Below are 72089 nucleotides of genomic sequence, written 5' to 3'. Positions count from 1 at the left end.
AACCAATACAACCTCATGATAAGGTAACACTAATATTCTCACCCTTTTCAATATAGCAATTGAACCACTTTTGCTAGGGTTTGTTGAGTTGTGCCATGACTATATTACATTTGTCGCTTCTACTCATTTCATCCCGGGGGACATGAAGAGTGGGTATATTGCCACAATCTTTAAATTCATTGGAGATGTGCTCTCTTTGAAGGCTCTTTTATCAAAATCTTTATATTGTTGTTATGTGTACTTACTTATCATTTCTTTTGGCACCAAGTGCTTTGTTATTGCATGACAAATTTCTTAAGGGACATTTGAACACTTAGAAATATCTTGGTATTCACAAATACAATTTGCGTAAGGTGTGTGACTCTTGTGGCACTCGGTTATATCACAATGTAAACATCACTAATGAAATCAGTTGATGTGTATATCTTCAAGCTAGATCATAAGGTTGTTGTTTTGGTACTATTTATATACCTATGTATCGATAAAAATTTAGGGTATTAATTAAAATAAAATCATCAACAACAAATAAATACATTGATATAACTTAGTTGATATATAAGCATAGTTTGAAAACTCGTACCATACTGGGTGAAATATCATTCCAAACTCGATACCACTCAGTACTGACAATGTCTCCTTCCTTTGCTTCATCTCCTTCATCCTTCAATATCCAATCCATCACTAGCACCATGCATCGGAATATTAGCACGATACCGATACAATATCATTCAAGTCAAAGATCGAAACTTTGGTACAGTTTGAGGATTTGAACCTAATATATAACAATTACATGTGATTGATACATAAATATATTTCTCATATAACCCATAACTATCCTTTATATAATATAATTGATATATCTATTATATATAATTAACATAATATAACTATAAGATAAAATATTTAATTGTCATAAAGGTGTTATAAACTGACAAACATTCCTAAATTGCAAGAAATCACGAGTTCTTGACTTTGAGACTTTGTGACAACGCGAATGTTAGCAAAGGTAGAATTTACCATTTTACCACCAATATCAGGATTGTGACCTCACAGCGGCCTCACGAGGTCATGGTAGTTGCCTCGACCTAGCAATTTATATATATATATATATAATTTTTAGATGAAAATTTTATTTTTTAAAATAGGTAATTCCTTTCTAATGTTTTTTTCTTTAACATATCCATTAATTTTTTTCCTCGTTAATTTTTTCCCTTTCATATGTCCATGAAGGTAAACAGAGAAAAAAAATACCTCTTTAAGTATGACTAATTTTTTTTTTCTCTCCTTCATCTCTTCACATTACAAGTCAAGTAGTGAAAAAAACCCTCATGATTATCTTTTTCCCTTCTTCATACATCCACAAGGTAAATATAGAGAAAAAAACCCTTCAAAGATATAGAAGACAGATTATTAAGATAAAAAAAATTAATTATAATATAATTTTTTACTTTTTGAAATATATTACTACTAATGAATAAACTATTCTATATATAAATTTAGTTTAATTTTAAACTTGATTGTGCCATGTCTATTTGGTGGACTTTAGTTATGCTTAAATCGACATGTACTCGATAAGTATCAAATATTTTATGAGATAATATCAAAATATAAACTCAATAATAAATATCTATACTAATCAAATATTAATAAAAATATTTTTTAATTAATATATTTTATATTTAAAAAAGTACTAAAACTGTATTAACATGGCACAATACAATATCCAAATCATATCGTTTCGGTCATAAATTAAAATTCCAGCATGACTCAAAATTTTGAACCATATTTTCTGCTGCAACACCAATGACCATTGTTCCCCACCGCAGCCGTGACAGCTGCTGAAGAGGTCTTCTCTATTCGTTCTTATTTGATAGTGTTTCCTTTCAATTGTTGTTGTCTCTGATGCCTTCCTGCATTGATCATTGTTGTTGGCTGTTTAGTACTATCCTTTAATCCCTCAAGGCTTGATTTACATCTCGACTCCTATTTTCGTGAGCTCCTCTCGTGATCGACAAAAGGAAATGAATTTGATTTCTTTTGTTGATGCCAACTGGGAACATGCATATCGATTGAAACCATGTGTGACCAATCAAGGGAATGATCGTGCGGTGTGGGAGAAATAGGGTAATTTAAATGATGCTATTAAATTTCATGTACCATTGTGAGATCAGAACAAGATTTTGCAGCCGTGCTGGGCAGCATGGTTTAGTTTGATACCTTGTCTATGACTACTTTTCACAAGAACATTGGTGTTTTTGTCTAAGCTCACACAATTAGCCATGTTTTAAACATTATTGCTACATTAACCAATGTTGATCTTTTCTTAATATTTTCTGACTCCTACTGTTCACCTTTGTGTATTTCAGTATCTGTTTGTTGAAGGCAGTATGTCAACATCTCTTATCTATTATGATATTGTTAATTTGGTCATACTAAAGTAATTATAATACAAGAGCTGACAAAATAGTTTATTCCCAGATGTAATTATATTAACAAGGATAATTTTTGTTAGATTTCCTGCACCTGTCGTTCAAGTCTGATATTAGTTTAAATTTTACTGCAACAAGCAGAAATGATGGTTATGGTGCAATTTCTATATTGTACAATTTTCTTGGTTGTTTGAAATGGTTATTTGATGTGCAAAAAATTTGCTTAAAAGACTTTTATCATATTCCTTTTATACACAAAGTCACAACTATACTTCCCATTGCAAAATTATATTTAGACCTGAAAATAAATGCTTCTTTTGTGCTTTATTCAGCCAAAGCTTCATCCATCAAAATCGTGCATTCTCAGAAGTATAAGTCAAATTGCATATGTACACACTCCTACTTGGGCAAAGTATCAAGATTATAATTTTTTATACATTATCATAGAGCAAACTTACCAATGAACCCAATGCATCCACCATTTATTCACCTTGATTCATGTGGGATCTAGATGCCAACTAGAGGGGAGGGGTAAATGACCTTTCATTTGCTTCCGTTTGGTTCTACAAAAGACACATAAATGTAGCTGGAATATAATACAAAGTCACAAAAGCACACCAAAAGTTAGTGATTTAACATGGTTCCGAACTAGGTCAATTCGGCTGGGTTGGGTGAGTTCGGGTCGGGTTGAAGATCGGTTACAAAAAAAAATCCCAACTTGAACTTAACCCAAAAACCCTAAACCTGAACCCGGACCTGAAATCAGATAATCTGAATAACCCGCCTAACCTGAAAACAATTTTTTTTTATTATTTCCCTATAATTTCACTTTTATCTCAATATTTTATTATTGTTATACTGCATGTTGTTATTGATGTATATACAACATCTTAATTTTTAAAATAAAATTTGCTTTAACTAAAAAAAAAATCCCTAAATTGTAAATTTAGGTCAATCCGGGTCAACCTGAACCCGACTCAAAACTAAATCAACCTTAAAACCCCCACCCGAACCCGACCCAAACCTGAAACCCCCAACCTGAACTCGATTTGTTTTGGGTTGGCGAGTCGGGTTCATTTTTGACACCCCTATTCGGAACTCCAATTCTTACTTCACAACCTTGATCCATCAGGTGGATCATCCCTCATAAATCCTAGTAATTTTCTCCTTCTTAGTAGTCAATTGGAGCGTAGAAACCTCTTACCGGAACACTTCTTACAATGAATGAGAGTTAAGTACACAAGAATATAAGAGCACAAAATAAAGCACTCAAGTTTAGCTTTAACACAAGTATGTGAATAGCTAGGGTCTTTTTATGACTTTAGCTCCTAACTTCAATCCAACCTTAGGGAAACAACTTCTCTGTCGATTGCTTAGTGTCATCAATTGACTAATGGCTAAGCCAGAGTCAACTCTAACAGTCACTTGCACATTAGTAGATTGCTTACATTGAGTTTGACAGTTGTTGTCAAATCTTATTTAGTTAATGACACTTTGTGGCTTTAGCATTGTCTAGTTTTCGGATCATGGTTTACATTAGCAGGACACTAGTCAACTGTATGGTCAATTGGACATAAGAGATGTTCTTCTTTGAAAGCCCCTTAGTTAACTCATTAGCAAATTGATAGTGACAATGTACCAGTCTACTAGCACTTTGACTACGATCATTTCTAAAGTCCAGTCCATTCTATTTAAGTGGTCTACCCTCGCCTATGCGTACAAGTTTCACATTCTCAACTCCCTTGGAATCTTACCAAACCTTCTCAACTTATCATTTCTCTGATGCTTCTCGTCCTTTGGTCACTCAGATTTTTACGCCATCCTTCTCTGAACTCTATGGGCCTTTGAGCCATCAAACCATCAACGCATTGGTTGTGTCAAGTGACCATGTATCTGCATCAAGTTTGTATGACTTCATACACATTAGATCCACAATGATCTTTAACTTATAATCTTTGCCTAAACCATCAAAACCATGATCAATCCCGATCAAAAGAGCATGATTGCCCCGATAAGTCCCAATATAGATAGCTGCTTGGCTCATTGTTTCTTGTGTGTCTATTTCTTGGAAGCTATTAGTGGGACATGAATCATAAATCAATTTTTGGATCTGTGCTTGTTTGTTATGTATTTAATATTTATACAATAGAAACAAAAATGATTCTTGTATATCTTTTGATCAACATGACTGTATGCAGTATCTGTCTTTGTAAAGCTGTGTAGTATGGCTAATTTGTTCAGTTGACAGCGTGTACTTTATGTGGACATTGATATCCATCATGGAGATGGTGTTGAAGAGGCTTTTTTCACAACTGACAGAGTCATGACTGTGTCATTCCACAAATATGGGGATTTCTTTCCTGGAACTGGCCATATAAAGGATGTTGGGTTTGGGCAAGGAAAGTACTATGCTCTAAATGTTCCTCTAAATGATGGGATGGATGATGATAGCTTCCGGGCACTTTTTAGACCTGTCATCCAAAAGGTTATGGAGGTTTATCAACCTGACGCGGTGGTTCTTCAATGTGGTGCTGATTCATTGGCAGGGGACAGACTAGGTTGTTTCAACTTGTCTGTGAAAGGCCATGCAGATTGCCTACGATATCTAAGATCCTTCAATGTGCCTATGATGGTTTTAGGTGGTGGTGGGTATACCATGCGCAATGTTGCTCGCTGTTGGTGCTATGAGGTTGTGTTTTGTATATGTTTTGATTCACTAGAATCTACTGGCAACAAGCTATTTATTGATGCACAATGTAACTTGTTGCAGACAGCAGTTGCAATTGGAGTGGAACCAGACAATAAATTGCCTTATAATGAATATTACGAGTATTTTGGTCCTGACTATAATCTTCATATTCAACCAAAAAGCATGGAGAACAAAAACTCTTCAAAAGAACTGGAAAATATTAGGTAAGTGTCTGCTATTACTGCATCTGAAACTTCAACTTGCAGAAGTAATATACCAATCAAATCAAGTCGTTGTTTGCTATTCTCTATATACCTATTTGAATTTTAGTTACATACAAAAAATGTTTGTGTAGAATGTGTAGAAGGCTATACTCTTTTAGGAATGCTGAAATTTAAAAATGAAATCATTTTTGCAATCTAGTAAGTGTAGTGTCACTAGGGATAACAATGGATCAGGTTTGAGTGGGATTTCATATGCTCCGTCTCCATCCCCATTTATTATATCCATCTCCATCCCTATCCTCATCCCCACCCCCATTGGGTTTTCAACTTTCATCTCCATACCCATCGGAGGATCGGATATCCATACACATACTTATCAAAGGATAAGATATTCTTTATACTAATAATTTTTTTCATTCCATCCACTTACCATTATTTAACAAAAGCATATTAGAATTAACATCATATTCAAAAAAATATAATTCAATAAAAACAGATTAAATATCTATAGTATACTCCTAATTTAATTATATTCAATAAAACATATTAAACACCAACAAATATAATTAGTGGATTTCAGAAAAAAAAATCTTTAATATAATCGGTATTGTCGGGTATGAGTATGATTCTACTAGACCGGCCTTCATATCTGATTATCTGATTATCTGATTATTTAATCGGATCCAAAAATATCCCTCTATACCCTCTTCCATTCTGGTTTGATATCGGATTCTCTATTGGGTTCGGAGAAAATTGTCATTCCTAAGTGTCACTAGTTGATAAATGAGGAAAATAGGTAAGATGGTACAAAAATATTGAAAGATGACTTGTAGAATTCATAGTTAACAAATTGAATCCATCATTGTAGGTGTGATGGATAAGGAGACAGATCCCTCATATCTTCAAAATAGTCTTTCTTTTTAATTGGTGTAGAAACAGTTGTATGTATTATATCTGTGTGCTTGATTAATAATGCACACAAAATATCTTGCTTATATCAGATGATCATAGGGCATAGTATGGTCTTAAAGTCAACATCAACAATCACCAGGTTTCACTCAACAATAATGTCACTCAACATGAACTGCTCAGGCTGATTGGAGACATGAGGAGTTTAGGCACATAACTGATTGAGAATAATAGTATAAGCTGGAGGATGAGGTTGGCATGTGTCTCTGATAATTAACATCACTCGACTAATTTAAGTAATTATAAATTTTATGAATACTTACGCCATTAGAGAGGAAAGATTATTCGTCAAGCAATGATCCAATGACATTTCTTTTTTTATTTTACTTAGCTTCTGGAGGATATTATGATTTATGACAGTTCAGCAAGGCAAGTGTCACTTCTGTGAATAATCTTTTGGAGACTTCTGGGTTTTCCCCCACTTGATACTCAGCTTGATCTTAACTTCCTTTGTCTTATATTCTGTTGTAAACCCATCCTAAGCTTATTTGAGCAGATCCATGTAACTGTGGTTGTATTTTGACCATAAAAGTTTAGTGTTATCTGTGGGATTGAAGCTGAGCATGGAGATTCACAAGTTAGATTAATGAGGAAGTTCCCAGTATAAATACGTAAGAATTTGTTCCCATATGGGATGTATTACTGGACGGAGCTAGGTTTGCATGTTACCTTTGATGATAAGACAATTATTTACCTCAGGATTAGCATTAATGCTAACCGATCTGAGTGAGTTACTATATCTAAACTGGTGTGGGATTCCATAATGCTGCAACAGTAGATCATCTAGGAGAGACAACAATGATAAACTACTTCAAGGATGCTTTGGTGATAGCAAGGGACTAAAAGGAGAAGAAGAAAGGAGCTAAGGAAGTAAGAGGCACAGATTCTGAAGCAGAGTTAATGAAAAAGTATAATGAGAGAGAAAATTGTCTTTAACTAGGGAGATGTTGACGGAGAAGGTCTGAGTTGGTGTAGGTGGAGAAGAAACCTAAGTTACAAAATCCTTTCTAGAGATTCAACAAGATGCCATTTTTTGCAAATTCCAAAATGTTGGATAGGGACTTGTAATGATGGCAACTCAAATTGATCATAGCACATGACTACTTGATGATCCTATATTGTTCATTTTGTTCATCTAAAACTTGATTTATGCTTCTGGTAGTGGGGAGACCTATTGCTTGTGTTTTCGAACAATGTGGTTTTGTGCCTAAATGAAGTCATGGTCCTATCTTTCCTATATAGCCAAACCAAAACCTGATGTATTACTAGGATTATGGAGAGTTCTAATGTACTTTGTTAAGGTCGTTAAATAATTTTAAACCAAAACTATTGGTGACCGTATTACCTGTCAAAGGCCATATATGCTCTTAGGAGTGGATGGAGTTCAACTATGGTCTTAGTTTGTCTTTTTGAATAGTGTTGGTTATCAAGTTCTTTTCCTGATATTATAAAAAGAACAATTGTTTTAGTTTGGAAGTCTACTTTGTTAGGAGAATAGGGTGAAAGGACGTTGGCAACTTGATGACCTTTAGGTAGGAAACAAGCGAGCCCTTGTTAAATTTTAACAAAAGATTTGTTACTGCAGGCTGCCAAGTGTAAGATTCCCATCCTACCATACCGATGACAACATTAAGTCAATTCGGAAGCCATTTTTTGCATTCTTTATATAAGAATCCATTGAAGACCTTCAGGTATTCAGGAAGATGTTACAATGAGTTCACTAGCATGCAACAATGGATGGTGTGCTTCTTATAAAACTGTCTAGCATGAACCATCAGAAAATAGCTGAGGGGAGAACTACCTAGAAATTATCCAGTATCGATGATGTATGATTCCACAAGACTAGTTGATCACTGGAAGGTCTCTGATGATGGAGGGGATGGGAGACTTCCTCAAACCACCTCTTTTTTTATGAACTGGACATTTTGCCTAAACTTCCTGTTCTTAGGAGGTAAAGGTGGTTAGTGTTGTGCTAAACCATGAGGATGCTTTGATAATCAAAGCTCGGATGGCGAATTATTAGTTTGAAGGATGCTAGTTTGACCAGACCCTTGTCATGTTATGTCACAGCACATTCCACAAGATGTGCTACACTAGAGTCAACTTGAATATAATCAGTTTAATATTAGTTGGGTTTCAAGGAGTGGAGTTTGAACCTTTAGAACCATTATGTTAGATACGGACTGTAGGGGAGGAGACACATTTTCAAACTCTAAGGAAGTTCGTGGTAGTAAACTTGCCCTCAGGCTATAATGTGATTCTTGATAATCCTGTAGGGGAGGAGACTGTAAGGGAGTTTGTAATCTTCTTACTATCAGATGATGATTTCCATGGCTCTACTTGTGGTGGGAGTGGCATGAGCTGATCTGGAAGTGTTTTGAGTATTCTACCACAATTCATTGAGGATATATTAGTCTACCCCATTCTTAGAGATCAGGGAAGTTCTAAATATCCTAGCTGTGGAAGTAGAAGACAAAGACAGTGAATGCAAACTTAAGTTCAAGGTTGAAGAGAGGTTCATCAAGAGGTTAGAATTGGTCTAACAACAATATAATGAGTTCAACAACAATATTTCAATAGCTGTTTTACTCATTGGATGTTAAGAATGATTTCCTTTATGGTGATCTTGCAGAAGTGGCACATGGAGTAACCTCCAAGCAATCTTTTGATGTGGTTTGGTAAATTTGGCTCTTCTCATTTACTATGAGTGTGATAAATGCTCTAGGAAAATGCCTTCTATCGTGACCATGACCATCTCTAAGTTTTAGGGTATACAAGTTCAATTAGGCAAGTTTTGCCATGGATACACAATTTGCATCAAATTATTCTTTTCCCTTGGCAAGAAATATGATACCGTTGAAAGAAAAAAAGTAAACTATGTCGGTCATGCAAATGTAGAGGTGGAATATAATGCAACAGCTCCTGCCACGCGTGAGCTTTTCTAGCTCAAATAATTGATGACTGAGTTGCATTATCTTCAATTAAGCTGATGAAGTTGTCCATTGACAATCAAGGTGTCGTGCACATTGCTTCAAATCTAATATTTTACAAAAGAACTAAAATAATAAAGGAAAATGTGTAATCGAAAGAGGTCATTGCTTTATTTGTGAGCTTCAGTGGTTGATTGCAAATCTATAAACTATCTATAGAAGGTTGTAAGAATTGAGTACAATTGTAACGAGCTGAGTCTTTTTTATATCTTTGAACTAACTTAGAGTGTTAGAGACTGATTCCAGAATATGTGATATCTTTGAACTAGCTTAAAAGGAGAGAGTTAGGCACTTGGTTGTAGAATGTGATAACATCGGTTTTATAAATATACAATGTAGATGGATGTAAAAAAGGCTCAGCCCTGTCATCTTAACTAGGAGCATTTAACTGACAATCTACTAGGATTGAATATAGTTGATGAATTTCTAGTGGAAGTCTCAGGAACTCTACCCTAGACACAAGGGTTACGGTCGGAGCTGGGTATCAACTAGGTGACCATGGGGACTAAAGTGAAGAAACAAGACATACAAAAAGGATGCAAGTTAAAGATCAAAAACCAAGAGAAATTGGTGCTAATCTCTGGGAAAAAAAAGGAAGTATTGAGTTAAATTCTAAAAAATCAAATTTATGCAGAGAATGTGGAGATAAGGCCGTGACAGTAGCAAGGTAAAACATTTTTTTGTCAAAAAGTAATTGGTTAGTTGGAAATACTTGATCAAAGAGAGAATCATTCAATTGTATGGATTTTTTAAGTCTTCTAAAAACACAATGAAGAGGACAATTGATACAGGCATAAGAATGTCTTGCTTTTATGTGGGCCTAGGGTCAGTATCACAAGTGTCAGGTTTGGTTCAACAGTTCTCAGGCAATCTGGGAATCTACACATGGATTTAAGGTGTCTAATATAATAACAATGCTACCAGCCTAGCATAAGCAAGAGGACAAGGGGTTGAAGCGTCCTTGACAATTGACAGCAGGCGGCCAATTTATGCTACTATGAAGCCTATAAATACCTATTCATACTGATTTGGAATGTATTAAATTCTTTCAACTAATGATTCAGTACTTTTAGTAGTACATTTTAGCAATTTGGTCAGGCATGGAACACTTTGGCAAATGGTCTGAAGAGCTTCCCCATTTGATCTTAGCTTCCTTTGACCCCATTGTAAGTTAATTTGAAGCTCTAGTGAGCAGACTCGTTTAATTGTTTTTATATTTTTATTACAACAATCAAGTTCTCCTTATATGGAACACAACATGTGTGATTTGCCTTGCAATAAGGAGAATCTCCAAAACTGAATCATCATCAAGAACACTCCGAAACAGCTGCTAGAGTCAACTTATTTTTGTTTCCTTATCTATGCCTTAACTTTTTTACTGACAATTACATTTCCATTTGCAGAATTATGTTGATGGATTATCTTTCAAAAATTGAACATGCTCCAAGTGTACAGTTCCAGTCAAGGGTGCCTGATACGGGAGTGCCTGAAGAGGTGAATCCTTTCTGTAAACAAATTTACTGGGATGCGGAGTTTCCTATCATTTTCATTTAAAAGAAATGTTTATTACCTTCAAACTATCATAATATAGGCTGAAGGAGACATGGACCATCGTAGGCAAGCCAAACTATGGAGTGGTGAGCATTATGATTCTGAGTTCGAGGAAGGCCAACAACCTGAACCTGAAAACATATCTTGATTATTGTCTGTCAGTAGAAATCTACTATAGAGGTACTCACTTGTTTACGTATCTAACTTTATAATTGCATGTAAATCACGGTTTTTGTTTTTTATGTTAAACTTTTTATGATTACAAAAGTTCTTTGTTGAACTTATAGTTTATTAGGATCTCCAAGGATTAGTCCCACGTGATAATTACTAGGGATCTTCAAGAGAAGATTCAAACACATCTGAAAAGGGGATGAAGGAGAAGACGTGATAGAGAGAACTATTTGGGACTGACTTGATTTCCTCTTTATTGTAAGTTATTACATTTATTGCAACTCCTATGAACTTGATTTAACCTAATCAGCTCAAATAAAATCGAAGCTACCTTGGAGCAAGCTATTTCACCTTTATTTTTTTTAAAAAAATATTTTATAATATTTAATTGTGGTGGAGAAATTTACTCCCTCTTTTAAAGTAAGAAAAAAAATGATAAATCAGATAGCATTAAATTTGAAATCTGGGACGTCCGGTTTAGTTTTTTTTTTTTTTTAAATTGACCAACAGGATAAATATGAAAGTATTATGATAGGCGGTATGAAAGTTCAGTATTATGTGAGAGAAAAAATTTTTATAAATATGTTGTAGTATAGGATCAAATTGTAAATATCATTGTAAATATCTGGATGATAATTTAATGTTCTACTATTGCTCAGTTTCACTCTTTAAAGTAAAAAAAAAAAATTAATCAAGTTGGGTAACGTTAAGTTTGGGGGTCATTGGTCCGGTTTTACGTAAAGTTTTTCATCAGTCATCAGGTAATTCAGGAAGTGTTCGTAGGGGGTAGTTCAGGAGTCTTACATTTTTTAGTTGCGTGTCTTATTTGGAAGAAATTTTTTTACGAATTCATTATAGTTAGAGCTCGAACTGTGAATATTTAGATGATAATTAAAATATTTTATAGTTGCACCATAATCTCGGGGTCTCACTCTTTAAAGAAAGAAATTCAGGGTAGTGGAGCAATTTTAATTTCATTCTAATCATGCAGACCAAGTTCGCCCTTAATATTGTGGTAATTCGACAGTGTCATATTCACCGTTTCATAAATATGCCTTCGGATCTATAAAAAATTATTAGATGATACGAAAATGATTAGATATTTTAGAAAAATAATTTTATAAATTGTATGATTAACTAAACTTTTATTTAAATTACACGACACGGGAGTTATTGATACTTTTAGAAAATAAATTATCTTCATAAGTAATTAGTGTTGATCCATTTTCATACTAAAGTTGTTTTGCATTAATTTTAGAATTTATCAGGGTTAATTTGTATTTTAAATTAGATCAGTCTTGAGTATTATAAATTCTACTTTTTTATAATGCCAAAGGTGGTTAAACCAAGATGATTAAGAGCGAAAGGTTTGTATTTTATTTTAAAAGAAAATAAAATCCATTTTATTTTCTCCTCTTTTTTTTTTACTAAAATAATCGAACTGAGTAGTCCAGTGGAAATTGGTATCCAGACCTATTCAACAGAATGAGGTAGGGATAATGTCCAAATTTTTTTTAAAAAAAATTATGGTTAAAATATTTTTTTTTATTTTGGCAATTGATTATCCTTTTTTATTAATTATTTTTATGGTCCAAAATTTTAAAAAAACAAACAAATTGTGATTTTTTTTAAATATCCCCAAGTTCCAACAAATTAAAAAAAAAAAAAAACTTTTCATATTTTGACTTCTCGAGCATGTCAGTTCAGATAGTACGTATTCTCAAGATATTGACAAACTAGATAATTAAATATGTAATTTGAATTAAATATTTTATCTCTAATTTTACACTTGTACCGTTCCAACACTATTTACATCTTTTCTTTCTGATTGTTCCTGGTAGAACCTGTATAAGCAATTTTCGTGTAATCTGGGTCCCCAAAAACTGTGTTCTATGGATTGGATGAGTCCATAGTTCTAGCAATCAATGTCGAATGAATGCAACACATCTTTTATATGCCTTGCCTTTGGTGTAATTCTTCAGTTCTCTTACTTTTTGTTTTTTTAATTGAATTCTCTTGTTGCTTGGCCCATGTTCAAACAATCCAAGGCATTGCTATTGATGCCATAAATGAAAATGCATATTATGTCTAATTGAGAGTTGATTTGGAAACTTGCAATGCTGGTCTCCCTAGCTATTGTTATGAACTTATGGGGGTGGTGGTAGTAGTAGTGGTGGTAGTAATAAGGCATAATGTTATGTCATATGTTAATCTCTTTAGTAGAAATTTAAGGTCGTAATAAATTTATTATTACTTTAGGAATGGATTTATTAGTTTTAAAAACTCATAATAAATTTATTAAAATATTTAACATCTTTAGTAATTACCACTAACTGTAGTTTCTGTATGCTTTAATTTATTGTCTCGGGGTCATGACTCATGATGTCACGATAGAACATCTAAATTATCATCCAAATATTCGCGGTTTGAATCTCAGCTATGACATATTTGTAGAAATTTTTTCTCCAAATGGGGGGCGTAACCAAAGGATATTAGGCTTTTAGACTGGTCATCGCGTGCACTTTCTGATTTATTCTGATGATTAATGGAAAACTTTCGTACGATCAGACTAGTTACCTAAGAATAATTAATGGGGTTAGTGTTTCTCGAATTTATTCCGATATTCAGTAACAAATTTTTTAGGATAAATTGATCACATTTAAAATTAATTAATTTGAAGAGATGATTACTTAATTGTGAAAAAAAATCACAGCTTTGGCATAAAACTCCATTGATGATGGAAAAAAATTTCTCATAGACGTACTTTTTTTATATAAAAAAAATCATCAAATGAGCTGTCACTGTAAAACATTTTATTCCAAAATACTCATACTTTCGGTTATGTAACAATTATAATTAAGTATTACGATGAGATAAAATATAATATTTTATTCTAATCAAAATTAATATACATAAAATATTATTATATCATAATATTATATTTATTGATCAAAATTACTTAAAATCCATTTAATTATTTAAATTTGATAAAATCATTTTAATTTTTTATAATAGCTATAATTGCTTAGTACGTAATAATCTTAAAATGATTTTCATCAAGTTAAAATAATTTTTAGAAAATTAAATAATTTTAATTAAGTTGATAAATAATATTTTAATTTAATAGTGTTATATATGATAATTTAAATTAGAATAAAATATTATATTTTATCAGGTCATAGTAGCTGCGTACGATTTTCTATTAGTCATAGTTATTATAACAATGAAAGTAAAGATATATAAAGCATATGATGAGGCATTTTTTTGATGTTTTTTTTTCAAAAAACGTCATATTATATAAAAAACATGATGAGTATATCCATTTATAATGTGCATTCGTTATTAGAATGATGGAGTGTGTTGATAGCCAACTCTTGATAATATTTTTGTCCTTGAACATTTATAATTCGTCATAATTTTTTTTTTTTTTTTACAATCCATCCGATTAATTCTAATATTTTACCTATAAAATAAATTTAAGAAGTACGGTGGCTTTTAACTAACGTGACAATCTTTATAAATACGTACTACGTGAAAATTAAATCTTGATTATTTAAAAATATATTATGTTTCTTATCACCCAACAAATTTTGGGAGGTTGTAATTTGTCATAAATTTTTAAATTGATATCAAATATTCAACTTACGTCGATTAATTTTAGAAATGATCGATTCGGCCCTAATAAAATTTTCTATCGATTATTAGAATAAATAAAACATTCACAATAAGCGATTCATCAACTCAATATTTCTAGATTAATTATCCAATAAAAAAAATTTATCTGTTAATTTATCGAATTTGAGATTTGATCTTTATATATCTAGACAACTAAAAAAAATACTTTGTTATACCTTACTCCATGGGCTTGTAATTTTTCATAAATGATTAGAGTTGTGGAATGAACAGTTTATTATAACAAAAGATGATTTATATTAATCTTTACTATTTATCCTCATATTATTTAAAGGAAAATAAATTATAGAAATCCGACCGTCAAATAATCAAAGGTAGGAGAATTTTTTTTTATATAAAAGTACATACCTATTAGACATTAGTCCTTTATAAATTTGTCCATTAGACACCCGGTGGACTGGAATGAGCCGTTCATGACCCTGCGTCAGACTGATATGTCTTTTAATAGGTAATTTTATGCTAAACATATATAACCTAGTCCACAAAATTGAGTAGGGCGAGAGGTGAGTGCCAAGATTGGCATACCATTCCCAAGCCACGTCAGGGAGGGATGACATTTGCACCCACTAGGCACCCTCCAAAAATCAAAATTAAATTATATATATATATAGAACATATAATATTATTTAGTAGTTAATTTTATGTTCATTATAAAATTGTATACTAAGACCGTATTTTAAAAAAGGTTTTCTTTACTAATTAATCTCTATCTAATTCTTTTTTATTAAAAAAATATTTTTTTCTATTTTTCTATGATTTGTTTTCTTCTTTTTCCTTTCTGAATTTTAATGAATTTTTAATTTTGTAAATGTCACACAAAAAAAAACTATTAATAACGATTGAATATTCCATTGGTATTTCGTGATATTTGAGATTTTCGACGGAATATCGACGGGATTTATGGCATCGGCAGTCATTTGGTCGGCAATGTAATTTACCGACGGAAATACAATTTCATCGGTAATTACCGACAGAATTACATTTTCCGTCGGTAAATTTAACGACTGAAAACATATCCCGTCGATAAAAAAGCAAACGGCAGGTCACGGAAATTTCCGACTGAAATTTATTTAGTCGGAATATTCCCAACGGAATCCCAGATTCCGTCGAGAATTTTCGACGGAAAACACAATTCCGTCGGGAATTATCGACGGAATTACAAATTTCATCGATAATATATCGCAAAATTTATTGTGCTACCGATACTTTACCGATGGAAACCATAATTCCGTCGGTAAAATTTGAAAAAAATTAAAAAATAAAAACCTGCTCTAATTTTACTCATTTCCCATATACAATTTTAATATAAACACAAGTCATCACAAGCGATGACATCACAAACACAATTCATACATATATCACAATCCACACAATATACTCACAACATACAACAAGATCACAATATAAAACAATCCAAAATCTCCAAAATACAATATACAATACAATACATAAACATAAGTGAATGGCAAATACAAAATCTCCAAAATACAATACAATCCAAGTGTCAAGTGCTCACAGTCATAAGTATCTAAAAGTAAATAAGTGAACAACAAATACAAAATATCCAAAATACTTACCATGATACATCACCTATACATATATTCAAATATAATCTTGTAAAAGTCAAAAACAAGAGATTATGATTAGAATGAATCGATGCAAATGTAATATAACTCAAACATTGTAATATATAACTAATTTTACATGTAAAAAAATACCTGGATTATATTTTGGATATCCAATAATAGTGGTGAAGGTGAATGTATCAATATGAACTATTGAAAAATGTAAAACACTTTAAGATAAATATCTAATAATATCCTAATAGAATAAATATATTTGACTTAATTAATTTCTAATAAACTCTAAAAAAAATCAAGTTATAGTTGAACATACCTAAAAAAATCTAATCATCAATAGGGTTTGATGGGTCTCGGGTCCCCTCTGACTAAGGCTGCTGTGATGGGTCCTATCTAGCAATAATTGCTTGCATCTAGGCCAATGCCTTCTCCTGAGTAGCCCACCTCTCCTCCCACCTCTGATCCATCATAGTCATTTGAGTCTTCAATTCTTGGTTTTCTTTTCTTAATGACTCCACCTCAGAAGAAGAAGAAGAGGAACTCGCACGACCCCTAGGAGTCCTCAAGCAATCAAATACCACCTTGGCTTGGGAGCCAAGGCCGTAGAGGGAGGAGTTCTTTATCCTTCCACCCACAACATCATAGTAAATTTCAATTATTTGCTGGGTGGATAGATCCTGTGACTCCCCTCCCTCTACCAGTGGCTGAGATGCCTAAGCAACCCTACTTGTCATTTCCTCCTGTGTAGAAAAAATATACAATTTATATCTTATACACAATTATTAAAGCTAATTAATCATTATTAAAGATTAAATATAAATTGCAAGTTAATAATTTAAACCCCAATGTTCTTGATCGAAGATCAACATATGTGTCATCCTTTCTCTGGTGAGTCTTGAGAAAGATCTCCAGGCAATAGAGTTGTCAATTTGGGTTAGGCCAGTCGGGTTGGCCCGCCCCGCCAAACAATTTAAGCGGGTTGGGTTGGAACTTTATCAACCCAAGCCCGTCGTGGGCCGACCCGCCTAGGCCCGCGACCCGTGCGGGTCGGCCCGCGACGGGCTTGGGTTGGCCCGTGGGTTGAAAAATACATGTAAACTAAGTTTTATGTCATTTTATTATCTTTTTTTATTATAATTTTGAAATAAAAATAATATTTTTCATCCAACATAAGTATTTGTTTGTGTCCATTTATATTTAAAATATATATTTGTGGATACATTTAATTGATTAAATCTTTCCAAACTAAAACGTTGAAGATATGAAATATTTTTTATTTTTTTTAAAAAAAATTGATGGGCCCGCGGGTTGGCCCGCCAAACCCGCAACCCGCCTTAGATTGGGTTGGGTTGGAAATTTCCCAACCCGCCATGTTAACGGGTCGGCCCGCACCGCCCCGCCAAATGGTTGGCCCGCCACGGGCCGACCCGCCCGCCACGGGTTGACCCGTCTGACAACTCTACCAGGCAAGTGAGTTGTCTTTCTAAATAACGCTCCTGCATGCACAAATAAGTTTGACTAAAATTATACAAGTTTATTAATAAATAAAAATTAGTTTGGCTGGAAAATCACTGATCGTTCATAATAAGACAACATACAATGTAAAATTAGTTTTACTTGAACATCATAAGTCACCGACCCTACATTCCATAATTCATTCAGCTCGGCAATTAGAGAATGCAAAAATTCATCTTTGGAATGTAGGAGCGTAAATTCTAAGTCACCGACCCTACATTGATCTTATCTTTGGGATTGGTTGGACCAGGAATAAGCACCGTAAGGAACATAAATTCATCTTTCATATACATCCATGGCGGTAAGTTGTACGATGTTAATATAACTGACTAAGATGAATATTGTTGTCCCGACTGACCAAATGGTTGAAATCCATCTGTAGAAAGTCTCAATCTCACATTATGTGGTTCCATTGCAAAGGAGGGAAACACAGTAGTAAGATGTTTCCATGCAGGAGAATCACAAGGATGACACATTATACCTCCTTCGTGCTCATGCTCATGCTCATGATGTCATATCATGTGGCCAGTTGTAGCTGCAGATGCATACAAGCGTTGAAGTCTAGCAGTTAACGGAAAATAATACATCACTTTCCAAGCAATATTTTTTCTCTTCTTCCCTGGTATGCGAGTACGATGCTTAAAGCGAGGGTGAGTACATATTTTACATTCATTAAGATCACTGTCTTCATTCTAAAATATCATGCAGTTGTTTATACAACGATCAATCTTTTCTACAGGCAAATCTAAACCTCTGATTAATTTCTTTGTTTCATAGAAGCTATCAGTCATTATGTTATCAGCAGGGAGCAACTCTAACATCAATTGACAAATGTCATCGTAACATCTTTCAGAAAAATGATGTTCTGCTTTCATATTCAATAACCGTGTAGTAGCTGATAGTTGAGAATGACCAGAAGGAATGCATTCCCACACTTCTTTTTCACTAGCCTTTAACATTTCATATAGTTGTTGATATTCAGGGGTCGGTATTTCATCTATATTCAAATAATCAACTAGATTCATCGCATCTTGAACCATTGATTGCATTGAAATATCAATATTATTTGATGCTTCAGGAGCGGTAACAGTAGTCCCAGAAGACAAACCACCAGAAGGCCCAATTGGTTCATATAAATAAGGCTCTCAGTGACAGTATCAATTGTAGTAATTTGGCACAAAATCATTTCTACATATATGCTCCGTCACTGTGTGATTATTCTACCGAAGACTCAGAAAATCCTGACGGCGTGTCATCTGATATGCCCGTGGAAAGAACTTGCTCTCAAAAGATTCTCTGAATCTCGCCCAGGTGATGTTCTGCTCGCCTATGATGGAACACTGCATATCCCACCAGATATCGGCCTCGTCCTGTAAATGGAAAGCAGTCAGCTCTATTTTCTCCCACTCGTAGTAAGCCATGTAGAAGAAGGTCCGCTCCATGGTCTCTATCCAGGACTGGGTCACACTCGGATCGGTCTCTCCACGGAAGAGAGTGAATCGACTTCTCAACGACTCTGTCAAAGCTGGGATCGGAGCTTGTGCCGTAACTATATCAGTCAGGTGAGTAGGGACTGCTGCAGGAACTGGCGGAACCACTACATCTGGTACTACAGGTGGTACCGCTGGATAGGCCGGGGGAGGTACCGCCGGTGCTGCTGCATAAGCTGGGGCAGGTGTCGTTGGTGGCACTGCAGGGTCAGCATAGGTGGGCGCCGCTGGAGGTACGGTGGGTGGTGGTACCGGAGGTGGAGCAACTGCTGCTGGTGCGGGTGTTGGGTGTGCAGTAGGCACCGGTGGCGGTGGTGCCTGGTACACCGTAGGCACTGGTGGTGGTGGTACCAGGTATGCCATAGGCACTGGTGGTGGTGGTGCCGGGTACACCGTGGACTCGACCGGAGTAGGTGCCGGGTATGCCGGTGGTACCGTAAATACTGTAAGGGTGGGCATAACGGGTGCAACTGAGGTAGGTACCTCTAAAGGAGCCATCGGGGTCTGGGAGCTCGACGCACCCGCAACACCGTAAAGAGTTTGTCCCTGACCGAAAGGCTCAACCCCCGTAAACGTTTCTGGTGACTCTGCTGCCAGGGACTCCTGTTGGGACCTTGACGTCCGCTAGAGGGGGGTGAATAGTGTATCACCCAAATCGTCACTTCCTACACTTGCTAGTATGCAGCGGAAAACAAAATGCAAACTAACAAGAAGAAAGTTAAACCCTATAAGCAATAAGGAAAGACAATAAACCAAAACAAACCGTAAGACAAGGCGTTTATGTGATTCGGAGATTAGGGCTTCTACTCCACGACTGCCCGTAAGGTGGACGATCCCAATCCGTCGGTGGATGACTCCCCGAAAACCTCCGACTAGCTCAAACCTCCTTCTCGGTGGAAAAACCTCGCCGCAACCTTGATCTAAACACTCTTAGATCACAAGAAGAGCTTAGAGGCTTTAGAAGACTACTAATAGGGGTTAACCATCTCTATTTCATCAACCATGCCTAAGCACCCCGAGCTCTATTAAATAGAGCTCGAGAGGAAAATACTAAGTTATTTTCCCACTACCAGTCGACTGGTGTATGCACCAGTCGACTGGTCCTTTAAGTGAAGCCAACCATTACCCAACGGTCGACTACCAGTCGACTGCTACAGTAACCAGTCGACTACTATAGTACTGCTACAGTGTCGCAACAGTACTACTACAGTGTCGCTACAGTAAATCCTAAACATATAGAATTTTGCCCTGAGTATAATCACTCAGCACTCATCCTCGCGCCGACCAACCTAGACCTAGCCTTCTAGCCTCCTCCATCAGCCTCGCGTCCCTTGGATGTCTCCCCATCTTTCACGTCTTGCATTTTGGAGCTTCCTTCGGCCTTATCTATATCGTCGGGTCTTCCTTTGCCAAGAGGCTCCTCACCTCCGGGACTTCATCAATTGCCAAGTCACACTTAGACTTGCGTTGCCAAGATTACATGCTTAGACTTACACCGCCAAGACTCACCCTTGAACTTTCCTCCTTTGCGAAGATCACACTTGGACTTTTCTTGTTGTACCTGTATCCTGCACACTCACAATGCATATCAAATATAATAATAAACCTAACTTAAACCTTTGCCCAAACATCAAAACCTAGGGTAGTCAGATTGCTCCAACAACTCCAACATCCTCTTTCGTGGTCGTCCTGCACCACGTCTCAGCATGGGAGCACGTGCACCTCGCCTCATATCTGTTGAATTATAATGCAAATATTACTACAAATACCAAACTATAAAATTAAACATCATACCTATATGTCGTCTGGAGATGTTCCGTCATTATCTAGTCCCCCTTTTTGACCTCGAAAATTTTGAAACGAGAAAAATCGACGAAAATCTATACAAATCTGAAACGAAATTCCGAAACATGAACATAATGGAAATCCGTACAAATCCGAAAGTACCAGTTTGACTCACAAACCTGGCTCTGATACTAAAAATATTGTCACGCCCTAGGTAGTCTCTGCCAGAAGAAATTTCGGCAGCATCTCCCCTGTACGGGTGACAATATGAAACTTTCTACAATGCCCTCAGAGCCACATATATCTCGGCCAACACGGCCGGAACAATAACAATATATATTAAGCAAGCACCCACGCAGTTTAATAGTAAAAAACCAAACATAAGCACGATAAGAAAAATATCTCAAATATCCTGCTCAACTACACCCATAAAACTTAAATCACCAGCATACATCCAAACGAAAACCCATCGATAATAAGGGATCATATAAGATCCAAGTGCCAAAAGGTACAAGTCTGAAAACGTAGACGATAATTTAATAAGAAAACCAAAGAGAAGATCCAAAACGAAAATCCTCGCAACCTGGAGTGGGAAACTAGCGACTGGAACTCCTTCGGACAACCTCAACTTGAAATGGTAATAACGAGGGGTGAGTTCAACACTCAGCGGATACCTAGTTGACATGCATAGTAAATAATAACCAACAATAATAAATATACGTACAATCTCTAGAAGTATTAAAATAATACAAAAATGAAGATAAGGGAGAAGCTGTACTCACCAGGACCTTCTATCAGGATAACAAGGTCGTTAGATCGAAAATACATGTCCCTGTATGCATGCCAATCATATGCATCCATCCAATATACAGCAAACAAAGTGCAGCAAACACAAGCAATAAATGCATCATGCATATGATGCCAATGACATGTCCTGGTCACCCCTGACGCCAGTCAATCATCTCACACACGATGGTGAGACCGAGTGGGTAGGGCTGTGACAACTGTACACTCTGCCTCACGGCTCCTGATGAGTGACCGAGTGGACGGGATACTGTCGGAGTATACCTATCCTCCTACCCCAAATCATAAGTGGGGGAGCGCAATGCTCTCATCTCCCTGAGACAATCTAGAGGAGGGATCTCTGCCGGCTACCACGCTGCGTCACACTACCCGTGAGCGGACCAACGGAGACAAACAGAGCAACTTGCTGCAACACACCCTGCCTGAATAAAAACCACTAACCCATGAGTGGTTGTGTGTGCAGATCCATGTAACTGACGATGTGCTCAACAATAATGGAGCCGACTATCGCACAACATGCAATCATGCGAGATGGTGCATGACACTAAGCATATAAATCCTGACCATATCTACCTCCATAAAATATGTACCAAAAATAAATGGATCAAATAAACTGATCTAGGTACACAGGTTGGATATGGTAAATGACTAGCCCGGTATATGACATGGTATGGTATGCCACTACCTCTATAACATAAATAATAAACAGGGACATGAATGCTAAACAGGTAACAAACAAAATATGCTCAAAAGCAAATAGTGATATACCGATGCAGATATAAACATAATTATTACTACTTGTTAAAATATACTAAGCATATCAACATGACATTATCTAAAAGATAAGTCAAGGTACCCGCATTAAATAGAAGATCCAATCAAACTAATCCGACGTCGAGACGTCCGTCTCGAATTAGAGTCATGCGTCAAACAATATATAAATATTTTATTTAGCTAAATTCATAAGAATAGCTAAATAAAATCCCTAAGACTGATTTAGGGTCAAACCCTAATCAACATAACTATTAACCTACCTAATTAAATCTAACGGGTAATTAGGGTTAGTTACAGTAACCCCTAATCATCCATTAGACTAAAAATCCAAACCTAGTCAATCATACTAATCATGTAATCCAAAGCATAACTACTGATCTAACTACAATACGTAGCCACTGCCGATTTGTGGGCTTCAAGCGCTGGCAACCGACTATTGGCTGAGAGGGGCGAGGGTGGAGACGGCTAGGGCAGAGGGGAGCGAGGGTTAACTTGTGAGGAAGAGGAAAGGGGAGGACTCAAAGCTTCCCTCAGCCGACGGTTTTGTACGCGAGGGAAGGAGAGGAAGGGACGCGAGTGGCGATGGCGGCACGCCGGTTAGGGAAGAGAAGGAGGAACGACAACGATGCGGGAGTGTGGGGGCGCGGGTCAAGGGAAGAAACGGCGAAGGAAGGGAAAATAAAAGAAAAACAAAACAAAACAAAACTTTTCCTCATTAAAATGAGATAGCTTAAACAGACTTTCTGTGGCCAAATATTTATCCCCGTAACCTACACTATACGGTCTCCAAAAAATTTTCAGAAAATTTCTAAAAATTCATGAAAATTTTCTTATGGTTATTTGCCCTTTTTCGATATTTTACAGACGCCACACTCACTCAGGTGAATCCTGATCATATTCTTTGGCTTCGTCAAGATCAACTTCTTCTTAATGCTATTATAGGTTTAATGTCTCCTACTCTTGTGTAGTTTATTTCTTTATCAACTTCATTTAGAGATGCATGACAGATGCTAGAGAGAAGCTATGCTGCTCCCTCACGTGGTAGGATTATGACTCATCGTCAAAATCTTGCCAATCCTCAACAGGGTAACAGATCTATCACTGATTATTTTTAGGACATCAAAAGAAATATTAACGCTCTTGCGCTTATGAATGCCAAAGTTGGCTTTGATAAGCTCTCCATTAGTGTTCTGAATGGTCTTAGCCAAAATTACTACAATATCTCACATTCTCTACAAGTTTGTGATGCCCCTATTACCTTTGATGAGCTATTTGAGCAGCTCCTCAGCTATGAAGCCCAGTTAAAAGTCTCGACAGCATCTCCATCTTTGACGCCAATGACTGCTCTTGTGGCTCCAGTAGGGAATTCTCGTAATCGATATTCAAATTATCGTGGTGGTCGCTAGCAAGTTCTGTCGATGTCCCATCAACCGCGTCGATTTACTCCTGGGTTGTCTGCGCGTCCTCCTACACATCCAGCTGTGTCAAATCCCAATCGTTATCTTGGGCGCTATCAGATCTGTAGCGTCCAAGGTCACTTTGCTCGTAAGCACAGTCATATGATTGCCTCAATGCTTACTCTGCTTTCGCCGGCTCCTCCACGTGCTCTGCGTCCAACGTATAGTGCACTATTTGCGCACATTGCTGTTCATTTTACACCTCCATCTGATTCTCGGGAATGAGCGGTTGACTCTGGCACCTCTCATCATGTTACCACTGATCTCACTACTCTCTCATTGCATGAGCCTTACTCTGGGAATGACAGTGTCATCATTGGTGATGGTTCTGGAGTATCCATTACACATACAGGTTCTTTTTTTTCTCCATTCCATCTTTCCTTTTAGTTTTCTCTAATATTTTATTTATGTCATTTCTGTCAAAAAATTTGATTTCTGTCGCTGCACTTTGTGCTACTAATCCTATAACATTTCTTTTCTTTGATTCCTATTTTTAGGTGTTGGATCGTTGTACGGGAGTGACAATAGTCAGCGGGGTCCATAGAGATGGTGTCTATTACTGGCCAAAATTTACGTCTACGCTATCATTCCCTTTCGCATTTTCTGTGTCTATCTCGTCATCTATTTTCTTATGGCATAGTCATTTAGGTCATCCGTCATTAGGTGTTTTGTAACGTTTTTTCTTATCTTTGGGTCTTTCATTTCCTGTGGATACTTTGTCTAATTTTTCATGCACTTCATGCAATATTAAAAGAGTCATAAATTGTCCTTTCATAAATCTAATATTTCATCTCATGCTCCTTTGGATATTATCTTTTCTGATGTTTGGACATCTCCTATATCATCATTTGATAGACTCAAGTATTATATTATCTTTGTTGATCATTTTACAAAGTATATATGACTTTATCCCTTACGTAAAAAAATTGGATGTATGCTCTACCTTTATTGCATTCAAAACTCTGGTTGAAAATTGGTTCTCGATGACTATCAAAACACTTTTCACTGACAATGGAGGTGAATTCTTAGCCCTTTGCTCCTTTCTTACTACTCATGGTATCAGTCACCTTACCACTCCTCCACACACTCCTGAGCACAATAAATACTCTGAACGTCATCATCATCATATTGTTAAAACTGGTCTTACTTTATTGCACAGAGTGTCTATTCCACTCACTTTCTACCTTATGCCTTTGCTGCGGCAATCTATTTGATTAACCGCATGCCTAAGTTTGGTCTTTCTCACATGTCCTTTTTTGAAAAATCGCTCACCATCGTTCCTGATCTTTCTAAGCTTCGAGTTTTCGGGTGTCTATGCTTTCCGTGGTTGCACCCCTACTCTCACCACAAGCTTGATCCCAAGTCAACCTCTTATGTTTTCCTTGGCTATTCTCTCACTCAAAGTGCCTTCTTGTGCTATGATGTCACTCTCAAAAGAGTCTTTGTATCTCGTCATGTTAAGTTTGTTGAGTATGTTTTTCCATTTATCATCACCTCTTTGGATTCCACAGTAACAGACATTGACTTTGAGCTCTCTGCAGTAACAGTTCTCTCGTGGGACCCTCCGACATCGGTGTCGTAACCTACCACTAGTCGTAGCCACCCGTAGCCAAGTTCTTCATCGCTGTCATCCCCACCACCATCATTGCCTCTTGTTGTCGGGCCGCCCATGTTGCCTGGTGATGATCGACCCTCTAGCCCATCGTCTCTCTATCCCCCTCTCGCTTCTCAAAACCAACATCCCATGGAAACTCGCTCCAAAATGTCATCTACAAACTCAATCCAAAGTATCTTCTTTATACTAGCCTTCCACAACCTTGTGAATTCTCCTTTGTCACGTAGGTGCTCAACGATCCGAATTGGATACAGGACATGCACAAAGAGTATGATGCTCTTCTCCATAATCAGACTTAGACTCTTGTCCCGCCTTCTCCAGATCAAAATCTTGTGGGTAACAGGTGGGTGTTTTGTATTAAGCATAGTTTTGATGGCTTAATTGATTGATATAAGATTTGCCTTGTTGCTAAGGGTTTTTATCAACATCCTGGTGTTGACTTTCATGATACATTTAGCTTTATAATTAATCCAATAACAATGCGCATTGTTCTTAATCTGACTGTGAATCAGGGGTGGTGTCTTCGCCAACTTGATATCAACAATGCATTTCTTAATGGTCGCCTTGAAGAGGAGGTTTATATGGCGCAACCTTAGGGTATGCGTAGTGCTGAGTTTTCGGATTATGTGTGTCATTTGCATAAGACAATTTATGGCCTGAAGCAAGCTCCGTGCACCTGTATTTGAAGCTTCGTGCTTTCTTGGTCTCTCTTGGCATTGTCACATATCTGGCTGACACCTCCTTATTTGTTTATTTTTGAGATGGTACTGTTATCTATTTCCTTGTATATGTTGGTGATCTAATCATTACAGGGAGTGATGCTTCTTTTGTTAACGTCATAGTATGTAAACTTCATGTAAAATTTGCAATTAAGAATCTTGGGGCTCTTTCCCTCTTCTACGGTGTTGAGGTTTGCCCAACCTCAAATGGTCTTCTCTTCAAACATAACATGTTTGACTTGAAGTCGGTTTCCATTCCTATTGCTGCCGACTCTCATTTTACTTTACATGATGAGTCTTCATTTTTTGATGCGACTAATTTCCAACAAGTGGTTGGGAGCAACATCTCCGTATGACTCGTCCTGATATTTCCTTTGCAGTCAACAAGCTCTCACAGTTTATGCATGCTCCTTCAGAGATGCATTGGGATAATGTGAAGCGTCTACTTTGGTATCTCAATGGTACTAGGGATCTTGGCATTTGTTTTCTTGCAGATACACCTCTTACTCTTTATGGTTTCTCCGATGTGGACTGGGCAGGAGATCCAGATGATCGGTGTTCTACGGGTGCATTTATTATTTTTCTAGGTGTTAATCCGGTTTTCTGGAAATATACCAAACAGCGCACGGTTGTGCGCTCTTCGACTAAGGTTGAATATCGCGCCATTACCTCTGTGACGTCTAAGATTCAATGGATTAAGTCACTTTTGACAGACCTATTTCTTCTAGTTACCACGTTTGTTGTGGTTTTCACTGATAATTTGGTTGTCACCTATCTTTTAGCTAATCTTTTTTTCACTCTCGGATGAAGCATCTGACTATTGATTAACACTTTATTCGTGATTTGGTGTAGGCCTCCGAACTATGAGTTACTCATATTTCTGCAGAGGATTAGTTGATTGATACACTTACTAAGTCGCTTTCTCGACCTCGCCTGTTTGCTATTTGCAGCAAGATTAGTGTCATTTCTGGGACACTATCTTAAGGGGACGTATTAGGAAATCATTATTATTAGTAATACTTATTTGTTTCCTAGTTATTAAGAAATAATTATTATTAAGAAATAATTATTTGTTTCCTAATTATTAGAGAATAATTATTATTAGAAAATACTTATTTGTTTTCTAATATTTTATATGTTCTCCTATTTTTCACTTGTAATACTATTTATATAAAATATATTATTATTAATAAAGTACATGAATTCTATTATCAACTAGTAGAATAAGAAGAGAAAAAGCATAATAGATTTCATTTTGTATGTAAAATTATATTATATTATATAATATATAATATATCACTAATGGGTGGATAATATATCAAAATTATATATATATATATATATATATATATAATTTTGATATACTATCCACCCATTAGTGTAATTATTATTTTTTATTTGTTTAAGTTTTCGATTATCCCAATTAAATTTTATATTTAGGGTTTAAAGGTTGGATTATAATATTAAAAAAATTATATATATATATATATATATAATTTTGATATACTATCCACCCATTAGTGTAATTATTTTTTTTATTTGTTTAAGTTTTCGATTATCCCAATTAAATTTTATATTTAGGGTTTAAAGGTTGGATTATAATATTAAAAAATTATATATATATATATATATATATATATATATATATATATATATATATATATAATATCCTACGGATCATCCTGATCGAACAATCCACTATTTCTTTTTTATTTTTTTAAAAAAATTTTGTGGAGCACCTTGATTAAATCCAAGCGCCCCGACTCTATTATTTTTTTAAAATTTTTTAAAATTTAAAATTTCTTAAAACATCCTAAATTCATATATTATACCCTACGATCACCTAAAATTATTTATCTTGAACACTATAATTCAAGAGGGAAGCCTGAATTCTAGAGAAAAATCTTATTAGCATAAAATATATATAATATATCTTATGAACATCTAAAATTTTTAATCTTGAATATTGTAACTCAAAAGAAAATCTAAACCTTAGAGGAAAATTTTTATTGACTCAAACATGTTATAATTCAACTCTTAAATCTTAAAATTTTGAATCATAAACATATATAATATACTTCTAAATAAAATAAAAAAATACTAAATGAGTCTAAGCGCAATTCCTTCCCGGCACTAGATCTTTCATCAACGGACACCTGAATCATTTCCAAACACCCCAAATTCAATTTGGATCCGTGGTAAAATTCTACAGTACATTTTATATATATATATATATAAAGAGTAAAAAGTTTGGATTCAATGGCTTAGATGCTTTTAAAAATTTTAAAATAGACAACATCAGGATAATTCATACAAACTGTTAATACTATCCTAAAGTAAATCGGAGAATATAGGTACCATATGATACTATATAAAAGTTAAAATGGTTGAATTTTTAAACTTTTTATTTTAAAACTGATAAGTCCAGATATCATTGATTTTTTTTAAACAAAATCACAGAAACATTAAAATTTTGAAGAAATCAATATTAAACCAGTGATGTTTTGACCAAAATAGCACCAAAATATTTTTTAAAAAAAAATTGATTTTTTCAATTTGATTTATGTTTTATCTTATAATTAGCTATTAAAAAGATAAAAATAATAAAAATATATTGTTTACTTTTATTAACGTTGCTAGCTGACCCATCGGGATCGGATTTGGATGTTGTTGTAATGTTCATTTAATTTTATAATTTTTTATTAATCTTTTTTACTTTTATTTTTTTATTAAAACTCTAAATTAAAATAATATAGATAAATTTAGAAGATTACCATGAGTTTAATGATATATATATTTTTTTAAAATGAACTTTTTAGGTCATCAAAATATAGTGGTGGTGTTTCTTAGGCATTACTCTTAAAAGTATATCTTATATTATGAAATGAAAATTGAACATTAATATCCCGCTAAAAATAATTAAGTTTTTGTTGATTTAGTTCTCAATTTAAATAAAGAATTATTTTTTTAATTTAGTTTAGGACTGAAAAGGCGTAATTTAGGAATTAGATACATCGTTGATAAAAATTAAAGTACGGTGCACCTTTTGAAAAATCCAGAAAACTAAGGATACATTTGGTATGTATATTTTTCATTGTCATTTTCTAAAAAATACATGTTTTCTAAAAAATAGAAAATGACTTTTTGTCATTCTCTGTTTTTCTAGAAAACGCTATCTATTTTTTTAGAAAACAGACACAAAAAACGTAAATCTAACACCATTTTTCAGAAAACATACGTTTTTCAGAAAATGAAAATGAAAAACACGCGTACCAAATGCATCCTAAGTACGCCCATTAGTAAAATGTCACTTTTTTTTTAATGTATATTAGATCTAAATAGATAATACAATCGAGAAGCTATTGAAATTCAACTATACTTATAAAACACCAAACAACTAAGAAACATGAGTTTTGAAAAAAATTGATAAATGTTTTTTTATTAATGATGGATTTGAATTTATAGATGCATTAAGTAGTCAATTGAGTCCACTAAGGCTTTTAAGACATTTAAAATAGTTTTAAAATGTTGTAATTAATTTTGATCAAAACTACTCAATAAAGTCCTCAAATGAAAATTAACTTACAATTAAGAGATATTAGATTTCTGGGCTGTCTACTATTAGTACTTCCTTATTTATCCTCATGACACGTTCAATATTACTTCATCATTTTTCAAAGGATAAAAACTAAATTTTGAGCAACTAGTCCTCAAACTACTAATTACTTTCAAAATCACTAAAATCCACTCAAAATAATCATATAATATTTTTAGATAAAATTACTAAATAAAGTTTTTGACTAAATGTAAGCGTAGAGATGCAATTCTATTAAGAGTCTATTAGACTTCATCTATCCTTTTAAAATATCAAAACAATTACAAAAATAATCATATAAAATTTTTTTATCAAAATTATTAGATAACTAATTAATTTTAGTCAAAATTGTTAAATGTTTTAGGAGGAATAGTAGGCGAAGAGAGAAAAGTATGGCAAGAGGTGGAGGAAAATAGAGGAAAGGAAAAGGAGGAAAAAGGCTCAAAAGAGAGGACAGTGAATAAAAATTTAATTAAACCTAATAAAAAAATTCAATTTTAAAATCCGGTTCTATTATTTTGGTAGTTTAATTTTTTTTAAAATTATTTTTTTTATTAATTCGGTTCGATTTTGATTTTTAATTTTCTTATTCAATTAAATTGAATAAATCAAAATACACAAAATCAAATTGAAAATTTCCCATCCTGGTTTTAAAAAAATTCTAATTTTGATTTTGATTAAATCTATCATTAGTAAAAAAAAAGTTAATTTTATTTTTATTAAATTAATTAATATTTTATTGATTCGATTTATTTATGATCCTGTCCGAATCAGAAGTCAAAGGACGCTGGGGACGTGGCGCTCCCTGCTGGATCCTCAAGTGCTCCGGCGAACCTGCAACAAAATCGAGCCGGGAGGGGTGTCCCGGCGACGGCCCTCCGACGCTCAAGTCAGGCGAGGAATAACAAAGAGGTGGCTTCAGAGATTCAGACCAGCGTACCTCCGGTGAAGAAATGGAGACCTTATATAGACCTCTCGAAGGAGCCTGGGCGCGCCAATCAAAGCAATCACCTGCTTTCGACCATGCCCAGGTATGAGTCTGTCAGAAGGGCATCCATAAGGCCATACCGCTACTGTATCAACCTCTCCATGATGTGACGGCGAGATCCTCCATCGTGCAATCTTGTGTACGGCATAATCATCAGACATGCCTTTGCTGACATCCCATATCCCGAGCGAATAGGCCGCTCGGCTAACCTTGTATCCTCGCCTTATCCCGGCGAACGGACCACCGTTCGACCCTTGATCGGGACACCCGCTCGGCCATTCGGTCCTCCCTTGGCGTCGGAAACCCAAGCCCATGGTGGGTTATCTCGCCCGCTCGGACGCTCAGCCGGCCATTACCCGCTTAGTCGACCCTCCATCCGTCCTCGGTGGGACCCTTGAGTGGGTCCCCATTCTTACCGGATCACTTGCCTTCCCTTCAAGTCTAGTCAAGGAGGCGCAAGTCCGACCGAGCGGGCGGTCGTCGCCTTACCGTCGCTTATAATATCCCTAGAGCCGTTCGGCCCTTATGCCAAATTCAGCCGCTTGGCTCTTCGTTTTGGATGTCTTGGCGCTCAACGTGGATGTTTGCTTGTCTAAATCTTCTCGAAAATCATGCAAATCCTTTTCATTAAGTCGAAGCATGCGCGGTATGGGCGCATTAATTGCGCCTGGTGACAGAGCGCCACGTGGCTCTTCTCGCGTGGCGGTGATGATCCGTACGATGGGACGCCGATTATTTTGAAATGGACGGTTAGATGATGATCTCGTCTCTCGTGACCTGCATCCGACGGACGAGGCCGACCAGCCTCGTTCGCATAAAGCCTTCGTCTTCGCCTTTACGCTGCATTCTCTGTTTCATTGCGCGTCTTCCGTCGAAGGTGCCCGCGGCTGCATCATTCCGGCTGTCCTAGTTCTTGCCTCTTGGTGGTTTTCGGCTTTCTGGTGATCCTCTCCGTTCATCTTCCCTCAGTAAGCTTCTCCCTTCCCTTCGTTCGGCCTTTCCCTTTCGCGTGGAACTCCTTTCGTTCCCTTGCTTGCGAACTCTTATCTGTCCTCCGTTTCCGAGTTTCTTTCGGCTTCCTTCTTTCTTTTTCTTGGTACTTTAGTCATGGCGAGCACTTCCGTACCCGCTGTTGATGTTCATGGTCCATGGTATGTGACCATGGAGAGTCGGTTTGATGAAAAGGGCGCTCGGCGTCTTGTTCGGATGTACGGGATCCCGGACGACCATGAAATAGTTGTAGCCGACCCGACCGACCGGCCCCATAACCCGCCGATCGGTACCATTTGTTTTTTTCTGGACCAATTCCAGGGCGGCCTTAGATTTCCTACCCATCCTTTTGTTTTGGAAGTTTGTAATTATTTTCGCATCCCGCTCGACCAACTTGTGCCGAATTCCTTTGGCTGCTGAGTGGGGTGGTCGTCCTCTTTAAGCTGCATAGTATCCCACTTGATCCCAAAATATTCCACTACTTCTTCTACCCCAAACAATCCGAATTGGGTACTTTTATTTTCCAAAGTAGAATAGACTTCAAATTTTTGAGAATATGCCGACCTCCAACAAGCACTGGAAGGAGTCCTTCTTCTATATACGACTTCCCGAGCGGCCAGCATTCAGAACCAAATGGCAGACGCAGGAGAGGCGGGGGCGCAGTACCTTCATGCGGCAAACTGGTTGTCCTGTCAGCGGTACAAAATCGACCAGTTGCTTCTCAAGGGGGTGTTGTACATTTTTGGATTATCTCCTGTTCGGGCCAATCTCCCCTACCGCATGGGTAAGGACTCTTTACTCCCTTCGCCTTTTTTATCTAACTGATTTTAATTTTTTCTACTGCAGCTGAAGTCATGTGGCGATCCAAGGCTACTGATCATCTGAAATTGAAAGCCGTGGAAATTGAGGCGGCTACCAAAAAAGAACTCGCCGAGCGGGGTCTCATCCCCAGCCGCCCGGCAGATGCAGGAGAGGGGGGGGGCGCAGTCCGCCCCTGAAACAGAAGTTGCCCCATCCGCTTCAACGGAGGTTGAGGCGGATCCTGTTTCCTCTGCTCCAGCCGAGCTGGGAGTCCCCCGGGCGGGGGATTCACCACTGGAAGCTTGGCGGAAACGTCGAAGAGACTCCAGCCTTCCGCCGACCCAAGAGGGCGAACCACAGGCGTCGATCGAGATCGCTTCTCCAGATCGCACGCCGTCGCAGATCAGGACCTCCGTGGCCTCGCCCATCGCACAACCCTCTGGCTCTCCTCCACGGACTCGCCGTCGCTTACGACGGTTGGGCGAAACTTCAACCATAGGGGAGTCCTCGGGCCAGGCGACTGCGGCTGAAGAGGTGCCGGCCGGCCACCCGACCATCAAGACTACCCTTCGATTCCCATCGGAGGAATATTTATTGTCTGCCGACCGACCATCAAGCCCCGTTCATGAAATAACCCTGACGGGTCCGCTCGCCAAACTTTTCGAGGACGCCCAGATTCGGGTGGCCCTCATGACGCCCAAGCAGCTCGGCGATAACCATATGCAGCAGGCCATGCTACTGTTCAGTTCCTGATTTTGTTATTTCTCTTACAGCATTGGGCGGAGCAAATCGCCACTAGCCATCGGCTGGCCGAGCTGGAGGACCTCATGGAAAAACTCCAAGTCTCGGGGGGTCCATCGGCCGAGCGGGAGAAACAAGCCCGTGAGGCCGAACAGAAGAAGGCCGCCGACCTGGCTACAGAGGTGGCTCGACTTGAAGGCCTGGTGAAGAAGCGCGACGAAGACGTGAAGCGCGCCAGTAGCCGGAAGAAGCGGGCGATCGCTGATATGGACAAAATGAAAGTTGAAGTCCGAGCCCTAGATCAGCGATCTAAGGAGCTGGAAGCCCAAATAACTGCCGAACGGGATGGGCGCTCAGCTGAACGCACTAAAGCGGAGGTCGACCAGAAAGTTCTCCAAGATTCACTTATTGCCTCCCGGGCGGCGCTCAGAAAATATAAGGAGGGAGAGCCGAGTCGCCTAGCAGCAGCGCGCCAAGAATACCTCCGCTCGGAGCGGTTTGGCGCAAAATTCGGTGGCAACATCTCCTCAACTTTCGCCGAGGCGGTCAAGGTCACCATGGCGTACTTGAAGAAGGGGGGACACCTTCCTGCTGACCTGAGCATTCCCTCTTCAGATCTGGCGGCTATGATTGACGATATCTCGGACGCCTTTTTTAATTTTGAGGACCCGGAGTGAGGCGAGTTCTTCCAAGTAATTTTTGTATTTCATCCGCTCTGCGGATGTAAAATTTTTGTACGTGCCGTTCGGCATAATTGTGTTCCTTTGCTTGTATTTTTGTTTGCCCTTCATTGCCCCTTTTTAGTTTGTTTGGTGCTCATTCGTAGAATCAGTTAAGCTCCACGTGTTTCCCACTAGACGACCGATCAGGTTAATCAATTGACTCGTTTTCCTCTTAATCGTTTAGCGCTTGGCTATACTGTTTGCATTCAGTGAATGCGAAGTATTGGCCAACTGATGGCCGATCGGCCTTAATCAATTTAGTACCTACGAACGTTCGTTATTTGGCGTCCTTAGTTCCGTCCAGTAAGTTCATAGTCGCGGGTTCGAAGCCGCGATCTTTAACGACGGAGCTCGTCGGCGCGGATATTTATAGCCGGTCGGAATTTATAGCCGGTCGGCGCGGCTCTCGATCTTTAACGACGGAGCTCGTCGGCGCGGCTCTCGATCTTTAACGACGGAGCTCGTCGGCGAGGATATTTATAGCCGGTCGGCGCGGCTCTCGATCTTTAACGACGGAGCTCGTCGGCGCAGGTATTTATAGCCGGTCGGCGCGGCTATCGATCTTTAACGACGGAGCTCGTCGGCGCGGATATTTATAGCGGTCGGGCGGCTCTCGATCTTTAACGACGGAGTTCGTCGGTCGCGGATATTTATAGCCGGTCGGTAGCGGCTCTCGATCTTTAACGACGGAGCTCGTCGGCGCGGATATTTATAGCGGTCGGCGCGGCTCTCGATCTTTAACGGTCGGCGCGGATATTTATAGCGGTCGGCACGGCTCTCGATCTTTAACGACGGAGCTCGTCGGCGCGGATATTTATAGCCGGTCGGCGCGGCTCTCGATCTTTAACGGCGGAGCTCGTCGGCGCGGATATTTATAGCCGGTCGGCGCGGCTCTCGATCTTTAACGACGGAGCTCGTCGGCGCGGATATTTATAGCCGGTCGGCGCGGCTCTCGATCTTTAACGACGGAGCTCGTCGGCGCGGATATTTATAGCCGGTCGGCGCGGCTCTCGATCTTTAACGACGGAGCTCGTCGGCACGGATATTTATAGCCGGTCGGCGCGGCTCTCGATCTTTAACGACGGAGCTCATCGGCGCGGATATTTATAGCCGGTCGGCGCGGCTCTCGATCTTTAACAACGGAGTTCGTCGGCGCGGATATTTATAGCCGGTCGGCGCGACTCTCGATCTTTAACGACGGAGCTCGTCGGCGCGGATATTTATAGCCGGTCGGCGCGGCCCTCGATTTTTAACACGGGCTCGTCGGCGCGGATATTTATAGGCGCCGACCGGCCTTGGCCTTCGTTCGAGCGGAGGCTGTTATATACCTCCGGCCGAACGGCTCGGGGCCTTCGTCCCTCGATCGCGTGGCTTGTTCAATATACCTCCGGTCGAACGGCTCGGGGCCTTCGGATAACCGACCGTTCGGCTATGAACACAGAATGCCTTGGGAATAATTTACTACCTGCGATAAAAGGAGTACAGCTATTTTGAATTCACACAAAATAGAGCAAAGCGCACCTCTCACCCAGCTCTATAGGGCTGAAGGTGATTGACATTCCATGGCCGGTCTAGCATACGACCTTCCGCATCCTTGAGGTAATAAGCGCCCGAACGGAGCTTCTCGACCACTTCAAAGGGTCCCGCCCAGGGAGCTTCCAACTTGCCGACATCTCCGACCGGCTTAACTTTCGCCTACTTGAAAGGCTCTGGGTATCACGTGCCGGTTGTAGTTCTGTTTCATACGTTGCCGGTACGCCATCAGCCGGACGGACACTTTAGCTCTTTCCTCTTCGACCAAGTCTAGCTCCATGCTCCTCCGTTCGACGTTATCTTCATCATAGTTTTGCACCCGAACTGGACTCCACCCCAACTTCAATAGGGATGACTGCTTCGCCTCCATATACCAAGTGAAATGGAGTGACGCCCGTTCCCTCTTTTAGTGTCGTGCGGAGAGCCCATAGGACGCCCGGCAGCTCGTCTACCCAGCTGCCTCCTTCATGGTCGAGCCGAGTCCGTAAAATTCTGAGAATCTCTCGGTTGGTTACCTCGGCTTGACCGTTACTCTGGGGGTATGCCACCGATGTGAAGTGCTGCTCGATGCCATAACTTTCGCACCACTCCCCGAGCAACTTCCCCATGAATTGACGTCCGTTGTCGGAGACGAGTCGTCTTGGGATGCCAAAGCGGCAGATGATATTTTGCCATATGAACTTTTTAACCATCTGCTCGGATATCTTTGCAAGTGGCTCAGCTTCTACCCATTTTGAGAAGTAGTCGACCGCCACCAATAAGAACTTCCGCTGCCCGGTAGCCCTGGGGAAGGGTCCCACGATGTCCATCCCCTATTGGTCGAACGGGCAGGCCACAGTTGATGCTTTCATCTCATCTGCCGGTCGGTGGGACATGCTGTGATACTTCTGACAGGATAGACAATTTGCCACGGTCCGGGCAGCATCCTTTTGAAGTGTTGGCCAAAAATACCCGGCTAGCAAAATCTTCCTGGTTAATGACCGTCCGCCTGGATGTCCACCGCACGAACCTTGGTGCACTTCTCGAAGGATGTACTCGGCATCTTCCCAGCTGACGCATTTTAGGAGCGGACGGGAGAAGGCCTTCTTGTAGAGTTGATCTCCTACGAGGGTGAATCGACTAGCCTTTCTCTTCAGTAAATGAGCTTCTTCCCGGTCGGATGGGATAGCTCCCGAGCGCAAAAACTCCACAATAGTTGTCCTCCAGTCGCTCGGGTATGTGATGCCCTCCATCCGATCGACATGTGCTACTAAAGATACTTGCTCGATCGACTTCTGAGAGCCGACCGGGGATAACGCGCTTGCCAGCTTGGCCAATTCATCCGCCAGAGATCTTCCGAATAATCACCTCCCTAAAGTTGAGCTTAAGTTTTCAATAGCCTCCACGTAGAGCTTGAGCCTTGTACTATTTATCTCGAAAATCCACGAGATTTCTAACTGGGAATCTGAATAGAGGATGACCCGGACGGCTCCAACGTGCCGAGCGGCCTGCAATCCAGCAATAAGGGCTTCATATTCTGCTTCATTGTTGGTCGCTCGGTAATCTAGCCGGACGGAGAGCTTCATCCGCTCTCCTTGTGGGGACAGCAAAACTATGCCAATTCCGCTCCCATGTCTAGTGGACGATCCATCCACGAACACTTTCCACACAGCTTCGGGTTCCGGGTCCTGCACCTCTGTCACGAAATCGGCTAAGGCTTGTGCTTTGATAGCCGAACGGGGTTGATATTGGATATCAAATTCGCTTAGCTCGGTTGTCTATTTGATGAGCCGTCCGGAAGCTTCTGGATTTAAAAGCACTCGTCCCAACGGGCTATTGGTCTTGACGATAATCGTGTGCGCTAGGAAATAAGGACGAAGCCTCCGAGCGGCAAGGATCAAAGCAAAGGCCAACTTCTCGAGTCCGGTGTAGCGGGTTTCAACATCTTTCAAGATATGACTAAGGAAATATACAGGTTGCTCCTCACCTCCCGACCGGACTAACGCCGATCCCACAGCATGCTCGGTTGAGGATAAATAAATGTGCAACGGTTCGCCGACAGTTGGCTTGGCCAGCACAGGTAGGGAATTTAAGTACGTCTTCAGTTCTTCAAAGGCCCGATCGCAGTCTTCATTCCATTGGAACTTTGTAGCTTTGCGGAGGATTTTGAAGAACGGAAGGCTCCGATCGGCGGTCCTGGAGATGAAGCGTGATAGCGTTGTAATCCGACCGGTCAGCCTCTGTACTTCCCTCATGTTTATGGGCGGTGGCATGTCCTGAAGAGCCTTCACCTTGCTAGGATTAGCTTCAATACCCCGTTCAGTCACAATATAGCCCAAGAAACGTCCTCCCTTGGCGCCGAACAAACACTTATGAGGATTTAGCTTGACCCCATATTTCCTGAGTGTATGGAAGGTTTCTTCCATATCTTTGCATAAAGTGGCCGCTCGGAAGGATTTGATGAGGATGTCATCTACATAGACCTCCAGGTTGTGTCTGATTTGCTCGCGGAAGACCCTATTCATCAATCTTTGATATGTTGCTCTGGCATTCTTAAGTCCGAACGGCATCACCGTATAGCAATACGTCCCGTCCGGTGTAACGAAGCTAACTTTTTCCTGATCTTCCGGGGCGAGTGGCACTTGATGATAGCCTTGGTAGGCGTCCAGCATACATATAAGCTCACATCCGACTGTAGAATCTACGAGCTGGTCGATTCGGGGCAGAGGGTAGAAATCCTTCGGGCAAGCTTTGTTCAGATCTCTGAAGTCGATGCATACCCTCCATTTGTTGCCCGGCTTGGAGACGAGCACCACATTGGCTAACCAGCTTGGGAATTGAACCTCCCGTATGTGGCCGGCCTCTAAGAGCCTTTCTACTTCCGCTCGAATGATAATATTCTGCTCGGCGCTGAAATCTCTTCTCCTTTGTTTTACTGGCCGAGCGTCCGGCCGGACGTGAAGCTTATGTTGGGCTATGCTGAGGGATACACCAGGCAGCTCATGCGTCGACCAGGCGAAGACGTCATGATTCATCTGGAGGCATTTGACCACTTCTTCTTTCTGTTCGTCCTCCAGGTCGGCGGCAATAAAGGTTGTAGCCTCCGATCGGCTCGGATGGATCTGAACCTCCTCCTTTTCATCATAAATTAAAGCAGGAGGTTTCTCGGTTATGGCGTGTACCTCGATCTGTGGAGCCTTCCGAGCGGAACAAGCTTCGGCTCGGACCATTTCCACATAGCACCGTCGAGCTGCTAGCTCCTTCACTGATTTTGTCCTCGACCGGAGATTTGATCTTCTGGTAGAACGTTGACACAACAGCTCGGAATTCGCTTAACGCCGGTCGCCCCAGTATCACGTTGTAGGATGAAGGGGAGTCGACCACCACAAAGTTTGTTGTCCTCGTTCTCCGGAGCGGTTCTTCCCCTAAGGAGATAGCCAGTCTTACCTGTCCAACCAGCAGAACCTCATTGCCCGTAAACCCGTAGAGAGGGGTTGTCATGGGCAGCAGCTCGGCTTGATCGATTTGTAGTTGATCAAAGGCCTTTCTGAAGATGATGTTGACCGAGCTGCCAGTGTCAATGAAGATACGGTGGATGGTGTAGTTGGCTATCACCGCTTTGATGATAAGGGCATCATCATGCGGCACCTCAACTCCCTCCAGATCCTTGGGCCCGAAACTGATCTCGGGTCCGCTCGCCTTTTCTTGGCTGCAACCCACCTCGTGGATTCTGAGCTGCCGAGCGCTTGCTTTTCTCGCCCTGTGTGAATCTCCTCCGGTCGGCCCACCCGCAATAATATTGATTTCTCCCAGGGAGGTGTTGTTTCTGTTCTCCTCTTCCCGAGCGGATTGCCTAGGTCGCTTATTGGACCTTCGAGAGCGATCTTCATGCCTTGGAGGGAAACGCTGTTCGGGAGATCTCCTATATGTTCGCCGACCAGACTCTTGATGCCGCTGCCGGCGGTCGGGTGAAGGCGATCGACGAGGGCCACCCCGTCGTACGGGATGGGTGATTGAAGGCAAGCCCCGACAGTCGCGGGTGTTGTGGGAGTCAGTATTATGGAAAGAGCAAAACATTGGGGTCCATACCCTCTTTTTCTTCATCCTTGGCCGCTCGGCTGCTACCTCTTGGACCACCGGGGACTTCGCATGATGTGCCCGGGATGCCTCAACTCTTGGTCCTCTTGGTGGCTGATGGGCAGCGGGCTGCTTTCGTTCGGCTTGGGCCGGTCGTTCGGCATGAGTTCTCTTCCGTCGGGCAGCCTCCGCCTTTTCCACATTTATATACTCATTCGCCCGGTGTAGCATGTGGTTGTAGTCTCTGGGCGGTTTGCGAATGAGCGTGCGGAAGAAATCCCCTTCCGCGAGGCCTTGCGTGAATGCGTTTACCATCGTCTCCGAGGTGGCTGTGGGGATGTCCATCGCTATTTGATTAAACCGCTGTATATACGCCCGGAGAGATTCTCTTGGTTCTTGTTTGATGGTGAACAGGCTGACGCTTGTCCTTTGATAACGTCGGTTGCTCGCAAAGTGATGAAGGAATGCCGTTCGGAACTCCTGGAAGCTAGTGATAGAGCCGTCCGGCAGCCTCCGAAACCACCTATGTGCATATTCTGATAGAGTGGTGAGAAATACCCGACACTTTACGCCATCAGAGTACTGATGCAAGGTGGCGACGCTGTCGAACTTCCCCAAATGATCGTCGGGGTCGGTCGTTCCATTGTAAGCTCCGATCGGCGGTGGTGTATAGTATTTTGGTAACGGATCCCGATGTATGACTTCAGAGAATTGTCGGTGAACCTGCTCGGGTGGTGCGTCCGCTCGGGGAGCTTTGCCCTTCCTATGATCCCGAATGGGAGGCTCATCGGATGAAGATCCTTGCTCCCCGTGGGCGGGCGCGATTTCTGGGGGAGTACGGAAGAGAGCCCGAGGGAACCCTCCTGTTGAAACATATTCCGGGCGGTCTGCCTGCGCCGCCCGGCCTGCTGAAGCCGAGGTTGTTTGCTGTTGCGCTCGCTCAGCTTGTGCTTTCTCCTTTTGCTGCGCCACTATCTTGGCTGCCCTCGCCTCGACTATAGCATCCAACTCTTCTTGTGAGAGTGCCACGGTATGTAGTCTTCCAGCCTCGTCCATTGCTTCTGCTCGGATGCAGGTGCGTTCCCATAGACGGCGCCAAATTGATCCTGTCTGAATCAGAAGTCAAAGGACGCTGGGGACGTGGCGCTCCCTGCTGGATCCTCGAGTGCTCCGGCGAACCTGCAACAAAACCGAGCCGGGAGGGGTGTCCCGGCGACGGTCAAGTCAGGCGAGGAATAACAAAGAGGTGGCTTGATGCAGACTGCGTACCTCCGGTGAAGAAATGGAGACCTTATATAGACCTCTCGAAGGAGCCTGGGCGCGCCAATCAAAGCAATCACCTGCTTTCGACCATGCCCAGGTATGAGTCTGTCAGAAGGGCATCCATAAGGCCATACCGCTACTGTATCAACCTCTCCATGATGTGACGGCGAGATCCTCCATCGTGCAATCTTGTGTACGGCATAATCATCAGACATGCCTTTGTTGACATCCCATATCCCGAGCCGAACGAATAGACCGCTCGGCTAACCTTTGTATCCTCGTCCTTATCCTGGCCGAACGGACCACCCGTTCGGCCCTTCGGTCCCAGCCGGGCAGACACCCGCTCGGCCATTCAGTCCTCCCGCCTTGGCGTCGGAAACCCAAGCCCATGGCTGGGTTATCTCTGGCTCCGCTCGGACCTGCTCAACTGTTGACGCGGCCATTACCCGCTTAGTCAGCCCTCCATCCGTCCTCAGGCTGGGACCCTTCAGGAAGTGGGTTCCTCATTCTTATCGCCAGATCAATTTAATTTTTATTGATTAAAAAAATAATTTATTTAATTATCGACTAATTCGATTGCATTTGATTTTAATTGAATAGTAGACACTGACAACATATTTAATAGGAGTTGTCTTGACAAACGTGCAATTTGGACAAATTAATTAGGACGGTTAAGGGTTTAGGGTTTAATCGATTATATATTTTTTTTAAACTGATGATGACTTTCAATTAGTTTAGAAGATATTTAGAAATGAAAACAAAATGTAAATTAGAAATAAAAAATAGAAATCGATAAAAAAAAAAAAAAAAAAGGGATCGGAGTAATAAATAAAAAACTCTGTTTTTTAGTCCTATCCAAAGGGAAAAACGAGAAGAATATATGAAAATATAATTTATTCTTTAGTTTACTTGGACCACTGGTTATACCGGCCGGAAGCTTTGGGTTAAATACCGATATTTTAAATTACCCCTGAAAAAAATAACTTGAAGCTCAACAACAGCCTTTTACAAAATTTACCTTAAAATTATTTAAAACACAGCAGCCCAGCCCAGCCAGCCCAGTATGGAGAAGCCCATGCCATGTCTATTTTACAGCGTCGTTGAGTACATCACATCGTCTTTAGGATCCTCCCCTTTCCTTGGTGAGTCGTGGGGGCAAGGCAAGTGACGGCGGTGTTCTTCAGGGAAATCTGGCAAATATGTTGTTGGCAAGACGTGGATCCGTGAGTTTCATTTTCATTCCTTTTTTTTTTTTTGGTTTATTTGGTTTTCGTAGATCCTTTTTGTGCTTTTAAAATTTTGGTTAATTTTTGTTGTAGCCTTCTCTACTTGTCATAGGAATAAGTGAGTAGGGATTGTGATACAAATGGATTACCAGATGTTATTTGTTCTCGATCAATACTACGGGTGTGGTTAGGACGATGAAATCTATCTGATCTAAGTTAGGGTTTATTTTGCTAGTGTCAATCCCACGCTAATCTGAGATTTTCACAGAGGTGTTCGTAGATGCCCTCTTGATAAAATTATGCGAAATGAAAAAGTATGAGAATAGAGGGAAGAAAAATATATGACCCTCAGCTCTTTAAAATCTACTAATTGGTCCCAATGTGACAAAAGCACATTATCCCCTTGTAGAAATTTGGTTTGACCTTAAATTAGTAAAAAAAGATCATATTAATCCTGATTTGAACCAACGTGACGCTAATCACCATAACTACCTAATGGGTTTGTTTGAAAACCAACCTGACTTCAATTCAATGCCAAAATCGAATTTGTTGGTTGATTTGACTTATTACATCATCTAAAAATTTTACAATTAATTTAAGATGCAAAAAAAAATAAATTTAAATACAATAAAACTTAATATATCAGATCAATAAAATATTAATTTAAAATAGAAATTATCGTATAAGGGAACCAATAATGACTGCAAAGTATTAGAAATTATATAATGCCCTCTGCTCTGTGATTCCACATGGTCACAATATGTTTTGGGTGTTTTGAAAAGGGCATTCATGTATTGAACAACAAAAGGGGTATGTTGCCTTGTGGACGGTGCTTTAATTGGTTAATAAAAATTTGGTGGTTGAGTTATACTCTACACGCTGATGGATGATTTTATTATTCAGTTCTTTGCATATGATTTCAATAGTAACCTTATTACATATGCCTTCTTCCAGTGTTTCATCATTCACAATTAATCAGGATTTATTGAATACATTGAAATAAGATATACTGAATCGGTAAATCTTAATTTCTTTTATTTCAACAAAGTAATTGCAAAGTTCCTAAAAAAAAGATTAATAGGAAACTTGAAAGCCATATGAGACTTATGTTAATAAACATAAACCGTGGAAATTTTGAGCTCATTCATGAATTCACTCCAATTTGTCCTTCATCAAAAGGATAAATTTCCATTTCATCTTATTTTATAAATAAAAGATGAGTGATAGCAATCTGCAAGATGGAAACTTTTAATTGCTGGAGCACTTCTGGCAACCAGAAAATTTCATTTTAAACCTTTTCTTTTGGATGCCGAAGCCATATGTTATTTGAAATTCATCATAGGAGCCATGAAAAATTAATTTTTATGCATTGGATTCCACTTAAGTGTATGGATTTCTTTTGGTTTTGGATTTCACATTGGATTGTGTTTGGTAGATTTTTTTACAGCCCCATCTATCCCTTTCCACCTAAGTCTAATTTACTCAACTCTAATTATAGAACCTACCGGTTTTTGTTGAACATGCACATAAATCTTAGCTTATTTCTCTTATTTTATCATCTATTGAACATAATACTGCTAGGTTTTCTTATTTTATTTTATTTAACAACCATACACATCCATCTTAACATTGCCATCTCGCCTTCATTAACATTTTAATCAATTGTTTAATCACAATCTTATCAAAATTTATTTTATCAACAAGTCTCTAGAAGTTTCTCTCAGTTTAACCACCTTGCTTATCTTATTAATAGCATATTCAATAAAATTTATTTGTTCAATAATTGATCAAAGATATTCAAAGCTTCTTACAAGGATTTCTAAGTTGTCCTATTAAACTAATCCCCTCTTATGTTTTGTTTAAATGAGATTTCATGTGTTTAGGGTATAATTTACGGTGCTTCAAACCTTTAGTTTGTAAAGTTCCTCTCCAAATTTTTTGTTTCAAATTTATTCCATCTAACTAGAGCTATAGATTAAATTTCTGCTTACGTGCTTTATCTGTGTATCATTGGAATTTTTAAAAATAATGAATCAAATGGTTTCTTAAATCTTGTGTTATCATGTCATGCAGAGCTTTACAAGGCATTTTTAGGCAATAGGCAATCAACCCACTCCCTAATACATATATATTTACTCCCTACTGATACAAAAATTTATGACTTGACATATATATCCAACAAAGTATATTAATCAACTAAAACATGTTCAGTGGTATACTGATAAAGAAGCTCAATACATACAATTCATTGTTCCACATTAAAATATCTAACACAACGAAACCCATGATGTACATAACATGATAATGTAATTAGTAAACACAGTATATCAAATCAAGCAAATTCTATAATAAGATTCATAAATACAAATTGCATGACATTACATTACTTTTTGCAAGGAAAAAGAGGAGATTATGGAGAAGAAGATAGAGGATTCAACGTGAGGAAGAGTTCTATATTGTAGTGGTAAAAAGAGAAATCTGAGATTAAAAGAGGAATAAGTTGCTATTAAAAGGGAAGAAATACACAAAATGAAGATAGAGAAAATACATTTAATAGGAGAAGAAAAGATAGAGGAAAATTATTTTTTAAAGCAGTGCGACTATGAGTTTGGCGCAAATTTAGTTGTCTCCTAAGTTTGTGAGTTTGGGGTTGTGAGTGAGTACAGAGTTTTGAAGTCAGGGGAGAGGAATCAGGTCAGGCTTTTTGGTATTAATCAAATGAACTAGTATTCTAAAGTGAACTATTTTTATAAAAATTATTTAACTCGCTTAATACATTTTCTTGAATTGCCTGAGCCAATTAAGTGGTTCTTCAGGACTGATTCTTAAACACCCTCCTAAACAGTATCTCAGATTATGTGATGTAGTCCCTATCAAAATCGCTTAGGCAGCCAATATCTCATATTAATTATGTGATGTGATCCTATCAAAATTGCCTAAGTAGCTGTCTTGCCACTTTTTAAAATAATGGTGTTATGCACTTCCCAGGCTAAAAAATTAAGATTACAAGATTGTTGTGGTGAGACCGACTATAATTCAGAATGTTTGCTTGTTAGGAAACAATATATACAAAAAAAAAAAAATCAGTATAATAGAGATGGAAATGCTAATATGGATATGTGTGGGTATTAAAATGATAAAAAAAATAATGTTATTTTGGAAAAATTAAGTGTATCTCTGAATATCATTATATAAAACAGATTAAGATGATATAGACATGTCAAAGTTAAAAATGGCTGTTAGTTGCTAGTGTTAAAGAGGTTGAGTTTTTGGTGTTGGTGTTGATGGCTTATTTATTGTCATTAGTAAGTGGTATAAAAATTCTGGAAATTAATGCTTTAGATGCTTTTGCATTGAGTGCAATGGCACTAGGAGATCCATGTAGCTGACTCCTAATAATAAGTGCTAACACAACTTATTTGTTGTGTATCTTAAGCTAATATTGCTAGTTTTAGCAAGCACTTGACAAATATTTCATTTCAGTTTCTCAGAGTATATTCATATTTGCCAAATACATTAGTTATGTTTTTGATTTAGACCTTAAGGCAAATGTCAATTCCCTCATCTATTGCTTTTCAAAAATCCAGTTAGCCTCATTAACTATTCTTGAGATGACCGGCCCGACCCCATGTAATTTTTCCACCGGCCACTAGGGTAAATCGGGAAGCGCCCATGGCGGATAGCCCAAGAGCCCAACATCCTTTGGTTGTGCGCCCCATTTGGAGGAAAAATTCCTGCAAATACGTCGTAGCTGGGGATTGAATCGCGGGTACCTGGGTGACAACCTGGATATCTTACCGCGGCACCATAGCCCCGGGGACCTCTTATCTATTGCTTTTGATACTATATATACTGACATTTCATGCCGAAAATCATGGGTAATATGCTCTAGAGAATACTTTTTACCTAGTGTCGGTATCAAAGCTTGACCAGTTAGGTGAGATATGACAATCAAATCTGACTGATGTGGATGTTCAGAAACACTGGAATTAGTATCTCACTGAATCTTTTGGTGAACAAAGAAGTAGTGTACATCTTATTGAATCTCTTTCAAATTAAATGTGTCCCTTGTAGTGATACTGTGGTAGAACCTAGACCTTCAACTTCAAACCCATACATTGCAAAGGGGTCTTAAACGTCTTTGTGGTCCATGTGCGATTGATTTGGCTTGACAGGGATGTGTAAATTTTGTGATAGTTTTGTATGATCTAAATAGCCTCACATCACTCGTGAGCTATGTTGGAAGCATCATACCCTTGATAGCTCACAAGGAAAATCCTGAATTGGATGGGAAATCCTTCTCAGAACATGGAGTGTGAATGACCTTCAACTTCAAACCCATACATCGCAGAGCGGTCTTAGACGTCTTTGTGCTCCATTTGTGATTGATTTGGCTTGATACGGATGTGCTTGATTCAGTAATGAATTTTGTGATGGTTTTGTATTATCTAAATAGCCTCACATCACTCGTGAGCTAGGTTGGAAGTATCTAGCTCCAAGACCAATCACATACGATCAGGTAGCACTCTGTGGGATTGGGTCCTAACAAATATGTTCAAGCTAGGATGGAAGTTTTGACAAAGTTTGAGAAACCATTTAATCTTGCTTGTGTTTTGGTTGATAATTCTCCTATATATTCTATATTTGTCAGCGAGTGCTGTTGCCTGCTTGGCAACATTAATTTGTTATATAATTATGCTGTTCAGGAGTGGTTCCAGTCTTTTGCTAAGTTATGCTACATTACTTATTATTGTTCACATATTCCTTGAGGTGTTAGTAGATACATCTATGCATTACTCTGTTGTAAATTCAGTGTGTCATTATCATTACATGTAAGGCTCATTGTACTTCAAGTTTCATGTCTCACATGTGTATGTGCCTTTTAGGCATATCTCATGAACCATGGTTCTGTACTTAAGGCTGAAGTGGTTCATCGTTCCAATTGTTGGAGGCTGGCTTCTGTCTGTAGGTCATTCAGCACCCAGGCTGCCCCATCAGGAAATACTCAGCCTCCTTCCCCACCCCCACCCCCACCCCCACCCCCACCTGAAAAAACCCATTTTGGTGGCCTGAAGGATGAAGATCGCATTTTCACTAACCTATATTGTCTGCATGATCCTTTCCTAAAAGGTGCCATGAAAAGGGGTGACTGGTATAGAACCAAGGATTTGGTACTCAAAGGTAGTGACTGGATTGTTAACGAAATGAAGAAATCTGGTTTGCGAGGTCGTGGAGGAGCTGGTTTTCCATCTGGTCTGAAGTGGTCTTTCATGCCCAAGACATCTGATGGTCGTCCTTCTTACCTTGTCGTTAATGCTGATGAAAGTGAACCTGGTACATGTAAAGACAGGGAAATCATGCGCCATGATCCTCATAAACTGCTGGAGGGATGCCTTATTGCTGGAGTTGGTATGAGAGCAACAGCTGCATACATCTACATTAGAGGGGAGTATGTAAACGAGCGGTTGGCACTTGAAAAGGCTAGAAAGGAAGCATACCAAGCTGGATTGCTGGGAAAGAATGCTTGTGGATCTGGATACGATTTTGAAGTACACATACATTTTGGTGCTGGGGCTTACATCTGTGGTGAAGAGACAGCATTGATAGAGAGTCTTGAAGGAAAACAGGGGAAACCACGACTGAAGCCTCCTTTCCCAGCCAATGCCGGACTGTATGGCTGTCCAACCACTGTAACCAATGTGGAAACTGTGGCTGTATCTCCCACAATTTTACGCCGGGGGCCTGAATGGTTTGCAAGCTTTGGGAGGAAAAACAACTCTGGCACAAAACTATTCTGTATATCTGGTCATGTAAACAAACCTTGCACGGTAGAAGAAGAGATGAGCATCCCATTGAAGGAATTGCTAGAAAGGCACTGTGGTGGTGTTAGAGGGGGTTGGGATAACCTATTAGCAGTTATCCCAGGAGGTTCTTCTGTTCCTCTTCTTCCAAAGCACATATGTGATGATGTCTTGATGGATTATGATGCTCTTAAAGCTGTTCAGTCTGGACTGGGTACTGCAGCTGTCATTGTAATGGACAAATCCACTGACGTTGTGGATGCGATAGCAAGACTGTCTTACTTCTATAAGCATGAAAGCTGTGGTCAGTGCACACCCTGCAGGGAGGGGACTGGATGGCTGTGGATGATTATGGAGAGGTTGAAGGTGGGGAACGCTAAGCTAGAGGAGATCGATATGCTCCAGGAAGTTACCAAGCAGATTGAAGGGCACACTATCTGCGCTTTGGGCGATGCTGCTGCTTGGCCGGTGCAGGGGCTTATTCGGCATTTTAGGCCAGAACTAGAAAGGAGAATCAAGGAGAGAGCACAGAGAGAGCTCTTGGAGGCAGCAGCTGCCTAAGTTCTCTACTCAAAGTTATCTCTATCTTTAAATTAATTTCCCGCATTTCAGCATCTAGCAAGAATAATGAAACGCAGCAAATCACAGTACTCCCGGAGTAGGTCTCATGTATCAATTTCTGGTCTTTTGAGACTGCAAATTCTGCCACTGTTCATTATTGTCTTCTTAACGGATTATTTCTGCAGCCTTGAGTCTGCACCTCGAATCTTACCAAACTTCATTTAACTCTTGGTTTGATTGAAATTCATCAAGTCGATGCCACTTTTGCTGAACCTTCTTCTCAATGCTGTGTAATATAGTTACAGATGATACTTCAATCTTCCTGTAAAGTGTATTTGTGTTGCTTTTGCAGACGAGGATTTCTTAAACCATGCATGTTCGGGTGACAAGAATTACTACTTCAGGCTTTGTGCTCTCTAATTGTTGGCCTGTTTTTTGGTCCCTTGGGTAACTTGCCTTGTCAAATTATTCGATTATTTGCCCGGAAAAAGGTTACTGTTAACTAATTAATGCTGGTATCTAGGTTTTCTGAGATGTGCCCTAATGCTGAGTTTTACAACGAAGAATTTACATTGGTTGAAGTTCTCTCAAAATACCTGTGTAAATGTTGTTTTTACGGGTCGAAGGATACCCGTAAGATGATTTTAATTTTTTGCAAATCCGATCCTCTTTTTTCATTGCTGTACATGCCTACAAGTTGAACATAATCAAAATCATTACTTTTTTAGACTGCAAACCATTGAAAAATGTTATTGAGACAATTTTAACTAGAGGTGTTAGAAAAAAAAACAATATGGAAGCTTATTTTTTTAAAAAATTAAACACTGGGGCTTTTGGACAAAATTTTCAAAAAAAAAAAATTAAAAAATCTTAAAGATCATGGCCCTCTCTGAACCTTATCCGTCGGCATGGATAGTTAGCAAGATCGCCACTAGGCTCAATGTACTTTAGATAGTATAAATTTAATAGGACTAAACTTATGCAATAATTATAATATTATCCTCTAATTAAACAATTAATATTTATTTGGATAAAGAATTTAATTTTGATAATTCATTCAACAACCACTATCTATCTCATTTTGATTCAAACAATAAGCTTCTAGGGTTATATTGCAACAGAAGGACACTAAATTATTATCTAAATATTCATAATTCGATCCTCAATTCTAGTATATTTGTAAGAATTTTTTCTCTAAATAGAGCGTATAAACATATTGAGCTTCTAGGTTGTATGTCATAAATACTTTTCGATTTATCTAGTGGTCGATGGAAAATTTTCATATAATCGGACTGATCTGTCCAAATTTAATGTTACATGATTCAATATTTTTTTATTCAAATAATAAAAATGATACCTAGATACGACGAGTTTAATCTCTCAAAGGACTATGAATCCCAACTCACTACAAGCATGACTTTGATAAAAGTAGGTTATGCTCCCACGATGAAGTCAAATTTGTATTTGAGTGATAAGAGTTGTTTCATTAGTCAACCCCAACTCATTACAAGCATGACTTTGATAAGAGTAGGTTATGCTTCCACGATGAACTCAAATTTGTATTTGAGTGATAAGAGTTGTTTCATTAGTCAAGAGTTGATTTTCATAGGATTTATTCCTCTTAGAATTAAATATCTTCTCGCTTAGGAGGTTGTTCGGTATATGATTTATTTCTCTTCATCTAGCAGAATGCTCGGGATGAGCAAAATCACCTCAATATAAGAAAATTGCCTACTAACAACTGAATTAGTGATGAAATTAATTTTCATCACTAAATTAGTGACCAAATTAATGTTCGGTTGCTAAATAACAATGAAAACAATATTTCATTACCAAAATAGCAACAAAATTTAATTTCATTGTTATTTTAGTAACAATCATAATTATCCATTACTGTTTAGCGACTGAAAATTAATTTGATCACTAATTTAGCGATGGAAATAATTATTCGTCATTAACATAGTGACAAAAATAATATTATATCGCTAAAAATAGCGATGGAAATAAATTTGGTCGTTGAAATAGTAACAGAATTAAATTTCATCGTTATTTTAACGACTAAATTTATTTCCATCACTAACTTTCCCTGTTTCCCTTCCAATTCCTTCCTCACGCGATCTATCATTGGCCGGTGATCTATCCCTACCGGATCTCTTAATCTCCCCCTAACCGATCCCCTCACGCACATTTTCAAATTTAACTTATTTATATGATTTGTGAATTATCTTATTTTGTTTTTGCGCCACTTTCTTTTTTAGTGATGCTGTTTATTAAATATATCAAGTGGGTTTTCCCTAATATATAAATATCACATGTTAACAAAAAAAAATGCCAATAAATTTGTTTGTATATTTGGATTTTCAGCTTCATCTCAAAGCCCTTTTATGATGCACTTGGTTTTTTTATAATAACTTATCGTGATGATCAGACGAAGGAAGACATAGAAGTGATGCAATAGTGGGAGGACGATTGAGATGACGGCAAACATTTTTCTTTATACTGTTGTTGTGTTACAAAAAGAAATATTAACTTTTGGATTTTGAATGTGAAAACAAGTTAAACGTACGTGCCACTCGTAGATTTTGAATGTTAAATTTTATATTGAATTTAAGCTGTTTTTTGTGATCCTGGATTGTATTGATATTGTAACTTGCTCATTCTTATTGTGATCCTGGATTATATTGATATTGAGTTTTAAGCTGTCTTTTAAGAAGGGGCAAAACTCAATCTTACTTTACAAAGCTAGTCCTCATTCTTTGTAACTTGCTCCCTTATTACATTCTACACTTTCTTTCTAAAGCTCCACTATAGAAGTCTAACTTAAACATTAGAGGGGCATTGTCAAACCACTTCAGATTGATCTACATCTTTAAAAGACGTTTCATCATCGACATCCAATGAGGAGACAGATTTAAGCTTCCAACTAAATATGGCATTAGTATTTTCATTTTCTTCAAAATAATTATCACACTAACACCATCATCTTTAGAATTATTAAAACTTTACATCATAATAAAAGCATTCCATTGTCTTTGGGATCCACCACTACCCTATACCCTATGTGGGGTAGGTGCTACAAAATCATACAAAATCTATTGATTCAATCAGCACATTGTAGTTTTTAACTACTATGATAAACAACACTAACCAACCGCCACTAAATAAATATCATATATTATTGAAGGAGCTTACCTTGCCATCTAATTTTTTTTTTCTTTTAAGGAAAAAAAAAATCTAGCAGTTGGATCAGTTGACCCAGAAATTAAAGATGAGATAAATCTATGAATAAAAGTATTTTAATTAGGAGATCCTTATAATAAACATTATGAATAATAACATATAAATATACAGCAGGAGCCCTGACATAATCTATACTGTCATTTTTTTTTCAAAAAAACCATTGACTCATCCAGTTGATCCGAAAATTATGGATCAAAAAAATTCATGAATCTGTATAAATATAATATAATATAATTCTTACATTTTGTACTCTATCATTCTATGGAGCCATCCATAGCAATTAGTGCTATTTATTAATTAGGTGAATGGACATCATCCCCTTTTGGACACAAGACAAATTCATGTTAAATTAAGTAGGGCAATAATTATATAAAAGTATTTTGCAAGCAATTTTGTTGCTATCACTTGAATGAAATAAGTGTTTTAATATTTACTTTCATGCGGAACAAAAATCATAATCATTCGTATATTAAATTTATGTATTAACTTATTTAAATCTCAATTATAGTTTTATTATTTTTATTTTTAATTAAATATATGAAAAATATCAAAACACTAGTTTAATCACTCAGTGTGTCTGCTTGTGCCAACAAAAAATTATGGATAGGTTCAAGAGAGTGTAAAAAGCATATTAGTGCAGTCCTAAAGTGAATCACTTCTAGCTCTAACAATGAGACTATTCCAATAACCAAGAAGACTAATTTATTTTGCACATTCACTCTAAGCTGAAAGGGGTCATTTGAGCATTGACTCAAGGGAGTAGAAAGAAGATAATGAACTAGTTTGGATTAAATTTGAATGTTTTATGTCCATCAATGAATTTTAACCAAAATTCATTGATGGTTAAAATAATTTTGGAATCATGAAACTTCAGAATGGACAACGAACAAGATTAGGTGAGTGCAAAGAGCATGTTGGTGCAATTCTAAAGTGAAACAAGGATCTCTAGGTCTAGCAATGATATTATGCTAGAATTTAAGTTTAGCAATATGAAACTATGATATATGAGTACATTAAAAGAAGACTCGATTAATAATAATAAAATATACTAAATTTATTTAAATATAAATAATGATCATAGTTAGGGATACAATCTAATAACGTAAGATGATCTATATAGTCAACTTTATCTAGTAGAATAAGTCTTGGTTATTGTTGTTATTATCACTCTAGGCTAATAAGAGTCACGAGTCAATAGAGTTTGAGAATGGCGTGACTCAAGAAAGTGGAAGGAAGGTAATGGTTCGAGTTTGGACTGAGTATGAATGTTTTAGGTCCAACAATAAGTTTTGATCAAATTTATAGATAACTAAAAAGGTTCTTGAATCATGAAAGTTTATAATGGACATGATCAAGAGAGTCCAAAGAGCATATTGGTGCAATCCTAATGTGAATAGGGGTGTCTAGATCTAACAATGACACTGTTAAAATTCAAGCAAGTTGATTTTTTTTTTTCAATAATCACTCAAGGCTGAAATGGATCGTGAGGCAAGAGGGTTTGAGCATGATGAGACTTAAGGAATTGGATGGAAGGTAATGGATTAGTTTTGGACTAAATCTAAAATGACTAGGCTCATCAATAAGTTTTAACAAAATCATTGATGGTTGAAATGACTTTGGAATCATGAAACTTTAGTCTGGACTGACTTAAGAGAGTGTAATTAGGAGCACATTGGTACAATCCTACATAGTCTAACAATGACATTGTGTAAAAAGTCAACACTACAAAAAAACCATATTAGCGATGGAATATCCGTCGCAGATCCGTCATTAACTGGGCAGTGTGATTGATTATTTTTATCATTAAAAAAATGGATCATTGACTACCTTTAGCGACATATATTAACCTTCCATTGCTAGTTTTAGCGATAGAAAGTTAATTTCCATCGCTAATTTACAACAAAATTAATAATCCATTACTAAAGTCATTAACGGAACATTTCTATTCCATTCTGGATGTAGCAATGGAAATTTAAAATCCGTCACTCATTAGCTATGAATTTTAACTTCCATCACTAATTGGCCATGGAAGATAATTGTCGTCGCTATATTTGTAAATGGAACTTTAGTGATGGATTTAAAATTTGGTCGCTAATTTACGTAAAAATTTCGAGAACACCTCATTTTAGCATTTTTCCTATTTACATATAAAATATCAATCAACATACCATCACAAACGATACAAACATCACATACCATTCACAAAGCCACAAAAACAACAATCTCATAACATAACACCACAACTCATTTACAAATCCATATATTCACATTATACACATAAACAGCATAACCAAACAATACAAACAATACATATCAAATCTAATCCAATAAATTGAATGAAATTCAATCCAACAACATATCAAATCCAATCCAATAAAGATAAATATCCAAGAAATCTCAAATTTTACTAATAAACATCTAAATCCAATAAATTCAAATACATTACAAATGATAATAAAAACCTCTTAGCGAACACATCCAATTCCATTCTAAAACTAGCTAGTAGTATCCAATCTTGTAGAAAGTATAATACGATAGATTCTTAATAAAACAAGGAAAAAACTAGTCATATATCATCATAATTATGACCAACAAATTAAATTTAAACTAAATAAAGTGAACACTAATAAAAAATGGTAACTAGACAATAGGTTTATAAGTTAAAAAAAAAAAGATACTTGAATGCTAGTTGGATATTTGCTGATGGTGATATATAGAATATATCAATGATCTACAATTTTCCTGAAAATATATAATATAATTAGAGATGCATGTAATTTTAAAATTAATAAATCTATTTCATCTATTTCATAAGAGATAAATAAATAAATAAAAAGGTTAATGCACATCTCAATCAGCTATTGATCAGTATCATCAGGGTCTTGAGGGTCCTAAGTCTCCTGAAAATCAAAATTGTGTAGCATTTGACTCATTCTAGCCATGAATTCCATCATTGCCTATCCAATTTGCTCATATCTTATTTGTGTTTCCTGTGACTCTTCAAATTGTTGCTCTAATGTCGAGAGTCGATCTTAAAATCTAGGTTTTCTTTCCTTAATATTTTTACTTAGTAGATGATTCGCTGGGACGACCCCTGGCCCTAGGAACCATCACATGAATCATGATCATATACGACTCTCACTTGGGTGCCAAGATTGTAGAGGAAGCAGATTTTTTTCCCACCAACCATATCATAATCAATTTCATTTAATTGGTCTGTAGATAGAGTTTGCGTCTCATCTCCCTCTTTAGTATGCTGAGAGGCCTAACAAATCTAGCAGTCATTTCATCCTATTTAAATAAAAAAAATATTCATATCAGATATACAATTAGAAAAACTATTCATTATTAACGATTAAATGTATTCAAGTTTATATTTTTACGTCTAATGCCTTTAATCGAGAATCAACAAATGTGTCATCCTTTTTCTTTTGTGTCTTGCCAATTACCTCCCAATAAGTAGGAGGTCACTGTAGTTCATTTGCTTAAATATTAAATAATACATTTAAATCAAAATAAATTCATTGATAATTAAAGAATTCTTATATAACTTTATTAATTGTAAACTCACCAAGTATATGGCATACTCTACGATTGATCGAGATTCAACTGTATGCTTTGAGGATCCGATGCTAGGGCCATCTAGCTCAGTATTTTTGTTAGCCCAAGCTGTCAATGAATTTGACTGCCTTCTTTCTGCAACCTAGATGGCTCGCCATGCATCTCAAATATCCTCTAATACAAAGATTGACCTTGTTTCCTTTCTTCTACATTTGTATAGCATATCCTTGTACAGTTTGACATAAGCATTAGTCCAGGTTTCTATAAATACTGCCTCGTACCCTAGCTCCTAGGTATATTTTTCTGTAACAATAAGTTTATAAATTAGTATAAAAAATAATAAAAATTACTTACAAAAAATTCTTAATAATAAAAATCTCACATCTCTTGGTCTACATGCCTCAGATACAATTATATCATGTGCCAAAGGGGATGAATTGTAAAGATGATAGCGATTTGACCTCTGATTGTGTGGCTCTACATGACTCCTCTATTGTTTTTCATGGCGATAATATAGTTGATGAAATTCCAAATATTGATAGGACTAATGATGCATTCCCAACCAACCTTACTGATGCTCTTGTTGCATCTCCTGATGAAAATTTTGGTAATGCACACTTGATTTCCAATGAGAATATAGATGGGGTAAATATTGATGTCGATAATTTTGTGGATGATATTGCATATGGAACTTTTGGTGTGGTTGCTACCATGTCAGATTTGGATGATGATATTATTGTGCAACCCTCAGAGTGGGAAGTGATGGATAGCTAGAGGCCCTGAGGCTGGACACTCCCACTACTATAGAAGTCTCTATTTTTACTGAACAAGGCCCCAATATCCGCTCCTAGGATGGATTCTTCAAATGAATCATCTCTGACCTCCAAGAAAACCTTCAAGTAGATGAAGATGGAGGGAGCGATGCTTTATGATATTGATCTCATGATAATAGCTCTCTCCACAATTTGGGCCCTTGGTAAAAGCGTTCTGAAATATCTCACTTCTCCACGAGTGAGGTTTAAAAGATACATCTTGGTAACCATAATAAAGGGTCAAGCTTATGATCGTAAATAAGCGTTTTTTAGGAAGTAACTCAAGTTTCTTTCTTATTTTCGTTTATATTTTTATCTTGTTTCATAGTTTTAACTTTTTATTTTTCTTAATTTTAGGACAAGGAGCATAATTTCGAAGAGTGGTTCTTGTTATTTTCTTTGATAGGGCTCGAAGAAGAGCTTAAAGACCAACTCCTAGAAGTTCTAGAGCCTGCTACGGGCACCCTTGCCAGTGGGTATGGGCCATGACAATGGGCACGGGTCGTGCCCGATTATCAAGGGGGCTTCTAAAGCTCTCCACAGGCATACTGCCAGCCGACATAGAGTATGTCACTACCCGATGCAGTTCATAGAGCCCAACACATGTAGCCATGCTAGCCGACACGGGCCGTGTCGCCAGTTGATGCAGTTCATAGAGCTTGACACGGGGCGGTAGTGCCAGCTAGCACGAGTCATGCCAGGTGCTTGAAAATACAACTTTCATGCCAAATTTCACTAAGAACAAGCACGAACCATGCTTCCCTTGATCTCCTTTCTTTCCTTTTTCCTAACCTTAGTCCCCTACTTAGTTTTTCTTGTCTAATTTTCATTTATGGATTCAAAGTTGAGGAGGTATGTGAATACCAGATAGAGGGGGTGTCTTCAGCATATGAATAACTCAAACAATTGGTGTACATCACTTGGTAACTCCACTCACCCTAAACTTCCTCCGAATCAGAGTTATGATTATCTTTGAGACATTGAAAAATTTAATATGAGGATATATATATTTGGGTTGTTAGTTAGTTTGTCATGTTTATCTTTACATAATAAATTTCTTCAAGTTGTATCATATATCATGCCACTATTAGATGCTAGCATGCTAGTTATAATTATTTATGTTGTTGTTATTATGTTTGCTAGTATGATGCCTAGTGATCTATTTTTTTCCTATCTATAGTAGCATGAAGTGAGCATTATTTTTATCGAAAAAATTTAAGTGTTGACCTAGTTTAGGATATCGTCACACTATGCTTAACTTTGATGATAAATATTTCTGAAAGTAGTTATAATTTATAGAACCATACTAGTACTCTTACTTCCTAGGTGACTTCTCTATTACATTTAGGTTACTGGATAGACTTGGATCATGTCAGCTCATTAGAAAAAGAATCTTAAAAGAAGAAAAAAAGAGAGGGAAAAAGAGTTTGTTCAAGTGTTGCACTTTGTGATCACTTAGCAAAAAAAGAGAACAAGGGATGAAAAAAAATAGTTATCGTGAGTGAAAACTAACAGGTTACCTCTTTGAGATAAAGTTAGGTTATTAGAGAAATAACTATTATATTTCTCTTCATACAGAGTATTCTTTTGAGACCTCGTGTAGACTTTGAGTGGGATAAACTATGCGTATAGCGAGTAAGTGTCTATCGCTGAAAGTATGAGGAACACGGTTAAATGATGAATTGATTAGGCTTGGAGATTGACACTTAAAAAAGTTAGATCACTTATTGCACTGAACACAGAGAACTTCTACTTAGGTCACACTCAAATAATTTTGTATCATGCTCATCAATGAAACTACGTGATAGGATTGGACTAATTCACTAGGGATTATGATGCATCATTTATACACATAAACCTAGATTGCAAGTTTTACTTGAAGATAAGTAAAGATTTAAGCCTGGGGGATTTCAATGAGTGTAGATTATGCATGTTTCTAGGCATTGATTGTCGTATATTTACTTATATTTCATGAGCATAATTTACATTATCACACCCTATTTCTATACGATTTTGTTATTTTTATTCTTTGGTTAGGAGAACTATCCTTTGCTTGTTTTGATTGATAAGATGAGTTTTCAGAGCAAAAATAGAGCATAAACCCCTTAGAATGTGAAGTTGGAGCAAGGAGCATACTCTGATCATGTCTCATTGTATGGGCATGCTCCTATGACTAAGAAAGATAAAGAATAAAGTAGAAAAAGACTCAACACTGATTAGCCATGTCTCATCATTGAGCTTCATCATCAAGCCAACACATGAATCATTTGGGAAGAAAAAATATTTTAAAAAAAACTATCAAAATAAAGTTGTAATCAATGAACATGCTTTGACCATGTCCCATAACACAAGCGTGTTCATATAAATGAAATCAAGCCTAAAATAGTGCTAAAATAGAGCCAACAACTTCCACCATGGCCGGTCGTGCTAGCTAGGCATGGCCTATGTCAATTTTGGTCATTTTCTCGAGCTTACCACGGGCGCCTATGCTAGCCCACGAGTCGTGTTAGCCTCCAGCCCAAACTACAGACCAAATTTTGAATAGTCATAAATTCTAGTTTAGTTAGAGTTATAGATTTAATAACCTATTAACATGTAGATAATTTCAATCTCTACAAGTTTTCTTTAAGGTCCAACCTAAGGAAACCAAGTCTAAGGAGCGAAAAAACCATTTTTACGGAGCCATGTAAATCTAACAGATCTGGGTAGTTTGGGAGGATATAAAAAGGGTTAAGGATCTTGTTGGTCTCAGTGCAACCGACTAGAGGGGGTGAATAGCCTGCGATCAAAGTTAGAAAAAAAATCTTTTGCTTTTGCTTAGCAAGGATGCACAATTTAATTAAGAAAAAATAATTAACATAAAATAAATAACAACTTAAAAGAGTAGGTAAAAGGCTAAAGTTTTATTGGATACAACCTAGGTGGTTGTTAATCCAAGACGTTGAAAAGCTTACTAAAAAATTCCTTCGTTAAAGGTAAAGAAGCCTTTTATACACGTTGATAGCTCAGAAATGACTAAGAAAGTTAATACAGAAGTTGTTTATTTCTTAGCTCCATGGGTCTTTTATAGCCCCTAGAAAACTCTATCCGAAGCTTGAAGACACCTTTAATTGGGTTTAAAGCCCCTTCAATGAGACAAGTTTTATCACCTAAGATAAAACTTTATCTTCAGGCAATGGTTATCTGAAGGCACCTCTAACAGGCTAGAAGGCACCTTCGACACTGTTCATGGAAGACACCTTACAAGCCATTAAAGGCACCTTCCCTAAGACAGACCAACTCCTTAGCTGATCTTCTTTACGTGGGTGATGCTCCAGCCTTCTAGAGTTGAGCTCACCTGAACCCAACTCTGACTTTCTCCTTGAGCAGGCTTCCGCTCTAGCTTCTCGTCCGTCAAAAGTGCTTGTGTATCCTTCTCACTCCACCAGCGTACTCTTCCACAACTTCTGATCCCTCGGATGCACTGAGCCCGTTGACTCGATTCCTGTGTCATTCTTCTCGTCCACCACATCTTTTGCTCGACTTCTTGTGTTCCTAAGTCTCTGCATACTCAGACATAAGACATCAAATAACATAGAGTCTAGCTTAACTTGGTTCATCTCCAACCATGGGGCTCCACCCCCTTCTTCGGGAGAGGGTTTTTCCCTTCATCCATCTCGATGATCTATTTACCTCCGGAGCAGGGATTTCATCCGAGAAGATTGACAACGCATTGATAAGTATTCTCTTCTCTCTATCTTGTGTATTGAGTTGTAGATTGTTATTTTCTTTGTCTATTTGTTGTATTTCCTTTTCCATGGAGTAGATCTCCATATTCTAAGAGTATGGAGTAACTATGATGTAATTGTTAATGCATGAACTATATACTTGATCATTTCCATGTTTTATGATATGTTTATTTGTGGTCCAGGCCTACTTGTACACACGATCTCAATGTCAAAAGTATAAGATTCATATCCTATAAAGATTTAGGAATAAATTAAAAGGAGAACTCAATACTCTGACCCGTAGAAACTGGAGATGTGGAGAGTCGGCTACAAGAGTAGATCAATGTGCCACGAAATAGACTATCATAGATCTTAATGAATCGATTCAATTCATCACCATGCACTAGGATAAGGCAACTCGGAGGTTATGGGATCATGGGACAGGGATGTTCTTAGGAAAGCAATCCCTCAACTATGTCGCTCTGAAAGTAGATAACGAATTGGAATGGATATGCCGATGCAATCCTAAAAGTTTACATTGGATATTATAGGGTAGTCTACCTACATAAAGAAACATTGAGAATAGGAAATCAAACACAGAGTAAGTATTTACAAGCATTAAGGAGAATGACAGAGATAGATCAGAGATCACACATGTGTGACCGATAGAGTGTGAGAGAAGAAAAATTTGAAGAACCTTAATTTGATTGAGATTTAGCGATAAAATTTAAATGTTCGTTGCTAATTAGTGATGAATATTAATTTCCATATTTAATTAGTGACAAAAATTTATATCCATCGCTAGTTTTGAACTACTACTATCGTTCACGACGGTTGCTCCCTTCTTATTAGTGATGGATTTTTTTTTGTCATCACTAAATTAACAATCAAAATCATCCTTAATCACTAATTAGTAATGGAATCTAATTTTCATCGCTAATTAGTGATAGAAATTAAATTCCATCGTATTTAGCGACCGAAGATTATTTTGGTCGCTAATTTAGCAATGGAAAAAAATTCATCGCTAAATTAAGGTTTTCTTGTAATGCAAGAAGGATGATTTTTTAAGATATTCACTCAAGGCTAATAAAGGTCATGAGTCAATTGAGTTTGAACATGGTGATACTTAAGCAAATGGAAGAATGGTAACAAACTTGGTTTGGAGGATCTAAATTTTTAAGACAATTAATGAAACCCGTTGATGTCTAAAATAACTCTAGAATCATGGAACTTTAACATGGATAAACTTAGGAGATTGCAAGAAGTATATTAGTGTAATCCTAGAGTGAATCAAGGTTGTTTAAGTCCAACAATGACCTACTTTGAAAGTAAAGAAGTTGATTTTTTTAAAGCATTCCTCTATGCTAAAATGGGTCATTAGTCAATTGAGTCTGAGCATGGTGTGACTTAAGGGAGTTAAAGAAAGATAATGTACTAGGTTTGGATTGAATATGATGTTTTAGGTCCATAAATGAGTTCTCACTAAATTTCATGATGGTAGAAATGCTCTAGATTCATGAAACTTTAGCATGGGCAAACTAAAAAGAGTGCAAGGAGCATATTGATGTTGGTTTAGGTGTGACCTCATGTATCTAAGCTCATCATTGATTCTTAGTCAAAACTATTGATGATTAATTTTTTTTACTCTTAACTATTGCTTAAAAGGTTTTTAAATAAGGGAATTAAGTATGTTTAGTTTCAGGAGAGTGCTAAAAAGAGATTGTTTCAAATTTGAAATGATTCTGAGATGTTTGGGCCCATCAATTTTTTTATATATATACCAGGTATCCAACATCAATGAATTTTTCTCAAAAGTCATTTATAGGTCATTAAAAATTGAAAATAGAAAGACATCAAAATGTTGGTGCTAGGAGCACAACATTGAATCCAAAGTTTTGATATATGATTAAGGTTAAATTTAGCTTTGCTGAAATCTGACAAGTTATGTCAAGTGTGCAAGAGCAGGTTACTTGACAAATAATGAAGTCTTAGTTGAGAACCAGACAATGGTTAAGTCTTAATGAATCTAGGAAATTGAAGTCCTGGTTGGGACCAGACACTAACTAAGTTCTAGTGGAGCTAGGCAACTGAAGACATGATTGGAAGTCAGACAGGAGCTATGTCTTGGTTGGAAACCACCTGGGAATTGAAGGCAAACATCAAAACTTGGAAGACAAGTTCAAGTGGAGTAAGTTGAGAGATGAAACTTGACAGACAAGTCTAAATGAAATTAACTGGGAGTTGTAGTTTGACACCTCAGTTTAGATAGTTCAGCTAGGAGCTAAGCGTCTAGACCCAAAGTGCGAGTAACTTTACATTTTCTATTATACTCATTATGTGTAACAATTGCAGGGAAACTAAGTTTGATGGTTCTAGGTGAACGGAGGGAGTCTGAGTGAGGTAGGTGATAACTCTCAATAAGGAAAATCAGAGGGTCCAGGTGACTGTATCTAGGTTGGGGCAACCAGAGCATATAGACGACCAAAGCAACTTTCAAGCAACCAGAAGATGATGTTATCTAATGATCAGAGCGAGTCGGGTTAAGGTCAAATTGACCTCTCTCTAGGCGACTAAAGGGCCACTGAGAGATCGGAGAACACGATTAACATTATCTATCAAATAAATGTTGCAACCATGTCAATAGCTTCCTGGCGACTGACGAGGCTCCAATCGATTAGGGCTTTCCATATCAGCAACAGAGAAGGGTTATATAAATGGCTTCAAGGCAAATCTTTCAAAACACTCGTTCACTTAATCCCATTCATTCCTGTGCTCGTGCTCTAGTGCTCTCTCACTCTCTATGCTGCAACATGCTACAACATTATGCTTTAATTCTGATCGACAATACCTAGTGTAACTTTTTATTATTTTTTTTATGTTGCCATATCTATTTTATTTTAGCTTAATTTTTTATTTTTCTTTATAAGATTTCTCCACTTTTCAAAGGCTTTTTGGAAAGAAGAAATTAAGAAATAAGAGTCTTTGGTGTAATTGGCCTTTTTTCTAACAATATACCATGTCGAGTCAAGTTGACTAAGGGTTAATCCAAATAGGACTTGATGTTTGGAAGAAAGAAGTCTAGTCAGGATTAGATGACTAGTAAGGATAAGTCCTAATCGGAGGTTAGGCAGGTGAGAAGTCTACTAAGTGACTAGTCCTAACTAGGGGTCAGGAAAGGGTAAGTCCTAACTGGAGGTTAGGCAAGTAAGAAATCTATTGAGTGACTAGTCCTAATTGGAGGTTAGGCAGATGGAAGTCCTGGTGAGTGAAGCCAGACCCTTTTGTGAGTGAAGCTAGGTAGTGGAAGTCTTAGTAAGTGAAGCTAAGCAATGGAAATTCTAGTGAGTAAAGCTAGGCAACATTAAGGGAAGGTAATCCTAGTTAGTGCGAAGTCTTGAAGGAGTAAACTTCAAGCATGTGTGACTGACTGGTTTCTGGTTGACCGTGCATGGTTGACCGAGTGCGTGGTTGACCATAAGTAGAGGTAAGTCACTGGAGGAGAGTAAGAAAGTTAGGATGCGTCTTCGTTTGAAGGGATAGTAGGTGTCGGTCCGATTTAGGTCCATTTCTAAAACCTAAATCGAGACCTTGACTAAATCCTAGTCTTGCAGGTTTATTGGACTAACTCATTTTGCAGGGCAAGAAAAGCACAAAAGGCCTCGGGTACTGTTCACCCGAAGCACCTTCCAACTGATGGAAAGCGTCTTCATGGAAGGTGCCTTCAAGCACTGAAGGCACCTTGGTACTATTTATAGAAGGCGCCTTCAGTATATGGAAGGCCCCTTCAGTGCATGGAAGGCGCATTCCACAGGATAAAGTTTGGACCTTATCATAGATAAGGCATAGATTGTTCGGGACTAAATTTGTCAGGTTGGAGGCACCTTCAAGGCCTTTAGAGGCACCTTCCACACCCTTTATAAGGGGGACTCGACCAAGCTTCAAGATAGAACTGTAATACGAGCTACTGCGCGTGTATTTGAGGTTCCTACTGCTCTAACTTCCTACTGTAACTCTACTATGAAGCTGCTATGCCCAACTACTACTCCAAGGACTTCCGATCATGACCGGCAGACCGACACCAACACACGAGCGCTCTCACTTTAATTCCTATGTGTCAGTAACAAAGTTGTTTCTTTGTAATTAATTACTATTAAAGAACTAGTGGGGGTGTTGTATTTATTCTAACTTTTCTTGTACTCGATACCCTCTTTCGGAGGTATCGGAAGAGGTATTTTAGTGGATTACCCATCGATAGGTTCGCGGGACCTGGGTCTTGGAGTAAGAGTTGCTGAAAGCTCCGAACCAAATAAAGCTAACTGTGTTTTCTTGTGTTCTTTTTCTTACTTGATTTCCATTGTGTGCACTTTGTTTTCAAAACCATAAAGAACGAATTTTTAAAACCACATGATTCACCCCCTCTCACGTGCGATTCAATTCAACACGTGGTATCAGAGCAGGTTCTGGTCTGCATTAGTGCAACCACCAATCAAGCCCGAGGGAATTGCTTGACTTTCTTTTCGGATTTCAATTTTTCATACTTTCTTTGAATTGTAATTTTTTGCCTCTTCAAATAACTCTTTCTCATTCCGTTGTTACTCGAAGTTGGTGCAACACCACTTGAGTCGTCAATATTTTTTCTTCAAGAACTACTAATCCAAGATCAAGTCTTGGTACCTCTCTTTAGTTTTCTTTTTCAGGAATTAAATGGCTCAACTAGAGGGATTCAACACCGCTTGTCCTCCTCTTTTCAATGGAAATGACTTTCCATACTAGAAGAAAAGAATGGAGGTTTATCTCAAGATGGACATCGAGCAATGGTTCATCATCCGATGAGGGTACCATACACCTGTAGATGAAGCAATAAAAATACCACTCGATCCTGAAAGATGGAGTCCAAAAGATAAAAAGAAGGCCCATACCGATTCCAAAGCTTTGAACACGATCTAGTACGGACTCATAAAGGAAGAGCTCAACCGAGTCGGCCCACATGAGAACGTAAAGGAGCTTTGGGACAAGCTCGTCGAGCAACACAAAGGAACTCCCGATTCAAAGGTAACACAACATGACCTACTCCTAAATTATTTATTTAATATTAAAATGCAGGACGGATCAGGAGCAGACGAACCAAAGCAAGAAGGCTACCTTGCACTAATGGCAACTAGAGGAGAAACGGATCAAGACGATGAGTCCGAAAATGAGTCGAGCTACAAATCTTTATCAAGGTTAGATCAACCTGAGGTAAATTCCTTTATTGGTATAAATTCATTCAAAATAATTGCCTATTTAAATAAAAGATTAGTCAAAATCGAGGAACACGCTAAACAACTCCTAAAGGAAAATAACCTCCTTAAGGAACAACTAAACATGAGCTCAGTGACTAGCCAAGTTCAAGATAAATATTCAACTCAAGTTGCAAAACTTGAGGAAGAAAACTCTGTCATGAAAAGTCAAGTCAATGAGCTCAAAGGGCAGTTGGAAAATTTTACCTTGGGAACCAAGTACCTAAACATAATTCTTGGATCCCAAAGAGCGGTGTACAATAAACCCGGACTCGAATACAAACCCAATATAAAATATAAATCACTCTTAACTTTAACTCAAAATACAAAAACAACTAAGGCTTGGGTTCCAAAAGCGTATTTAATCACACAAGTAGGACTCAATCAATACTATATACCAAAAGATAAAATTCATTACACAAATCAAATCAAATTAAATAACTCTCTCTTAATTTCTAAAATTAAACCTTCAAAAATAAGTACAAATTAAAAGAATTAAATTAAATAAAATAAACCTAACTTAAATAAATACAATCTAAACACAAGCTATAACCAAGTAGACTACAACTATAAAATAAACTGGCACAAACCCAAAACTTAAACCCAAACGTTCAACAATTCAGGGGGAGGCTCCAAATTAGCTGGCACCTCCAAAATAATGATTTACCTGGCTGGTTATCAGGATTAAAATAAATAGGGATAAAAGTTTAACTTGATAAATGGTACTAGTGAAGTTTTGGATGATAGTAGATTAGGAAAACTCTGTCTATACATGTCTAGGAAGATATGGTTTCGACCTGGTGCATTTGGCTTAGTGGAACTAATTGAAGCTACACCTTATGAATACTAATTGGTTAGACCAGAGTTTTGTATTAAGTTCAGTAGATAGGACTATTTGGAAAATTTTGAAGGCATGATTACTCTAATAATGTCCAGTAACTCACCACAGCTTAGAAGTTTATCCAAAAAATATTCATTTGTTGAATCCAAAGCTAAATTTGAATCTAACACAAAGTTAAACCAAACTCTTAAATTCAACCTAATTCATCTCACAAAACTATAGGATCTCCTGAATAAAAAATATAGATTGGGTGAGATGACTAAGGATCTTAACTCAAAATTCAAAATTCAAAATCTAAACTTCAAAATTCAAATTAAAAATTAAAATCAAAATTAAACTCAAACTTAGGTCACACTTAAACTGAATCTTTCTTTCTACCTTTCATAGGAAACTAAGTGGATATTGGACGGTGATTGCTCCTAACACATGACGGGGGATCAAGTAATGTTCACAACCTTGACACTCAAAAGATTAGGAACAGTTATCTTTGGAAACAATGACAAACTTAAGGTAATTGGAATAAGTGACACTGAACTAGAATCTAACTTTATTATTCATAAGGTACTCTTTATTGAAAATTTTAAATTCAATTTACTCAATATTAGTCGACTGTGTGATTCAGAATATAAGGTTAGGTTTATATTCACTGAATGTATAATTAAGCACATAAAAGACCCTATAATAAAATTAAAAGGACTAAGGAATAATAATATTTATGCAATCAATCTAGTCATCTCCTCACTCAAGTGTCACTTAACACAAAAAGAGGAAAGCTGGCTATGGCATAGGAGACTATTCCACACTAACTTTAGAAACCTCACTAAATTAAATGGGTTAGTTAGAGGACTACCAAAACTACCCAACTTAAACTCAATAATTTGTAATGCTTGTCAATAGGAAAAACATACTAAGTCAACCCACAAACCAACCAATCAAACTCAAACTAATTCAATCCTTAAAATACTGCATTTAGATTTGTTTGACTCACAAGGGGTTAAGTCCATTAATGAAAAATTATATTATCTAGTAATAATTGATGATTACTCAAGATTCACTTGGATAAAATTCTTAAAAAATAAAGATGAAATATTTAGCAACTTTTGTAAACAAATTGAAAATGAAAAGGATAAAAAAATCAAGAGAATTAGAAGTGATAACAATGGTGAGTTTAAAAATCATAGATTCACCAAATTATGCCTAGAAAATGGATACCACTAAGAATTCTCGTGCCCTAACACACCTCAACAAAATAGAATAATAGAAAGGAAAAAATAAACCTCTCCAAGAAACCACTAGAACAATGCTTAATGAATACCAGTTACCTAAATATTTTTGGGCGGAAGTTGTTAGTACAGCTTGCTATGTACAAAATAGAGCAATAATAAATAAAAATCACAATAAGTCCTCATTTGAAATTTACCATAATAAAATACCAAATATTAAATACTTTAAGGTATTTGGATGTCCTATTTACATATTAAATACAAGAGAACATTTAGTAAAATTTATCTCAAAAGTAAAAAATAGAATCTTCGTAGGGTACTTCCTAACTAGTAGAGGATATAGAGTTTACAATAAAACTACACTAATAATTGAAGAAACAACTAATGTAAAATTTGATAAAATTACAAACTCTAAATAATCTAACTCAACTCAACCCCAATACCAGCTAATTGACTTTGTTAGGGCTAGCACAGATCTAGGGGGAGTAAACGAAAATCCTACAGATGAGTACGAAGATGAACAAAATCAATCACATGAAAATGAACAAACACAAGTTGAACCTAGAACAATAAGAGTCAGCTCAGATGACCCAATTTAATAAATTATAGGTGACCCAAACCTAAGAGTTCAGACCAGATCATCTTTCAGAAACCTAAGTCAAGTATCTCTAATTTCTAAAATCGAACCCAAAATAATAAAAGAATCCCTACTTGACCCAGATTGGATCAAAGCCATGCAGGAAGAACTAATCCAATTTGAAAGAAATGAAGTTTGGGACTTAGTACCGTTACTTAAAAATAAAAGGATAATAGAAACAAAATGGGTATTTAGAAAAAAATTAAGTGAAAATGGAGAAATTATTAGAAATAAGGTCAGACTAGTAGCTAAAGGGTTTAATCAAGTAGAGGAACTTGACTATAATGAAATATATGCTCCAGTGGCAAGACTTGAGTCCATTAGAATGCTACTGAGTTATGAAGCCCATAAAGGATTTAAGCTTTATCAAATGGATGTTAAATTAGCCTTCTTAAATGGACTAATTAAAGAAGAAGTGTATGTAGGTCAACCACCTAGGTTTGAGAGCATAGAATATCCTAACCATGTGTTCAAACTAAAGAAAGCCTTGTATGGTCTTACACAAGCACCTAGAGCATGGTATGAAAGGTTAACTTCCTATCTAATTTCCAAATAATCCAACCAAGGTCAAATTAACCCAACCCTATTTGTAAAATCACTCAAACAAGAAATCTTTATAGCACAAGTATATGTAGATTATATAATTTTTTATTCAACTAACTCAGAACTTTTATAAGAATTTATTGTTGGGACCAAATATGTAGCTAGAGGGGGGGTGAATAGCTTGGCGCGATCTCGTGCTCGTCGTTGCTTGTTTCTTCAAAGATATGCAGCGGAAAATACGAAGAAACACACACACAATGCTAACTCTAGGATTTACTTGGTATCCACCTTAAGAAGAGGCGACTAATCCAAGGATCCACACACTCACGCACCCTCCACTATAAAAACACTCCTTCTCGGTAACTACCGAAGGCGGAGAAGCCTTACAACCTCACAATACAACAATGAGAAAGAAGGAAGCAAAAATACAAATGAATCTTACAAGATTACAATGAAAACCCTAACTTCTTCTTCTTCTTATTGCAACTCGCCTCTTGACTTAGATGAGCCTCCAAAAACCTTCAAGAACTGGTGGTGAGGAAGAAAAATCGCTGTGGAGAAGCAGCCGTGAAGATCGGAGCTGAACCCTGCGAGTGATGGCGAAGGAATCGCACGCCAATGGCTTTATCCAGCGCCAACGGTCGGATCTCGATCGATTGGATTACTCCCAATTGATCGGGGAGGCTTTGGATCGATCGGTCAATCGATCCAGAGCGCCTCTGTGCTCTCGGGAAACGCCTGGATCGATTCACCGATCGATTCAGGGCTTATTGCGCAGAATCACACCTCCCAATCGATCGCCCGATCGATTGGGAGCTCTGGATCGATCGACTGATTGATCTAGCGCTGTTCTGTGTGATTGCGAGCCTCTCCCAATCGATCCACCGATCGATTGGGAAGAAGCTTGTCGCGGGGACTCACCCAATTGATCGGTCGATCGATTGGGCATGAGCCAATCGATCGGCTGATCGATTGTGCATGAGCCAATCGATCGGCTGATCGATCCAGCTCCTTGATTTTGCCCAAAATCAAGTCCAAAGTCCCCTAAACCAACATCCGGTCAACCATGACCTGTTGGTACATCATGCCTAGCATCCGGTCATCCTTGACCTGCTAGAGCTCGCTTACCAAGTGTCAGGTCAATCCCTTTGACCCACTTGGACTTTTCTTCGTGCCAAGTATCCAGTTAATCCATTTGACCTACTTGGACTTTTCCTCCTCATGTCAAGTATCAAGTCAATCCCTTTGACCTACTTGGACTTTCCAACACCAGATATCCGATCAAACTTGATCCATCTGGATTTTCTGTGTCTGGCTTCACTCACCAGGACTTTCCTTCTGCCTAGCTTCACTCACTAGGACTTCTCATTTGTCTGGCTTCACTCACCAGGACTTTCCATACTGCCTAGCTTCACTCACTAGGACTTTCACCTAGCTTCACTCACTAGGATTTTTCCTTCTGCCTGGCTTCACTCACCAGGACTTCCAACTGCCTAACCTCCCAGTTAGGACTTTCACCTGGCTTCACTCACCAGGATTTTCCAATCAAGTATCCAGTCAACCTTGACCTACTTGACTCTCTTTCATAATCTCACCACATGAACAATTACACCTGCAATCTCCATGTCTTGTCTCCATGTATTGTCAAACATTGAAACCCAAACATCAAGACTCAAGCTTGACCCGATTGTAGCTCAGTCAACCAGGTCAACCTTGACCTAGGAAATATTGCACCAACAATCTCCCCCTTTTTGATGTTTGACAATACCACTAGTAAGTTAGGCTAATCCCATAGCCTCAACTCCCTTCATGCCAATATGAGAATGATGGCTTCCTTCATTCTCCTCCTTTTCTAGAGGGCAAACTCCCTCTTAGGTAATGAATGTGTAACGACCCACCTTCCTTACTACTCTCTAAGGTGACCGTTACTTAACTATTAACTCTACTTACTAGTGTTACTTATGCTAATATTAGTAATACTCAACTTTGTCACGCCCCCAGAGAAGTTCCTACCGAAAAATTTTGGCAGCATCTCCTCTGTACCGGTGACTATATGGAGCATACATACACAAAAGAAATAACATCACCACGCAGTTTAATAAAATCAGATCATGCAAGTAATGAATAGCGGAAACATAATGAAATACAACTTCTAACTCCAAAATTTTCTTATCAACCTAAATAAAGAATTAATCTAAACAAATTCTTAAACTAAGTCCCAAGGCTTCTATAGTCCGGGCATCACACATCCATCCGCACCTCCTTGTCGCCTTCCTTTGCTATAGCTTTTCCTTTCCTTTATCTGCAGTAAGAGGATATGCAACTATAAGCAAAATTGCTTAGTAAGCACTATCTAACTCACAAAAACTCGAGTATGCATATAAGTTGAAAGAAATCTAACACTGAATGCTCAAAAGAAGATACTACTCATGCTCATCTAATAGCCAAAAGAAACTTACTGAAATGCTAAACATGTAAAGCAAATCTATACAATCATGCTAGCATAAAGAACTAAACTTGCTGATTTTAAAACAAAGTGAAATTTATTTCATTTGTTCTAAACTTATTATTTTATTTCACTTGTTTAAAACTTATTCTTTTATTTCACTTATTTAAAACTTATACTTTAATACTTCAAAATAATAATCAACTTCTCTTGGGCCCAGGCGTAGTACCATTTTATGCGCGTTCCCTAATAGGTTGGGGTAGCGAGCCACCAATCCTAAAAGAGCAGACGTTGGTCTACCAGGGCCAAGACCTTGGAATTGGACACCTGAATTTGTTTAACGACAACCTTGGAAGTCGGGTACTAGCCTCTTCAAAGTAAAATATCTTATTATCTTAATTACTTCTTCTTTAAATGCCTTGGCATTTTAACAAGCACCTTGTGTGCCAAAATCCCTAAAGTCTTGACTTTGGGATCTACTTAAGGCCTTGGCCTTTTTCTTTCTTATACTTTATATTTCTTATACTTGTTAATACCTCTATTAAAAGGATGTCTCATACTAAAACTGCACTAAAATGCTTATTAACATTGCACTGAAATGCTTAACAGAATTACATGGAAATACTTAATAAAACTGTACTGAAATGCTTAACAGAATTGCATGAAAATACTTAATAAAACTGTACTGAAATGCTCAATAAAACTGCATACTATGATAATCAAAATTCTGTATATTTAGCTAACAGAAATCTGCATACTGTGCTAACAAAACTGCACTATAAGCTTAACGAAACTGCACTTGAATGTTAACTAAAATCTGCACTTGAAATGCTTAATAAAATCTGCTCTAAGATTGGAGTTCTGCATATAATACATATCAAAATCTGCAAGCAATACTTATAAAAATCTGCATACCATACAAGCTTAAACTAAATCTAAAACTTGTTATCTTTTAATACTCTTATAATAAAATGCCTTGGCATTTCTACAAGCACTTGGCCTGATGCTGATCCGAAATTTTTGGAAATTGGGACCCTATCAAGACCTTGGTCTTTCCTTACCTACAAT

The 72089-nt window shown here is 37.9% G+C and overlaps 2 protein-coding genes across 2 annotated transcripts in view; both read left to right on the top strand.

Annotated features, from left to right (window-relative positions):
- Nucleotides 1-11364, top strand: part of LOC122046485 (histone deacetylase 6-like) — a 15337-nt gene extending 3973 nt beyond the window's left edge. Inside the window, exons 2-6 of the mRNA XM_042607203.1 lie at nt 4678-5118; nt 5200-5342; nt 10705-10795; nt 10893-11032; nt 11140-11364. Coding sequence (XP_042463137.1) covers nt 4678-5118; nt 5200-5342; nt 10705-10795; nt 10893-11000 — 783 coding nt within the window. The 3' untranslated portion in view covers nt 11001-11032; nt 11140-11364. The remainder of the gene's footprint in view (nt 1-4677; nt 5119-5199; nt 5343-10704; nt 10796-10892; nt 11033-11139) is intronic.
- Nucleotides 11365-42251: 30887 nt separating this feature from the next.
- LOC122046484 (NADH dehydrogenase [ubiquinone] flavoprotein 1, mitochondrial) lies at nt 42252-49004 on the top strand. The gene is made up of 2 exons (XM_042607202.1): nt 42252-42367; nt 47257-49004. Exons 1-2 carry the CDS (start codon nt 42344-42346, stop codon nt 48730-48732), a joined length of 1500 nt encoding a protein of 499 aa, XP_042463136.1. The 5' UTR covers nt 42252-42343; the 3' UTR covers nt 48733-49004.
- The last annotated feature ends 23085 nt before the right edge of the window (nt 49005-72089 follow it).

The sequence above is a fragment of the Zingiber officinale genome, chromosome 2B (assembly GCF_018446385.1).
Source record: "Zingiber officinale cultivar Zhangliang chromosome 2B, Zo_v1.1, whole genome shotgun sequence".
NCBI classification, from domain to species: Eukaryota; Viridiplantae; Streptophyta; class Magnoliopsida; order Zingiberales; family Zingiberaceae; genus Zingiber; species Zingiber officinale.
This window is presented reverse-complemented; position numbering and strand designations above follow the sequence as displayed.

Coding starts and splice junctions, on each gene's coding strand:
- LOC122046484 (XM_042607202.1), top strand. CDS start 42,344: ATGTTGTTGGCAAGACGTGGATCC. Junction 42,368..47,256: donor TGTTGGCAAGACGTGGATCC/GTGAGTTTCATT, acceptor TGTGCCTTTTAG/GCATATCTCATGAACCATGG.